Source organism: Castor canadensis, chromosome 2, assembly GCF_047511655.1.
Source record: "Castor canadensis chromosome 2, mCasCan1.hap1v2, whole genome shotgun sequence".
Lineage (NCBI taxonomy): Eukaryota > Metazoa > Chordata > Mammalia > Rodentia > Castoridae > Castor > Castor canadensis.
Window position 1 is genome coordinate 154,440,409 of NC_133387.1, and position 72,089 is coordinate 154,512,497.

Sequence of the window (72,089 nt, forward strand, 5' to 3'; positions counted from 1 at the left end):
GATGGTTTAAGTCGACAGATTCTTGTGTTCCCTCAACATAGCTGAGTAGGCCTTTTTGCAGGGAAATGAGCTATTCTCCACATTGAAAACTATGATTTGCAGGAAGTATTCCTTCCACAACTAACACAATTCTCACAATGAAACAATGCCCAAATATGGTGCTGATAACATAGATTGTTTTCTTTAGAGAGACACATGTATTTCTTAAACTCAGCTGAATATTCATATTTGGAGCAAACATCACCTATCTCCGCCTTGAAAGACCTAAGCTGTAGGAAGTACTCTTTTAAAAAACACCTCAATTCTCACAGGGAAACAAAGTGCTAGATGCTCTTTCATCTAACACAGATGGTTTTCTTCGAGAGATACATGTGTTTCATCAACTTAGTTGCATAGGTCTATTTGCGGCAAAATTAAAGTATCAGCACCTTGAAAACTATGATTTGCAGGAAGCATTCCTTTCAAAAACTGACTCAGTTCTCACATGGAAACAATGTGTTAGATGCTCCTTCCTCTAACACATAGGGTTTTCTTTTAAGAGATATAGGTGTTTCTTCTATTCAGCTGAAGGTGCCTATTTTGATAAACTGCACCTATCTCCACCTTGAAACACCTAAGTTACAGGAAGTATTTCTTTCAAAAACTAACTCAAGATTTGCAGGGAAACAATGTGCTAGATGCTTCTGCTTCTAGCAGAAGTTTTGCAACAAAATGAGCCTTTCTCCACACTGAAAACTATGATTTGCAGGTAGTATTCCTTCCAACACTAACTCAATTCTCACAGGGATACAGTACACTAGTTTCTGTGCTTATAAAATAGATTTTTGTCTTTGGAGAGATACATTTGTCTCTTCAACTCAGCTGAATAGGCCTATTTGGAACAAACAGCACCTATCTCCAATTTGAAATACCTAATCTGTAGCAAGTATTTGTACCAAACACTAACTCAATTCTCACAGAGGAATAATGTGCTAGATGGTCTTGCATCTAACAGAGATGGTTTTCTTTGAGAGATACATGCGTTTTTTCAACATAGCTGAATAGGCCTATTTGAAACAAAATGAGCGTTTCTCCACATTTAAACCTATGATTTGCATGAAGTATTCTTTTTAAAAACTGACTCAATTCTCACAGGGAAACAATGTGCTAGATGCACATTGTTCTAACACAGATGTTTTTCTTTCAAGAGATACATGTGTTTCAACTCAGATGAATAGGACTGTTGAAACAAACAAAGCCTCTCTCCACCTGGAAACATGTAATTTGTAGGGAGTGTTCCATTCAAAAAGTAACTCTATTCTCACAGAGCAACAATGGACTGGATGCTGCAGCTTCTAGAATACCTTGTTTTCTTTGGAGAAGTACATGTGTTTCTTCAACTTAGCTGTATAGACCTATTAGGAACAAAATGAGTTCAATTCAACTCATTTGTGTTCAATTTCACACACATTGTGAGTGTGAAATTTCACACACATTGAACACAATTCAATGTGTTCAATTTCAACACATTGAAAAGTATGATTTGCATTAAGCATTCCTTCCAAAACTTACTTATTCCTCACAGGGAAACAATGCACTAGATGCTGCCGCTTATAACATAGATGGTTTTCTTGGAAGATAGACATGTGTCTCTTCAAATCAGATGAATAGTCCTATATGTAGCGAAAAGTGTCTATGTCAACCTGGAAACACCAAAGTCGGAGGAAGTATTCCTTTCAAAAACTAACTCAGTTCTCACAGGGAAACAATGTGCCAGAGGCTCCTGCTTCTAACACAAAATATTCTCTTCGATAGACACATGTGTTTCTACAACATAGCTGAATAGGCCTTTTTGCAACAAAATGAGGCTTTTTCCACAATGAAAACTATGATTTGCAGGTAGTATTCCTTCCAAAACTAACTCAATTCTCACAGGGATACAGTACACTAGTTTCTGTGCTTATAAAATAGATTGTTGTCTTTGGAGAGATACATTTGTCTCTTCAACTCAGCTGAATAGGCCTATTTGGAACAAACAACACCTATCTCCAACTTGAAATACCTAATCTGTAGCAAGTATTTGTACCAAACACTAACTCAATTCTCACAGAGGAATAATGTGCTAGATGGTCTTGCATCTAACAGAGATGGTTTTCTTTGAGAGATACATGTGTTTTTTCAACATAGCTGAATAGGCCTATTTGCAACAAAATGAGCGTTTCTCCACCTTTAAACCTATGATTTCCATGAAGTATTCTTTTGAAAAACTGACTCAATTCTCACAGGGCAACAAAGTGCTAGATGCTCTTTCATTTAACACAGATGGTTTTCTTCGAGAGATACATGTGTTTCATCAACTTAGTTGTACAGGTCTATTAGCAACAAAATGATCATGTCACCACCTTGAAAACTATGATTTGCAGGAAGTATTCCTTTCAAAACCTCACTCAATTCTCACAGGTAAACAATGTGGTAGATGTTAATACTTCTAACACAAATCATTCTCTTCGATAGACACATGTGTTTCTCCAACATAGCTGAATAGGACTTTTTGCAACAAAATGAGCCTTCTCCACACTGAAAACTACCATTTGCACGTAGTATTCCTTCCAAAACTAACTCAATTCTCACAGAGATACAATATACTACTTTCTGTGCTTGTAAAATAGATTGTTTTTTTGGAGACATACATTTGTCTCTTCAACTCAGCTAAATAGGCCTATTTGGAACAAACAGCACCTATCTCCAATTTGAAATATGTAAGTTGTAGGAAGTATTCTCTCAAAAACGAACTGAATTCTCAGAGTGTAAAAGTGTGCTAGATGTTTCATCTTCTAACAGAGAGGGTTCCTTGAAGAGATACATGTGTTTCTTCAGCTTAGCTGAGTAGGCCTATTTGGAACAATAAGAACATTTTTCCACCTTGAAAACTATGATTTGCAGGAAGTATTCCTTTCAAAACCTAACTCAGTTCTCACAGGTAAACAATGTGCTAGATGCTCCTGCTTCTCACACAAATCTTTCTCTTCGAAAACATATGTGTGTCTACAACATAGCTGAATAGGACATTTTGCAACAAAATGAGCCTTTCTCCACACTGAAAACTATCATTTGCAGGTAGTATTCCTCCAAAAACAAACTCAGTTCTCAAAGGGATACGATACACTTGTTTCTGTGCTTATAAATAGATTGTTTTCTTTGGAGAGATACATTTGTCTCTTCAACTCAGCTGAATCGGCCTGTTTGGAACAAACAGCACCTATGTCCAATTTGAAATACCTAAGCTGTAGGAAGTATTCTTATGAAAATTAACTCAATTATCAAAGAGGAATAATGTGCAAGATGGTCTTGCACCTAACAGAGATGGTTTTCTTTGAGAGATACATGTGTTTTTTCAACATAGCTGAATAGGCCTATTTGCAACAAATTAGTGTTTCTCCACCTTTAAACCTATGATTTGCATGAAGTTTTCTTTTTAAAAACTGAATCAATCTCACAGGGAAACAATGTGCTAGATGCTCCTTCTTCTAACACAGATGGTTTTCTTTCAATAGATACATGTGTTTCAACTTAGATGAATAGGCCTATTTGAAGCAAACAAAGCCTCTCTCCATCTTGAAGCATGTAAGTTCCAGGAAGTGTTCCATTCAAAAAGTAACTCTATTCTCACAGAGAAGCAATGGGCTAGAAGCTGCAGTTTCTAAAATACATGGTTTTCCTTGGAAAGGTACATGAGTTTCTTCAACTGAGCTCTATAGGCCTATTTGCAACAAAATGAGCATTTCACCACATTGAAAACTATGATTTGCAGGAAGCATTCCTTCCAAGACTTACTCATTCCTCACAGGGAAACAATGCACTAGATGTTGCAGCTTATAACACAGATGGTTTTCTTTGGAGAGATACATGTGTCTCTTCAAATCAGATGAACAACCCTATTTGTAACAAAAAGTGTGTATATCCACCTGGAAACACCAAAGTTGGAGGAAGTATTAGTTTCAAAAACTAACTCAGTTCTCACAGGGAAACAATGTGCTAGAGGCTCCTGCTTCTAGCACAGTGTTTTTATTCGAGAGTTACATGTGTTTCTCAGCCTAGCTGAATAGTCCTATTTGGAACAAAATGAGCTGATATCCACCTTGGAAACTATGATTTTCACCAAGTATTTCTGTCAAAAGCTAACGCAATTCTCACAGTTGCACCATGTGCTACAACTTTCTTCTTCTAAGACAGATGGTTTAAGTCGACAGATTCTTGTGTTCCCTCAACATAGCTGAATAGGCCTTTTTGCAGGGAAATGAGCTATTCTCCACATTGAAAACTATGATTTGCAGGAAGTATTCCTTCCACAACTAACACAATTCTCACAATGAAACAATGCCCAAATATGGTGCTGATAACATAGATTGTTTTCTTTAGAGAGACACATGTATTTCTTAAACTCAGCTGAATATTCATATTTGGAGCAAACATCACCTATCTCCGCCTTGAAAGACCTAAGCTGTAGGAAGTACTCTTTTAAAAAACACCTCAATTCTCACAGGGAAACAAAGTGCTAGATGCTCTTTCATCTAACACAGATGGTTTTCTTCGAGAGATACATGTGTTTCATCAACTTAGTTGCATAGGTCTATTTGCGGCAAAATTAAAGTATCAGCACCTTGAAAACTATGACTTGCAGGAAGCATTCCTTTCAAAAACTGACTCAGTTCTCACATGGAAACAATGTGTTAGATGCTCCTTCCTCTAACACATAGGGTTTTCTTTTAAGAGATATAGGTGTTTCTTCTATTCAGCTGAAGGTGCCTATTTTGATAAACTGCACCTATCTCCACCTTGAAACACCTAAGTTACAGGAAGTATTTCTTTCAAAAACTAACTCAAGATTTGCAGGGAAACAATGTGCTAGATGCTTCTGCTTCTAGCAGAAGTTTTGCAACAAAATGAGCCTTTCTCCACACTGAAAACTATGATTTGCAGGTAGTATTCCTTCCAACACTAACTCAATTCTCACAGGGATACAGTACACTAGTTTCTGTGCTTATAAAATAGATTTTTGTCTTTGGAGAGATACATTTGTCTCTTCAACTCAGCTGAATAGGCCTATTTGGAACAAACAGCACCTATCTCCAATTTGAAATACCTAATCTGTAGCAAGTATTTGTACCAAACACTAACTCAATTCTCACAGAGGAATAATGTGCTAGATGGTCTTGCATCTAACAGAGATGGTTTTCTTTGAGAGATACATGTGTTTTTTCAACATAGCTGAATAGGCCTATTTGAAACAAAATGAGCGTTTCTCCACATTTAAACCTATGATTTGCATGAAGTATTCTTTTTAAAAACTGACTCAATTCTCACAGGGAAACAATGTGCTAGATGCACATTGTTCTAACACAGATGTTTTTCTTTCAAGAGATACATGTGTTTCAACTCAGATGAATAGGACTGTTGAAACAAACAAAGCCTCTCTCCACCTTGAAACATGTAATTTGTAGGGAGTGTTCCATTCAAAAAGTAACTCTATTCTCACAGAGCAACAATGGACTGGATGCTGCAGCCTCTAGAATACATTGTTTTCTTTGGAGAAGTACATGTGTTTCTTCAACTTAGCTGTATAGACCTATTAGGAACAAAATGAGTTCAATTCAACTCATTTGTGTTCAATTTCACACACATTGTGAGTGTGAAATTTCACACACATTGAACACAATTCAATGTGTTCAATTTCAACACATTGAAAAGTATGATTTGCATTAAGCATTCCTTCCAAAACTTACTTATTCCTCACAGGGAAACAATGCACTAGATGCTGCCGCTTATAACATAGATGGTTTTCTTGGAAGATAGACATGTGTCTTTTCAAATCAGATGAATAGTCCTATATGTAGCGAAAAGTGTCTATCTCAACCTGGAAACACCAAAGTCGGAGGAAGTATTCCTTTCAAAAACTAACTCAGTTCTCACAGGGAAACAATGTGCCAGAGGCTCCTGCTTCTAACACAAAATATTCTCTTCGATAGACACATGTGTTTCTACAACATAGCTGAATAGGCCTTTTTGCAACAAAATGAGGCTTTTTCCACAATGAAAACTATGATTTGCAGGTAGTATTCCTTCCAAAACTAACTCAATTCTCACAGGGATACAGTACACTAGTTTCTGTGCTTATAAAATAGATTGTTGTCTTTGGAGAGATACATTTGTCTCTTCAACTCAGCTGAATAGGCCTATTTGGAACACACAACAACTATCTCCAACTTGAAATACCTAATCTGTAGCAAGTATTTGTACCAAACACTAACTCAATTCTCACAGAGGAATAATGTGCTAGATGGTCTTGCATCTAACAGAGATGGTTTTCTTTGAGAGATACATGTGTTTTTTCAACATAGCTGAATAGGCCTATTTGCAACAAAATGAGCGTTTCTCCACCTTTAAACCTATGATTTCCATGAAGTATTCTTTTGAAAAACTGACTCAATTCTCACAGGGCAACAAAGTGCTAGATGCTCTTTCATTTAACACAGATGGTTTTCTTCGAGAGATACATGTGTTTCATCAACTTAGTTGTACAGGTCTATTAGCAACAAAATGATCATGTCACCACCTTGAAAACTATGATTTGCAGGAAGTATTCCTTTGAAAACCTAACTCAATTCTCACAGGTAAACAATGTGGTAGATGTTAATACTTCTAACACAAATCATTCTCTTCGATAGACACATGTGTTTCTCCAACATAGCTGAATAGGACTTTTTGCAACAAAATGAGCCTTCTCCACACTGAAAACTACCATTTGCAGGTAGTATTCCTTCCAAAACTAACTCAATTCTCACAGAGATACAATATACTACTTTCTGTGCTTGTAAAATAGATTGTTTTTTTGGAGAGATACATTTGTCTCTTCAACTCAGCTAAATAGGCCTATTTGGAACAAACAGCACCTATCTCCAATTTGAAATATGTAAGTTGTAGGAAGTATTCTCTCAAAAACGAACTGAATTCTCAGAGTGTAAAAGTGTGCTAGATGTTTCATCTTCTAACAGAGAGGGTTCCTTGAAGAGATACATGTGTTTCTTCAACTTAGCTGAGTAGGCCTATTTGGAACAATAAGAACATTTTTCCACCTTGAAAACTATGATTTGCAGGAAGTATTCCTTTCAAAACCTAACTCAGTTCTCACAGGTAAACAATGTGCTAGATGCTCCTGCTTCTCACACAAATCATTCTCTTCGAAAACATATGTGTGTCTACAACATAGCTGAATAGGACATTTTGCAACAAAATGAGCCTTTCTCCACACTGAAAACTATCATTTGCAGGTAGTATTCCTCCAAAAACAAACTCAGTTCTCAAAGGGATACGATACACTAGTTTCTGTGCTTATAAATAGATTGTTTTCTTTGGAGAGATACATTTGTCTCTTCAACTCAGCTGAATCGGCCTGTTTGGAACAAACAGCACCTATGTCCAATTTGAAATACCTAAGCTGTAGGAAGTATTCTTATGAAAATTAACTCAATTCTCAAAGAGGAATAATGTGCAAGATGGTCTTGCACCTAACAGAGATGGTTTTCTTTGAGAGATACATGTGTTTTTTCAACATAGCTGAATAGGCCTATTTGCAACAAAGTAGTGTTTCTCCACCTTTAAACCTATGATTTGCATGAAGTTTTCTTTTTAAAAACTGAATCAATCTCACAGGGAAACAATGTGCTAGATGCTCCTTCTTCTAACACAGATGGTTTTCTTTCAATAGATACATGTGTTTCAACTTAGATGAATAGGCCTATTTGAAGCAAACAAAGCCTCTCTCCATCTTGAAGCATGTAAGTTCCAGGAAGTGTTCCATTCAAAAAGTAACTCTATTCTCACAGAGAAGCAATGGGCTAGATGCTGCAGTTTCTAAAATACATGGTTTTCCTTCGAAAGGTACATGTGTTTCTTCAACTGAGCTGTATAGGCCTAGATGCAACAAAATGAGCATTTCACCACATTGAAAACTATGATTTGCAGGAAGCATTCCTTCCAAGACTTACTCATTCCTCACAGGGAAACAATGCACTAGATGTTGCAGCTTATAACACAGATGGTTTTCTTTGGAGAGATACATGTGTCTCTTCAAATCAGATGAACAACCCTATTTGTAACAAAAAGTGTGTATATCCACCTGGAAACACCAAAGTTGGAGGAAGTATTCCTTTCAAAAACTAACTCAGTTCTCACAGGGAAACAATGTGCTAGAGGCTCCTGCTTCTAGCACAGTGTTTTTATTCGAGAGTTACATGTGTTTCTCAGCCTAGCTGAATAGTCCTATTTGGAACAAAATGAGCTGATATCCACCTTGGAAACTATGATTTTCACCAAGTATTTCTGTCAAAAGCTAACGCAATTCTCACAGTTGCACCATGTGCTACAACTTTCTTCTTCTAAGACAGATGGTTTAAGTCGACAGATTCTTGTGTTCCCTCAACATAGCTGAATAGGCCTTTTTGCAGGGAAATGAGCTATTCTCCACATTGAAAAGTATGATTTGCAGGAAGTATTACTTCCAAAACTAACACAATTCTCACAATGAAACAATGCCCAAATATGGTGCTGATAACATAGATTGTTTTCTTTAGAGAGACACATGTATTTCTTAAACTCAGCTGAATATTCATATTTGGAGCAAACATCACCTATCTCCGCCTTGAAAGACCTAAGCTGTAGGAAGTACTCTTTTAAAAAACACCTCAATTCTCACAGGGAAACAAAGTGCTAGATGCTCTTTCATCTAACACAGATGGTTTTCTTCGAGAGATACATGTGTTTCATCAACTTAGTTGCATAGGTCTATTTGCGGCAAAACTAAAGTATCAGCACCTTGAAAACTATGATTTGCAGGAAGCATTCCTTTCAAAAACTGACTCAGTTCTCACATGGAAACAATGTGTTAGATGCTCCTTCCTCTAACACATAGGGTTTTCTTTTAAGAGATATAGGTGTTTCTTCTATTCAGCTGAAGGTGCCTATTTTGATAAACTGCACCTATCTCCACCTTGAAACACCTAAGTTACAGGAAGTATTTCTTTCAAAAACTAACTCAAGATTTGCAGGGAAACAATGTGCTAGATGCTTCTGCTTCTAGCAGAAGTTTTGCAACAAAATGAGCCTTTCTCCACACTGAAAACTATGATTTGCAGGTAGTATTCCTTCCAACACTAACTCAATTCTCACAGGGATACAGTACACTAGTTTCTGTGCTTATAAAATAGATTTTTGTCTTTGGAGAGATACATTTGTCTCTTCAACTCAGCTGAATAGGCCTATTTGGAACAAACAGCACCTATCTCCAATTTGAAATACCTAATCTGTAGCAAGTATTTGTACCAAACACTAACTCAATTCTCACAGAGGAATAATGTGCTAGATGGTCTTGCATCTAACAGAGATGGTTTTCTTTGAGAGATACATGTGTTTTTTCAACATAGCTGAATAGGCCTATTTGAAACAAAATGAGCGTTTCTCCACATTTAAACCTATGATTTGCATGAAGTATTCTTTTTAAAAACTGACTCAATTCTCACAGGGAAACAATGTGCTAGATGCACATTGTTCTAACACAGATGTTTTTCTTTCAAGAGATACATGTGTTTCAATTCAGATGAATAGGACTGTTGAAACAAACAAAGCCTCTCTCCACCTGGAAACATGTAATTTGTAGGGAGTGTTCCATTCAAAAAGTAACTCTATTCTCACAGAGCAACAATGGACTGGATGCTGCAGCTTCTAGAATACCTTGTTTTCTTTGGAGAAGTACATGTGTTTCTTCAACTTAGCTGTATAGACCTATTAGGAACAAAATGAGTTCAATTCAACTCATTTGTGTTCAATTTCACACACATTGTGAGTGTGAAATTTCACACACATTGAACACAATTCAATGTGTTCAATTTCAACACATTGAAAAGTATGATTTGCATTAAGCATTCCTTCCAAAACTTACTTATTCCTCACAGGGAAACAATGCACTAGATGCTGCCGCTTATAACATAGATGGTTTTCTTGGAAGATAGACATGTGTCTCTTCAAATCAGATGAATAGTCCTATATGTAGCGAAAAGTGTCTATCTCAACCTGGAAACACCAAAGTCGGAGGAAGTATTCCTTTCAAAAACTAACTCAGTTCTCACAGGGAAACAATGTGCCAGAGGCTCCTGCTTCTAACACAAAATATTCTCTTCGATAGACACATGTGTTTCTACAACATAGCTGAATAGGCCTTTTTGCAACAAAATGAGGCTTTTTCCACAATGAAAACTATGATTTGCAGGTAGTATTCCTTCCAAAACTAACTCAATTCTCACAGGGATACAGTACACTAGTTTCTGTGCTTATAAAATAGATTGTTGTCTTTGGAGAGATACATTTGTCTCTTCAACTCAGCTGAATAGGCCTATTTGGAACACACAACAACTATCTCCAACTTGAAATACCTAATCTGTAGCAAGTATTTGTACCAAACACTAACTCAATTCTCACAGAGGAATAATGTGCTAGATGGTCTTGCATCTAACAGAGATGGTTTTCTTTGAGAGATACATGTGTTTTTTCAACATAGCTGAATAGGCCTATTTGCAACAAAATGAGCGTTTCTCCACCTTTAAACCTATGATTTCCATGAAGTATTCTTTTGAAAAACTGACTCAATTCTCACAGGGCAACAAAGTGCTAGATGCTCTTTCATTTAACACAGATGGTTTTCTTCGAGAGATACATGTGTTTCATCAACTTAGTTGTACAGGTCTATTAGCAACAAAATGATCATGTCACCACCTTGAAAACTATGATTTGCAGGAAGTATTCCTTTGAAAACCTAACTCAATTCTCACAGGTAAACAATGTGGTAGATGTTAATACTTCTAACACAAATCATTCTCTTCGATAGACACATGTGTTTCTCCAACATAGCTGAATAGGACTTTTTGCAACAAAATGAGCCTTCTCCACACTGAAAACTACCATTTGCAGGTAGTATTCCTTCCAAAACTAACTCAATTCTCACAGAGATACAATATACTACTTTCTGTGCTTGTAAAATAGATTGTTTTTTTGGAGAGATACATTTGTCTCTTCAACTCAGCTAAATAGGCCTATTTGGAACAAACAGCACCTATCTCCAATTTGAAATATGTAAGTTGTAGGAAGTATTCTCTCAAAAACGAACTGAATTCTCAGAGTGTAAAAGTGTGCTAGATGTTTCATCTTCTAACAGAGAGGGTTCCTTGAAGAGATACATGTGTTTCTTCAACTTAGCTGAGTAGGCCTATTTGGAACAATAAGAACATTTTTCCACCTTGAAAACTATGATTTGCAGGAAGTATTCCTTTCAAAACCTAACTCAGTTCTCACAGGTAAACAATGTGCTAGATGCTCCTGCTTCTCACACAAATCATTCTCTTCGAAAACATATGTGTGTCTACAACATAGCTGAATAGGACATTTTGCAACAAAATGAGCCTTTCTCCACACTGAAAACTATCATTTGCAGGTAGTATTCCTCCAAAAACAAACTCAGTTCTCAAAGGGATACGATACACTAGTTTCTGTGCTTATAAATAGATTGTTTTCTTTGGAGAGATACATTTGTCTCTTCAACTCAGCTGAATCGGCCTGTTTGGAACAAACAGCACCTATGTCCAATTTGAAATACCTAAGCTGTAGGAAGTATTCTTATGAAAATTAACTCAATTCTCAAAGAGGAATAATGTGCAAGATGGTCTTGCACCTAACAGAGATGGTTTTCTTTGAGAGATACATGTGTTTTTTCAACATAGCTGAATAGGCCTATTTGCAACAAAGTAGTGTTTCTCCACCTTTAAACCTATGATTTGCATGAAGTTTTCTTTTTAAAAACTGAATCAATCTCACAGGGAAACAATGTGCTAGATGCTCCTTCTTCTAACACAGATGGTTTTCTTTCAATAGATACATGTGTTTCAACTTAGATGAATAGGCCTATTTGAAGCAAACAAAGCCTCTCTCCATCTTGAAGCATGTAAGTTCCAGGAAGTGTTCCATTCAAAAAGTAACTCTATTCTCACAGAGAAGCAATGGGCTAGATGCTGCAGTTTCTAAAATACATGGTTTTCCTTCGAAAGGTACATGTGTTTCTTCAACTGAGCTGTATAGGCCTAGATGCAACAAAATGAGCATTTCACCACATTGAAAACTATGATTTGCAGGAAGCATTCCTTCCAAGACTTACTCATTCCTCACAGGGAAACAATGCACTAGATGTTGCAGCTTATAACACAGATGGTTTTCTTTGGAGAGATACATGTGTCTCTTCAAATCAGATGAACAACCCTATTTGTAACAAAAAGTGTGTATATCCACCTGGAAACACCAAAGTTGGAGGAAGTATTCCTTTCAAAAACTAACTCAGTTCTCACAGGGAAACAATGTGCTAGAGGCTCCTGCTTCTAGCACAGTGTTTTTATTCGAGAGTTACATGTGTTTCTCAGCCTAGCTGAATAGTCCTATTTGGAACAAAATGAGCTGATATCCACCTTGGAAACTATGATTTTCACCAAGTATTTCTGTCAAAAGCTAACGCAATTCTCACAGTTGCACCATGTGCTACAACTTTCTTCTTCTAAGACAGATGGTTTAAGTCGACAGATTCTTGTGTTCCCTCAACATAGCTGAATAGGCCTTTTTGCAGGGAAATGAGCTATTCTCCACATTGAAAAGTATGATTTGCAGGAAGTATTACTTCCAAAACTAACACAATTCTCACAATGAAACAATGCCCAAATATGGTGCTGATAACATAGATTGTTTTCTTTAGAGAGACACATGTATTTCTTAAACTCAGCTGAATATTCATATTTGGAGCAAACATCACCTATCTCCGCCTTGAAAGACCTAAGCTGTAGGAAGTACTCTTTTAAAAAACACCTCAATTCTCACAGGGAAACAAAGTGCTAGATGCTCTTTCATCTAACACAGATGGTTTTCTTCGAGAGATACATGTGTTTCATCAACTTAGTTGCATAGGTCTATTTGCGGCAAAACTAAAGTATCAGCACCTTGAAAACTATGATTTGCAGGAAGCATTCCTTTCAAAAACTGACTCAGTTCTCACATGGAAACAATGTGTTAGATGCTCCTTCCTCTAACACATAGGGTTTTCTTTTAAGAGATATAGGTGTTTCTTCTATTCAGCTGAAGGTGCCTATTTTGATAAACTGCACCTATCTCCACCTTGAAACACCTAAGTTACAGGAAGTATTTCTTTCAAAAACTAACTCAAGATTTGCAGGGAAACAATGTGCTAGATGCTTCTGCTTCTAGCAGAAGTTTTGCAACAAAATGAGCCTTTCTCCACACTGAAAACTATGATTTGCAGGTAGTATTCCTTCCAACACTAACTCAATTCTCACAGGGATACAGTACACTAGTTTCTGTGCTTATAAAATAGATTTTTGTCTTTGGAGAGATACATTTGTCTCTTCAACTCAGCTGAATAGGCCTATTTGGAACAAACAGCACCTATCTCCAATTTGAAATACCTAATCTGTAGCAAGTATTTGTACCAAACACTAACTCAATTCTCACAGAGGAATAATGTGCTAGATGGTCTTGCATCTAACAGAGATGGTTTTCTTTGAGAGATACATGTGTTTTTTCAACATAGCTGAATAGGCCTATTTGAAACAAAATGAGCGTTTCTCCACATTTAAACCTATGATTTGCATGAAGTATTCTTTTTAAAAACTGACTCAATTCTCACAGGGAAACAATGTGCTAGATGCACATTGTTCTAACACAGATGTTTTTCTTTCAAGAGATACATGTGTTTCAACTCAGATGAATAGGACTGTTGAAACAAACAAAGCCTCTCTCCACCTTGAAACATGTAATTTGTAGGGAGTGTTCCATTCAAAAAGTAACTCTATTCTCACAGAGCAACAATGGACTGGATGCTGCAGCTTCTAGAATACCTTGTTTTCTTTGGAGAAGTACATGTGTTTCTTCAACTTAGCTGTATAGACCTATTAGGAACAAAATGAGTTCAATTCAACTCATTTGTGTTCAATTTCACACACATTGTGAGTGTGAAATTTCACACACATTGAACACAATTCAATGTGTTCAATTTCAACACATTGAAAAGTATGATTTGCATTAAGCATTCCTTCCAAAACTTACTTATTCCTCACAGGGAAACAATGCACTAGATGCTGCCGCTTATAACATAGATGGTTTTCTTGGAAGATAGACATGTGTCTTTTCAAATCAGATGAATAGTCCTATATGTAGCGAAAAGTGTCTATCTCAACCTGGAAACACCAAAGTCGGAGGAAGTATTCCTTTCAAAAACTAACTCAGTTCTCACAGGGAAACAATGTGCCAGAGGCTCCTGCTTCTAACACAAAATATTCTCTTCGATAGACACATGTGTTTCTACAACATAGCTGAATAGGCCTTTTTGCAACAAAATGAGGCTTTTTCCACAATGAAAACTATGATTTGCAGGTAGTATTCCTTCCAAAACTAACTCAATTCTCACAGGGATACAGTACACTAGTTTCTGTGCTTATAAAATAGATTGTTGTCTTTGGAGAGATACATTTGTCTCTTCAACTCAGCTGAATAGGCCTATTTGGAACACACAACAACTATCTCCAACTTGAAATACCTAATCTGTAGCAAGTATTTGTACCAAACACTAACTCAATTCTCACAGAGGAATAATGTGCTAGATGGTCTTGCATCTAACAGAGATGGTTTTCTTTGAGAGATACATGTGTTTTTTCAACATAGCTGAATAGGCCTATTTGCAACAAAATGAGCGTTTCTCCACCTTTAAACCTATGATTTCCATGAAGTATTCTTTTGAAAAACTGACTCAATTCTCACAGGGCAACAAAGTGCTAGATGCTCTTTCATTTAACACAGATGGTTTTCTTCGAGAGATACATGTGTTTCATCAACTTAGTTGTACAGGTCTATTAGCAACAAAATGATCATGTCACCACCTTGAAAACTATGATTTGCAGGAAGTATTCCTTTGAAAACCTAACTCAATTCTCACAGGTAAACAATGTGGTAGATGTTAATACTTCTAACACAAATCATTCTCTTCGATAGACACATGTGTTTCTCCAACATAGCTGAATAGGACTTTTTGCAACAAAATGAGCCTTCTCCACACTGAAAACTACCATTTGCAGGTAGTATTCCTTCCAAAACTAACTCAATTCTCACAGAGATACAATATACTACTTTCTGTGCTTGTAAAATAGATTGTTTTTTTGGAGAGATACATTTGTCTCTTCAACTCAGCTAAATAGGCCTATTTGGAACAAACAGCACCTATCTCCAATTTGAAATATGTAAGTTGTAGGAAGTATTCTCTCAAAAACGAACTGAATTCTCAGAGTGTAAAAGTGTGCTAGATGTTTCATCTTCTAACAGAGAGGGTTCCTTGAAGAGATACATGTGTTTCTTCAACTTAGCTGAGTAGGCCTATTTGGAACAATAAGAACATTTTTCCACCTTGAAAACTATGATTTGCAGGAAGTATTCCTTTCAAAACCTAACTCAGTTCTCACAGGTAAACAATGTGCTAGATGCTCCTGCTTCTCACACAAATCATTCTCTTCGAAAACATATGTGTGTCTACAACATAGCTGAATAGGACATTTTGCAACAAAATGAGCCTTTCTCCACACTGAAAACTATCATTTGCAGGTAGTATTCCTCCAAAAACAAACTCAGTTCTCAAAGGGATACGATACACTAGTTTCTGTGCTTATAAATAGATTGTTTTCTTTGGAGAGATACATTTGTCTCTTCAACTCAGCTGAATCGGCCTGTTTGGAACAAACAGCACCTATGTCCAATTTGAAATACCTAAGCTGTAGGAAGTATTCTTATGAAAATTAACTCAATTCTCAAAGAGGAATAATGTGCAAGATGGTCTTGCACCTAACAGAGATGGTTTTCTTTGAGAGATACATGTGTTTTTTCAACATAGCTGAATAGGCCTATTTGCAACAAAGTAGTGTTTCTCCACCTTTAAACCTATGATTTGCATGAAGTTTTCTTTTTAAAAACTGAATCAATCTCACAGGGAAACAATGTGCTAGATGCTCCTTCTTCTAACACAGATGGTTTTCTTTCAATAGATACATGTGTTTCAACTTAGATGAATAGGCCTATTTGAAGCAAACAAAGCCTCTCTCCATCTTGAAGCATGTAAGTTCCAGGAAGTGTTCCATTCAAAAAGTAACTCTATTCTCACAGAGAAGCAATGGGCTAGATGCTGCAGTTTCTAAAATACATGGTTTTCCTTCGAAAGGTACATGTGTTTCTTCAACTGAGCTGTATAGGCCTAGATGCAACAAAATGAGCATTTCACCACATTGAAAACTATGATTTGCAGGAAGCATTCCTTCCAAGACTTACTCATTCCTCACAGGGAAACAATGCACTAGATGTTGCAGCTTATAACACAGATGGTTTTCTTTGGAGAGATACATGTGTCTCTTCAAATCAGATGAACAACCCTATTTGTAACAAAAAGTGTGTATATCCACCTGGAAACACCAAAGTTGGAGGAAGTATTCCTTTCAAAAACTAACTCAGTTCTCACAGGGAAACAATGTGCTAGAGGCTCCTGCTTCTAGCACAGTGTTTTTATTCGAGAGTTACATGTGTTTCTCAGCCTAGCTGAATAGTCCTATTTGGAACAAAATGAGCTGATATCCACCTTGGAAACTATGATTTTCACCAAGTATTTCTGTCAAAAGCTAACGCAATTCTCACAGTTGCACCATGTGCTACAACTTTCTTCTTCTAAGACAGATGGTTTAAGTCGACAGATTCTTGTGTTCCCTCAACATAGCTGAATAGGCCTTTTTGCAGGGAAATGAGCTATTCTCCACATTGAAAAGTATGATTTGCAGGAAGTATTACTTCCAAAACTAACACAATTCTCACAATGAAACAATGCCCAAATATGGTGCTGATAACATAGATTGTTTTCTTTAGAGAGACACATGTATTTCTTAAACTCAGCTGAATATTCATATTTGGAGCAAACATCACCTATCTCCGCCTTGAAAGACCTAAGCTGTAGGAAGTACTCTTTTAAAAAACACCTCAATTCTCACAGGGAAACAAAGTGCTAGATGCTCTTTCATCTAACACAGATGGTTTTCTTCGAGAGATACATGTGTTTCATCAACTTAGTTGCATAGGTCTATTTGCGGCAAAATTAAAGTATCAGCACCTTGAAAACTATGACTTGCAGGAAGCATTCCTTTCAAAAACTGACTCAGTTCTCACATGGAAACAATGTGTTAGATGCTCCTTCCTCTAACACATAGGGTTTTCTTTTAAGAGATATAGGTGTTTCTTCTATTCAGCTGAAGGTGCCTATTTTGATAAACTGCACCTATCTCCACCTTGAAACACCTAAGTTACAGGAAGTATTTCTTTCAAAAACTAACTCAAGATTTGCAGGGAAACAATGTGCTAGATGCTTCTGCTTCTAGCAGAAGTTTTGCAACAAAATGAGCCTTTCTCCACACTGAAAACTATGATTTGCAGGTAGTATTCCTTCCAACACTAACTCAATTCTCACAGGGATACAGTACACTAGTTTCTGTGCTTATAAAATAGATTTTTGTCTTTGGAGAGATACATTTGTCTCTTCAACTCAGCTGAATAGGCCTATTTGGAACAAACAGCACCTATCTCCAATTTGAAATACCTAATCTGTAGCAAGTATTTGTACCAAACACTAACTCAATTCTCACAGAGGAATAATGTGCTAGATGGTCTTGCATCTAACAGAGATGGTTTTCTTTGAGAGATACATGTGTTTTTTCAACATAGCTGAATAGGCCTATTTGAAACAAAATGAGCGTTTCTCCACATTTAAACCTATGATTTGCATGAAGTATTCTTTTTAAAAACTGACTCAATTCTCACAGGGAAACAATGTGCTAGATGCACATTGTTCTAACACAGATGTTTTTCTTTCAAGAGATACATGTGTTTCAACTCAGATGAATAGGACTGTTGAAACAAACAAAGCCTCTCTCCACCTTGAAACATGTAATTTGTAGGGAGTGTTCCATTCAAAAAGTAACTCTATTCTCACAGAGCAACAATGGACTGGATGCTGCAGCTTCTAGAATACATTGTTTTCTTTGGAGAAGTACATGTGTTTCTTCAACTTAGCTGTATAGACCTATTAGGAACAAAATGAGTTCAATTCAACTCATTTGTGTTCAATTTCACACACATTGTGAGTGTGAAATTTCACACACATTGAACACAATTCAATGTGTTCAATTTCAACACATTGAAAAGTATGATTTGCATTAAGCATTCCTTCCAAAACTTACTTATTCCTCACAGGGAAACAATGCACTAGATGCTGCCGCTTATAACATAGATGGTTTTCTTGGAAGATAGACATGTGTCTTTTCAAATCAGATGAATAGTCCTATATGTAGCGAAAAGTGTCTATCTCAACCTGGAAACACCAAAGTCGGAGGAAGTATTCCTTTCAAAAACTAACTCAGTTCTCACAGGGAAACAATGTGCCAGAGGCTCCTGCTTCTAACACAAAATATTCTCTTCGATAGACACATGTGTTTCTACAACATAGCTGAATAGGCCTTTTTGCAACAAAATGAGGCTTTTTCCACAATGAAAACTATGATTTGCAGGTAGTATTCCTTCCAAAACTAACTCAATTCTCACAGGGATACAGTACACTAGTTTCTGTGCTTATAAAATAGATTGTTGTCTTTGGAGAGATACATTTGTCTCTTCAACTCAGCTGAATAGGCCTATTTGGAACACACAACACCTATCTCCAACTTGAAATACCTAAGCTGTAGGAAGTATTCCTATCAAAAATTAACTCAATTCTCACAGAGGAATAATGTGCTAGATGGTCTTGCATCTAACAGAGATGGTTTTCTTTGAGAGATACATGTGTTTTTTCAACATAGCTGAATAGGCCTATTTGCAACAAAATGAGCGTTTCTCCACCTTTAAACCTATGATTTCCATGAAGTATTCTTTTGAAAAACTGACTCAATTCTCACAGGGCAACAAAGTGCTAGATGCTCTTTCATTTAACACAGATGGTTTTCTTCGAGAGATACATGTGTTTCATCAACTTAGTTGTACAGGTCTATTAGCAACAAAATGATCATGTCACCACCTTGAAAACTATGATTTGCAGGAATTATTCCTTTGAAAACCTAACTCAATTCTCACAGGTAAACAATGTGGTAGATGTTAATACTTCTAACACAAATCATTCTCTTCGATAGACACATGTGTTTCTCCAACATAGCTGAATAGGACTTTTTGCAACAAAATGAGCCTTCTCCACACTGAAAACTACCATTTGCAGGTAGTATTCCTTCCAAAACTAACTCAATTCTCACAGAGATACAATATACTACTTTCTGTGCTTGTAAAATAGATTGTTTTTTTGGAGAGATACATTTGTCTCTTCGACTCAGCTAAATAGGCCTATTTGGAACAAACAGCACCTATCTCCAATTTGAAATATGTAAGTTGTAGGAAGTATTCTCTCAAAAACGAACTGAATTCTCAGAGTGTAAAAGTGTGCTAGATGTTTCATCTTCTAACAGAGAGGGTTCCTTGAAGAGATACATGTGTTTCTTCAACTTAGCTGAGTAGGCCTATTTGGAACAATAAGAACATTTTTCCACCTTGAAAACTATGATTTGCAGGAAGTATTCCTTTCAAAACCTAACTCAGTTCTCACAGGTAAACAATGTGCTAGATGCTCCTGCTTCTCACACAAATCATTCTCTTCGAAAACATATGTGTGTCTACAACATAGCTGAATAGGACATTTTGCAACAAAATGAGCCTTTCTCCACACTGAAAACTATCATTTGCAGGTAGTATTCCTCCAAAAACAAACTCAGTTCTCAAAGGGATACGATACACTAGTTTCTGTGCTTATAAATAGATTGTTTTCTTTGGAGAGATACATTTGTCTCTTCAACTCAGCTGAATCGGCCTGTTTGGAACAAACAGCACCTATGTCCAATTTGAAATACCTAAGCGGTAGGAAGTATTCTTATGAAAATTAACTCAATTCTCAAAGAGGAATAATGTGCAAGATGGTCTTGCACCTAACAGAGATGGTTTTTTTGAGAGATACATGTGTTTTTTCAACATAGCTGAATAGGCCTATTTGCAACAAAGTAGTGTTTCTCCACCTTTAAACTATGATTTGCATGAAGTTTTCTTTTTAAAAACTGAATCAATCTCACAGGGAAACAATGTGCTAGATGCTCCTTCTTCTAACACAGATGGTTTTCTTTCAATAGATACATGTGTTTCAACTTAGATGAATAGGCCTATTTGAAGCAAACAAAGCCTCTCTCCATCTTGAAGCATGTAAGTTCCAGGAAGTGTTCCATTCAAAAAGTAACTCTATTCTCACAGAGAAGCAATGGGCTAGATGCTGCAGTTTCTAAAATACATGGTTTTCCTTGGAAAGGTACATGTGTTTCTTCAACTGAGCTGTATAGGCCTAGATGCAACAAAATGAGCATTTCACCACATTGAAAACTATGATTTGCAGGAAGCATTCCTTCCAAGACTTACTCATTCCTCACAGGGAAACAATGCACTAGATGTTGCAGCTTATAACACAGATGGTTTTCTTTGGAGAGATACATGTGTGTCTTCAAATCAGATGAACAACCCTATTTGTAACAAAAAGTGTGTATATCCACCTGGAAACACCAAAGTTGGAGGAAGTATTCCTTTCAAAAACTAACTCAGTTCTCACAGGGAAACAATGTGCTAGAGGCTCCTGCTTCTAGCACAGTGTTTTTATTCGAGAGTTACATGTGTTTCTCAGCCTAGCTGAATAGTCCTATTTGGAACAAAATGAGCTGATATCCACCTTGGAAACTATGATTTTCACCAAGTATTTCTGTCAAAAGCTAACGCAATTCTCACAGTTGCACCATGTGCTACAACTTTCTTCTTCTAAGACAGATGGTTTAAGTCGACAGATTCTTTTGTTCCCTCAACATAGCTGAATAGGCCTTTTTGCAGGGAAATGAGCTATTCTCCACATTGAAAACTATGATTTGCAGGAAGTATTCCTTCCACAACTAACACAATTCTCACAATGAAACAATGCCCAAATATGGTGCTGATAACATAGATTGTTTTCTTTAGAGAGACACATGTATTTCTTAAACTCAGCTGAATATTCATATTTGGAGCAAACATCACCTATCTCTGCCTTGAAAGACCTAAGCTGTAGGAAGTACTCTTTTAAAAAACACCTCAATTCTCACAGGGAAACAAAGTGCTAGATGCTCTTTCATCTAACACAGATGGTTTTCTTCGAGAGATACATGTGTTTCATCAACTTAGTTGCATAGGTCTATTTGCGGCAAAATTAAAGTATCAGCACCTTGAAAACTATGATTTGCAGGAAGCATTCCTTTCAAAAACTGACTCAGTTCTCACATGGAAACAATGTGTTAGATGCTCCTTCCTCTAACACATAGGGTTTTCTTTTAAGAGATATAGGTGTTTCTTCTATTCAGCTGAAGGTGCCTATTTTGATAAACTGCACCTATCTCCACCTTGAAACACCTAAGTTACAGGAAGTATTTCTTTCAAAAACTAACTCAAGATTTGCAGGGAAACAATGTGCTAGATGCTTCTGCTTCTAGCAGAAGTTTTGCAACAAAATGAGCCTTTCTCCACACTGAAAACTATGATTTGCAGGTAGTATTCCTTCCAACACTAACTCAATTCTCACAGGGATACAGTACACTAGTTTCTGTGCTTATAAAATAGATTTTTGTCTTTGGAGAGATACATTTGTCTCTTCAACTCAGCTGAATAGGCCTATTTGGAACAAACAGCACCTATCTCCAATTTGAAATACCTAATCTGTAGCAAGTATTTGTACCAAACACTAACTCAATTCTCACAGAGGAATAATGTGCTAGATGGTCTTGCATCTAACAGAGATGGTTTTCTTTGAGAGATACATGTGTTTTTTCAACATAGCTGAATAGGCCTATTTGAAACAAAATGAGCGTTTCTCCACATTTAAACCTATGATTTGCATGAAGTATTCTTTTTAAAAACTGACTCAATTCTCACAGGGAAACAATGTGCTAGATGCACATTGTTCTAACACAGATGTTTTTCTTTCAAGAGATACATGTGTTTCAACTCAGATGAATAGGACTGTTGAAACAAACAAAGCCTCTCTCCACCTTGAAACATGTAATTTGTAGGGAGTGTTCCATTCAAAAAGTAACTCTATTCTCACAGAGCAACAATGGACTGGATGCTGCAGCTTCTAGAATACCTTGTTTTCTTTGGAGAAGTACATGTGTTTCTTCAACTTAGCTGTATAGACCTATTAGGAACAAAATGAGTTCAATTCAACTCATTTGTGTTCAATTTCACACACATTGTGAGTGTGAAATTTCACACACATTGAACACAATTCAATGTGTTCAATTTCAACACATTGAAAAGTATGATTTGCATTAAGCATTCCTTCCAAAACTTACTTATTCCTCACAGGGAAACAATGCACTAGATGCTGCCGCTTATAACATAGATGGTTTTCTTGGAAGATAGACATGTGTCTTTTCAAATCAGATGAATAGTCCTATATGTAGCGAAAAGTGTCTATCTCAACCTGGAAACACCAAAGTCGGAGGAAGTATTCCTTTCAAAAACTAACTCAGTTCTCACAGGGAAACAATGTGCCAGAGGCTCCTGCTTCTAACACAAAATATTCTCTTCGATAGACACATGTGTTTCTACAACATAGCTGAATAGGCCTTTTTGCAACAAAATGAGGCTTTTTCCACAATGAAAACTATGATTTGCAGGTAGTATTCCTTCCAAAACTAACTCAATTCTCACAGGGATACAGTACACTAGTTTCTGTGCTTATAAAATAGATTGTTGTCTTTGGAGAGATACATTTGTCTCTTCAACTCAGCTGAATAGGCCTATTTGGAACACACAACAACTATCTCCAACTTGAAATACCTAATCTGTAGCAAGTATTTGTACCAAACACTAACTCAATTCTCACAGAGGAATAATGTGCTAGATGGTCTTGCATCTAACAGAGATGGTTTTCTTTGAGAGATACATGTGTTTTTTCAACATAGCTGAATAGGCCTATTTGCAACAAAATGAGCGTTTCTCCACCTTTAAACCTATGATTTCCATGAAGTATTCTTTTGAAAAACTGACTCAATTCTCACAGGGCAACAAAGTGCTAGATGCTCTTTCATTTAACACAGATGGTTTTCTTCGAGAGATACATGTGTTTCATCAACTTAGTTGTACAGGTCTATTAGCAACAAAATGATCATGTCACCACCTTGAAAACTATGATTTGCAGGAAGTATTCCTTTGAAAACCTAACTCAATTCTCACAGGTAAACAATGTGGTAGATGTTAATACTTCTAACACAAATCATTCTCTTCGATAGACACATGTGTTTCTCCAACATAGCTGAATAGGACTTTTTGCAACAAAATGAGCCTTCTCCACACTGAAAACTACCATTTGCAGGTAGTATTCCTTCCAAAACTAACTCAATTCTCACAGAGATACAATATACTACTTTCTGTGCTTGTAAAATAGATTGTTTTTTTGGAGAGATACATTTGTCTCTTCAACTCAGCTAAATAGGCCTATTTGGAACAAACAGCACCTATCTCCAATTTGAAATATGTAAGTTGTAGGAAGTATTCTCTCAAAAACGAACTGAATTCTCAGAGTGTAAAAGTGTGCTAGATGTTTCATCTTCTAACAGAGAGGGTTCCTTGAAGAGATACATGTGTTTCTTCAACTTAGCTGAGTAGGCCTATTTGGAACAATAAGAACATTTTTCCACCTTGAAAACTATGATTTGCAGGAAGTATTCCTTTCAAAACCTAACTCAGTTCTCACAGGTAAACAATGTGCTAGATGCTCCTGCTTCTCACACAAATCATTCTCTTCGAAAACATATGTGTGTCTACAACATAGCTGAATAGGACATTTTGCAACAAAATGAGCCTTTCTCCACACTGAAAACTATCATTTGCAGGTAGTATTCCTCCAAAAACAAACTCAGTTCTCAAAGGGATACGATACACTAGTTTCTGTGCTTATAAATAGATTGTTTTCTTTGGAGAGATACATTTGTCTCTTCAACTCAGCTGAATCGGCCTGTTTGGAACAAACAGCACCTATGTCCAATTTGAAATACCTAAGCTGTAGGAAGTATTCTTATGAAAATTAACTCAATTCTCAAAGAGGAATAATGTGCAAGATGGTCTTGCACCTAACAGAGATGGTTTTCTTTGAGAGATACATGTGTTTTTTCAACATAGCTGAATAGGCCTATTTGCAACAAAGTAGTGTTTCTCCACCTTTAAACCTATGATTTGCATGAAGTTTTCTTTTTAAAAACTGAATCAATCTCACAGGGAAACAATGTGCTAGATGCTCCTTCTTCTAACACAGATGGTTTTCTTTCAATAGATACATGTGTTTCAACTTAGATGAATAGGCCTATTTGAAGCAAACAAAGCCTCTCTCCATCTTGAAGCATGTAAGTTCCAGGAAGTGTTCCATTCAAAAAGTAACTCTATTCTCACAGAGAAGCAATGGGCTAGATGCTGCAGTTTCTAAAATACATGGTTTTCCTTCGAAAGGTACATGTGTTTCTTCAACTGAGCTGTATAGGCCTAGATGCAACAAAATGAGCATTTCACCACATTGAAAACTATGATTTGCAGGAAGCATTCCTTCCAAGACTTACTCATTCCTCACAGGGAAACAATGCACTAGATGTTGCAGCTTATAACACAGATGGTTTTCTTTGGAGAGATACATGTGTCTCTTCAAATCAGATGAACAACCCTATTTGTAACAAAAAGTGTGTATATCCACCTGGAAACACCAAAGTTGGAGGAAGTATTCCTTTCAAAAACTAACTCAGTTCTCACAGGGAAACAATGTGCTAGAGGCTCCTGCTTCTAGCACAGTGTTTTTATTCGAGAGTTACATGTGTTTCTCAGCCTAGCTGAATAGTCCTATTTGGAACAAAATGAGCTGATATCCACCTTGGAAACTATGATTTTCACCAAGTATTTCTGTCAAAAGCTAACGCAATTCTCACAGTTGCACCATGTGCTACAACTTTCTTCTTCTAAGACAGATGGTTTAAGTCGACAGATTCTTGTGTTCCCTCAACATAGCTGAATAGGCCTTTTTGCAGGGAAATGAGCTATTCTCCACATTGAAAAGTATGATTTGCAGGAAGTATTACTTCCAAAACTAACACAATTCTCACAATGAAACAATGCCCAAATATGGTGCTGATAACATAGATTGTTTTCTTTAGAGAGACACATGTATTTCTTAAACTCAGCTGAATATTCATATTTGGAGCAAACATCACCTATCTCCGCCTTGAAAGACCTAAGCTGTAGGAAGTACTCTTTTAAAAAACACCTCAATTCTCACAGGGAAACAAAGTGCTAGATGCTCTTTCATCTAACACAGATGGTTTTCTTCGAGAGATACATGTGTTTCATCAACTTAGTTGCATAGGTCTATTTGCGGCAAAATTAAAGTATCAGCACCTTGAAAACTATGACTTGCAGGAAGCATTCCTTTCAAAAACTGACTCAGTTCTCACATGGAAACAATGTGTTAGATGCTCCTTCCTCTAACACATAGGGTTTTCTTTTAAGAGATATAGGTGTTTCTTCTATTCAGCTGAAGGTGCCTATTTTGATAAACTGCACCTATCTCCACCTTGAAACACCTAAGTTACAGGAAGTATTTCTTTCAAAAACTAACTCAAGATTTGCAGGGAAACAATGTGCTAGATGCTTCTGCTTCTAGCAGAAGTTTTGCAACAAAATGAGCCTTTCTCCACACTGAAAACTATGATTTGCAGGTAGTATTCCTTCCAACACTAACTCAATTCTCACAGGGATACAGTACACTAGTTTCTGTGCTTATAAAATAGATTTTTGTCTTTGGAGAGATACATTTGTCTCTTCAACTCAGCTGAATAGGCCTATTTGGAACAAACAGCACCTATCTCCAATTTGAAATACCTAATCTGTAGCAAGTATTTGTACCAAACACTAACTCAATTCTCACAGAGGAATAATGTGCTAGATGGTCTTGCATCTAACAGAGATGGTTTTCTTTGAGAGATACATGTGTTTTTTCAACATAGCTGAATAGGCCTATTTGAAACAAAATGAGCGTTTCTCCACATTTAAACCTATGATTTGCATGAAGTATTCTTTTTAAAAACTGACTCAATTCTCACAGGGAAACAATGTGCTAGATGCACATTGTTCTAACACAGATGTTTTTCTTTCAAGAGATACATGTGTTTCAACTCAGATGAATAGGACTGTTGAAACAAACAAAGCCTCTCTCCACCTTGAAACATGTAATTTGTAGGGAGTGTTCCATTCAAAAAGTAACTCTATTCTCACAGAGCAACAATGGACTGGATGCTGCAGCTTCTAGAATACCTTGTTTTCTTTGGAGAAGTACATGTGTTTCTTCAACTTAGCTGTATAGACCTATTAGGAACAAAATGAGTTCAATTCAACTCATTTGTGTTCAATTTCACACACATTGTGAGTGTGAAATTTCACACACATTGAACACAATTCAATGTGTTCAATTTCAACACATTGAAAAGTATGATTTGCATTAAGCATTCCTTCCAAAACTTACTTATTCCTCACAGGGAAACAATGCACTAGATGCTGCCGCTTATAACATAGATGGTTTTCTTGGAAGATAGACATGTGTCTTTTCAAATCAGATGAATAGTCCTATATGTAGCGAAAAGTGTCTATCTCAACCTGGAAACACCAAAGTCGGAGGAAGTATTCCTTTCAAAAACTAACTCAGTTCTCACAGGGAAACAATGTGCCAGAGGCTCCTGCTTCTAACACAAAATATTCTCTTCGATAGACACATGTGTTTCTACAACATAGCTGAATAGGCCTTTTTGCAACAAAATGAGGCTTTTTCCACAATGAAAACTATGATTTGCAGGTAGTATTCCTTCCAAAACTAACTCAATTCTCACAGGGATACAGTACACTAGTTTCTGTGCTTATAAAATAGATTGTTGTCTTTGGAGAGATACATTTGTCTCTTCAACTCAGCTGAATAGGCCTATTTGGAACACACAACACCTATCTCCAACTTGAAATACCTAAGCTGTAGGAAGTATTCCTATCAAAAATTAACTCAATTCTCACAGAGGAATAATGTGCTAGATGGTCTTGCATCTAACAGAGATGGTTTTCTTTGAGAGATACATGTGTTTTTTCAACATAGCTGAATAGGCCTATTTGCAACAAAATGAGCGTTTCTCTACCTTTAAACCTATGATTTCCATGAAGTATTCTTTTGAAAAACTGACTCAATTCTCACAGGGCAACAAAGTGCTAGATGCTCTTTCATTTAACACAGATGGTTTTCTTCGAGAGATACATGTGTTTCATCAACTTAGTTGTACAGGTCTATTAGCAACAAAATGATCATGTCACCACCTTGAAAACTATGATTTGCAGGAATTATTCCTTTGAAAACCTAACTCAATTCTCACAGGTAAACAATGTGGTAGATGTTAATACTTCTAACACAAATCATTCTCTTCGATAGACACATGTGTTTCTCCAACATAGCTGAATAGGACTTTTTGCAACAAAATGAGCCTTCTCCACACTGAAAACTACCATTTGCAGGTAGTATTCCTTCCAAAACTAACTCAATTCTCACAGAGATACAATATACTACTTTCTGTGCTTGTAAAATAGATTGTTTTTTTGGAGAGATACATTTGTCTCTTCGACTCAGCTAAATAGGCCTATTTGGAACAAACAGCACCTATCTCCAATTTGAAATATGTAAGTTGTAGGAAGTATTCTCTCAAAAACGAACTGAATTCTCAGAGTGTAAAAGTGTGCTAGATGTTTCATCTTCTAACAGAGAGGGTTCCTTGAAGAGATACATGTGTTTCTTCAACTTAGCTGAGTAGGCCTATTTGGAACAATAAGAACATTTTTCCACCTTGAAAACTATGATTTGCAGGAAGTATTCCTTTCAAAACCTAACTCAGTTCTCACAGGTAAACAATGTGCTAGATGCTCCTGCTTCTCACACAAATCATTCTCTTCGAAAACATATGTGTGTCTACAACATAGCTGAATAGGACATTTTGCAACAAAATGAGCCTTTCTCCACACTGAAAACTATCATTTGCAGGTAGTATTCCTCCAAAAACAAACTCAGTTCTCAAAGGGATACGATACACTAGTTTCTGTGCTTATAAATAGATTGTTTTCTTTGGAGAGATACATTTGTCTCTTCAACTCAGCTGAATCGGCCTGTTTGGAACAAACAGCACCTATGTCCAATTTGAAATACCTAAGCGGTAGGAAGTATTCTTATGAAAATTAACTCAATTCTCAAAGAGGAATAATGTGCAAGATGGTCTTGCACCTAACAGAGATGGTTTTTTTGAGAGATACATGTGTTTTTTCAACATAGCTGAATAGGCCTATTTGCAACAAAGTAGTGTTTCTCCACCTTTAAACTATGATTTGCATGAAGTTTTCTTTTTAAAAACTGAATCAATCTCACAGGGAAACAATGTGCTAGATGCTCCTTCTTCTAACACAGATGGTTTTCTTTCAATAGATACATGTGTTTCAACTTAGATGAATAGGCCTATTTGAAGCAAACAAAGCCTCTCTCCATCTTGAAGCATGTAAGTTCCAGGAAGTGTTCCATTCAAAAAGTAACTCTATTCTCACAGAGAAGCAATGGGCTAGATGCTGCAGTTTCTAAAATACATGGTTTTCCTTGGAAAGGTACATGTGTTTCTTCAACTGAGCTGTATAGGCCTAGATGCAACAAAATGAGCATTTCACCACATTGAAAACTATGATTTGCAGGAAGCATTCCTTCCAAGACTTACTCATTCCTCACAGGGAAACAATGCACTAGATGTTGCAGCTTATAACACAGATGGTTTTCTTTGGAGAGATACATGTGTCTCTTCAAATCAGATGAACAACCCTATTTGTAACAAAAAGTGTGTATATCCACCTGGAAACACCAAAGTTGGAGGAAGTATTCCTTTCAAAAACTAACTCAGTTCTCACAGGGAAACAATGTGCTAGAGGCTCCTGCTTCTAGCACAGTGTTTTTATTCGAGAGTTACATGTGTTTCTCAGCCTAGCTGAATAGTCCTATTTGGAACAAAATGAGCTGATATCCACCTTGGAAACTATGATTTTCACCAAGTATTTCTGTCAAAAGCTAACGCAATTCTCACAGTTGCACCATGTGCTACAACTTTCTTCTTCTAAGACAGATGGTTTAAGTCGACAGATTCTTTTGTTCCCTCAACATAGCTGAATAGGCCTTTTTGCAGGGAAATGAGCTATTCTCCACATTGAAAACTATGATTTGCAGGAAGTATTCCTTCCAAAACTAACACAATTCTCACAATGAAACAATGCCCAAATATGGTGCTGATAACATAGATTGTTTTCTTTAGAGAGACACATGTATTTCTTAAACTCAGCTGAATATTCATATTTGGAGCAAACATCACCTATCTCTGCCTTGAAAGACCTAAGCTGTAGGAAGTACTCTTTTAAAAAACACCTCAATTCTCACAGGGAAACAAAGTGCTAGATGCTCTTTCATCTAACACAGATGGTTTTCTTCGAGAGATACATGTGTTTCATCAACTTAGTTGCATAGGTCTATTTGCGGCAAAATTAAAGTATCAGCACCTTGAAAACTATGATTTGCAGGAAGCATTCCTTTCAAAAACTGACTCACTTCTCACATGGAAACAATGTGTTAGATGCTCCTTCCTCTAACACATAGGGTTTTCTTTTAAGAGATATAGGTGTTTCTTCTATTCAGCTGAAGGTGCCTATTTTGATAAACTGCACCTATCTCCACCTTGAAACACCTAAGTTACAGGAAGTATTTCTTTCAAAAACTAACTCAAGATTTGCAGGGAAACAATGTGCTAGATGCTTCTGCTTCTAGCAGAAGTTTTGCAACAAAATGAGCCTTTCTCCACACTGAAAACTATGATTTGCAGGTAGTATTCCTTCCAACACTAACTCAATTCTCACAGGGATACAGTACACTAGTTTCTGTGCTTATAAAATAGATTTTTGTCTTTGGAGAGATACATTTGTCTCTTCAACTCAGCTGAATAGGCCTATTTGGAACAAACAGCACCTATCTCCAATTTGAAATACCTAATCTGTAGCAAGTATTTGTACCAAACACTAACTCAATTCTCACAGAGGAATAATGTGCTAGATGGTCTTGCATCTAACAGAGATGGTTTTCTTTGAGAGATACATGTGTTTTTTCAACATAGCTGAATAGGCCTATTTGAAACAAAATGAGCGTTTCTCCACATTTAAACCTATGATTTGCATGAAGTATTCTTTTTAAAAACTGACTCAATTCTCACAGGGAAACAATGTGCTAGATGCACATTGTTCTAACACAGATGTTTTTCTTTCAAGAGATACATGTGTTTCAACTCAGATGAATAGGACTGTTGAAACAAACAAAGCCTCTCTCCACCTTGAAACATGTAATTTGTAGGGAGTGTTCCATTCAAAAAGTAACTCTATTCTCACAGAGCAACAATGGACTGGATGCTGCAGCTTCTAGAATACCTTGTTTTCTTTGGAGAAGTACATGTGTTTCTTCAACTTAGCTGTATAGACCTATTAGGAACAAAATGAGTTCAATTCAACTCATTTGTGTTCAATTTCACACACATTGTGAGTGTGAAATTTCACACACATTGAACACAATTCAATGTGTTCAATTTCAACACATTGAAAAGTATGATTTGCATTAAGCATTCCTTCCAAAACTTACTTATTCCTCACAGGGAAACAATGCACTAGATGCTGCCGCTTATAACATAGATGGTTTTCTTGGAAGATAGACATGTGTCTTTTCAAATCAGATGAATAGTCCTATATGTAGCGAAAAGTGTCTATCTCAACCTGGAAACACCAAAGTCGGAGGAAGTATTCCTTTCAAAAACTAACTCAGTTCTCACAGGGAAACAATGTGCCAGAGGCTCCTGCTTCTAACACAAAATGTTCTCTTCGATAGACACATGTGTTTCTACAACATAGCTGAATAGGCCTTTTTGCAACAAAATGAGGCTTTTTCCACAATGAAAACTATGATTTGCAGGTAGTATTCCTTCCAAAACTAACTCAATTCTCACAGGGATACAGTACACTAGTTTCTGTGCTTATAAAATAGATTGTTGTCTTTGGAGAGATACATTTGTCTCTTCAACTCAGCTGAATAGGCCTATTTGGAACACACAACAACTATCTCCAACTTGAAATACCTAATCTGTAGCAAGTATTTGTACCAAACACTAACTCAATTCTCACAGAGGAATAATGTGCTAGATGGTCTTGCATCTAACAGAGATGGTTTTCTTTGAGAGATACATGTGTTTTTTCAACATAGCTGAATAGGCCTATTTGCAACAAAATGAGCGTTTCTCCACCTTTAAACCTATGATTTCCATGAAGTATTCTTTTGAAAAACTGACTCAATTCTCACAGGGCAACAAAGTGCTAGATGCTCTTTCATTTAACACAGATGGTTTTCTTCGAGAGATACATGTGTTTCATCAACTTAGTTGTACAGGTCTATTAGCAACAAAATGATCATGTCACCACCTTGAAAACTATGATTTGCAGGAAGTATTCCTTTGAAAACCTAACTCAATTCTCACAGGTAAACAATGTGGTAGATGTTAATACTTCTAACACAAATCATTCTCTTCGATAGACACATGTGTTTCTCCAACATAGCTGAATAGGACTTTTTGCAACAAAATGAGCCTTCTCCACACTGAAAACTACCATTTGCAGGTAGTATTCCTTCCAAAACTAACTCAATTCTCACAGAGATACAATATACTACTTTCTGTGCTTGTAAAATAGATTGTTTTTTTGGAGAGATACATTTGTCTCTTCAACTCAGCTAAATAGGCCTATTTGGAACAAACAGCACCTATCTCCAATTTGAAATATGTAAGTTGTAGGAAGTATTCTCTCAAAAACGAACTGAATTCTCAGAGTGTAAAAGTGTGCTAGATGTTTCATCTTCTAACAGAGAGGGTTCCTTGAAGAGATACATGTGTTTCTTCAACTTAGCTGAGTAGGCCTATTTGGAACAATAAGAACATTTTTCCACCTTGAAAACTATGATTTGCAGGAAGTATTCCTTTCAAAACCTAACTCAGTTCTCACAGGTAAACAATGTGCTAGATGCTCCTGCTTCTCACACAAATCATTCTCTTCGAAAACATATGTGTGTCTACAACATAGCTGAATAGGACATTTTGCAACAAAATGAGCCTTTCTCCACACTGAAAACTATCATTTGCAGGTAGTATTCCTCCAAAAACAAACTCAGTTCTCAAAGGGATACGATACACTAGTTTCTGTGCTTATAAATAGATTGTTTTCTTTGGAGAGATACATTTGTCTCTTCAACTCAGCTGAATCGGCCTGTTTGGAACAAACAGCACCTATGTCCAATTTGAAATACCTAAGCTGTAGGAAGTATTCTTATGAAAATTAACTCAATTCTCAAAGAGGAATAATGTGCAAGATGGTCTTGCACCTAACAGAGATGGTTTTCTTTGAGAGATACATGTGTTTTTTCAACATAGCTGAATAGGCCTATTTGCAACAAAGTAGTGTTTCTCCACCTTTAAACCTATGATTTGCATGAAGTTTTCTTTTTAAAAACTGAATCAATCTCACAGGGAAACAATGTGCTAGATGCTCCTTCTTCTAACACAGATGGTTTTCTTTCAATAGATACATGTGTTTCAACTTAGATGAATAGGCCTATTTGAAGCAAACAAAGCCTCTCTCCATCTTGAAGCATGTAAGTTCCAGGAAGTGTTCCATTCAAAAAGTAACTCTATTCTCACAGAGAAGCAATGGGCTAGATGCTGCAGTTTCTAAAATACATGGTTTTCCTTCGAAAGGTACATGTGTTTCTTCAACTGAGCTGTATAGGCCTAGATGCAACAAAATGAGCATTTCACCGCATTGAAAACTATGATTTGCAGGAAGCATTCCTTCCAAGACTTACTCATTCCTCACAGGGAAACAATGCACTAGATGTTGCAGCTTATAACACAGATGGTTTTCTTTGGAGAGATACATGTGTGTCTTCAAATCAGATGAACAACCCTATTTGTAACAAAAAGTGTGTATATCCACCTGGAAACACCAAAGTTGGAGGAAGTATTCCTTTCAAAAACTAACTCAGTTCTCACAGGGAAACAATGTGCTAGAGGCTCCTGCTTCTAGCACAGTGTTTTTATTCGAGAGTTACATGTGTTTCTCAGCCTAGCTGAATAGTCCTATTTGGAACAAAATGAGCTGATATCCACCTTGGAAACTATGATTTTCACCAAGTATTTCTGTCAAAAGCTAACGCAATTCTCACAGTTGCACCATGTGCTACAACTTTCTTCTTCTAAGACAGATGGTTTAAGTCGACAGATTCTTGTGTTCCCTCAACATAGCTGAATAGGCCTTTTTGCAGGGAAATGAGCTATTCTCCACATTGAAAAGTATGATTTGCAGGAAGTATTACTTCCAAAACTAACACAATTCTCACAATGAAACAATGCCCAAATATGGTGCTGATAACATAGATTGTTTTCTTTAGAGAGACACATGTATTTCTTAAACTCAGCTGAATATTCATATTTGGAGCAAACATCACCTATCTCCGCCTTGAAAGACCTAAGCTGTAGGAAGTACTCTTTTAAAAAACACCTCAATTCTCACAGGGAAACAAAGTGCTAGATGCTCTTTCATCTAACACAGATGGTTTTCTTCGAGAGATACATGTGTTTCATCAACTTAGTTGCATAGGTCTATTTGCGGCAAAACTAAAGTATCAGCACCTTGAAAACTATGATTTGCAGGAAGCATTCCTTTCAAAAACTGACTCAGTTCTCACATGGAAACAATGTGTTAGATGCTCCTTCCTCTAACACATAGGGTTTTCTTTTAAGAGATATAGGTGTTTCTTCTATTCAGCTGAAGGTGCCTATTTTGATAAACTGCACCTATCTCCACCTTGAAACACCTAAGTTACAGGAAGTATTTCTTTCAAAAACTAACTCAAGATTTGCAGGGAAACAATGTGCTAGATGCTTCTGCTTCTAGCAGAAGTTTTGCAACAAAATGAGCCTTTCTCCACACTGAAAACTATGATTTGCAGGTAGTATTCCTTCCAACACTAACTCAATTCTCACAGGGATACAGTACACTAGTTTCTGTGCTTATAAAATAGATTTTTGTCTTTGGAGAGATACATTTGTCTCTTCAACTCAGCTGAATAGGCCTATTTGGAACAAACAGCACCTATCTCCAATTTGAAATACCTAATCTGTAGCAAGTATTTGTACCAAACACTAACTCAATTCTCACAGAGGAATAATGTGCTAGATGGTCTTGCATCTAACAGAGATGGTTTTCTTTGAGAGATACATGTGTTTTTTCAACATAGCTGAATAGGCCTATTTGAAACAAAATGAGCGTTTCTCCACATTTAAACCTATGATTTGCATGAAGTATTCTTTTTAAAAACTGACTCAATTCTCACAGGGAAACAATGTGCTAGATGCACATTGTTCTAACACAGATGTTTTTCTTTCAAGAGATACATGTGTTTCAATTCAGATGAATAGGACTGTTGAAACAAACAAAGCCTCTCTCCACCTGGAAACATGTAATTTGTAGGGAGTGTTCCATTCAAAAAGTAACTCTATTCTCACAGAGCAACAATGGACTGGATGCTGCAGCTTCTAGAATACCTTGTTTTCTTTGGAGAAGTACATGTGTTTCTTCAACTTAGCTGTATAGACCTATTAGGAACAAAATGAGTTCAATTCAACTCATTTGTGTTCAATTTCACACACATTGTGAGTGTGAAATTTCACACACATTGAACACAATTCAATGTGTTCAATTTCAACACATTGAAAAGTATGATTTGCATTAAGCATTCCTTCCAAAACTTACTTATTCCTCACAGGGAAACAATGCACTAGATGCTGCCGCTTATAACATAGATGGTTTTCTTGGAAGATAGACATGTGTCTCTTCAAATCAGATGAATAGTACTATATGTAGCGAAAAGTGTCTATCTCAACCTGGAAACACCAAAGTCGGAGGAAGTATTCCTTTCAAAAACTAACTCAGTTCTCACAGGGAAACAATGTGCCAGAGGCTCCTGCTTCTAACACAAAATATTCTCTTCGATAGACACATGTGTTTCTACAACATAGCTGAATAGGCCTTTTTGCAACAAAATGAGGCTTTTTCCACAATGAAAACTATGATTTGCAGGTAGTATTCCTTCCAAAACTAACTCAATTCTCACAGGGATACAGTACACTAGTTTCTGTGCTTATAAAATAGATTGTTGTCTTTGGAGAGATACATTTGTCTCTTCAACTCAGCTGAATAGGCCTATTTGGAACACACAACACCTATCTCCAACTTGAAATACCTAAGCTGTAGGAAGTATTCCTATCAAAAATTAACTCAATTCTCACAGAGGAATAATGTGCTAGATGGTCTTGCATCTAACAGAGATGGTTTTCTTTGAGAGATACATGTGTTTTTTCAACATAGCTGAATAGGCCTATTTGCAACAAAATGAGCGTTTCTCCACCTTTAAACCTATGATTTCCATGAAGTATTCTTTTGAAAAACTGACTCAATTCTCACAGGGCAACAAAGTGCTAGATGCTCTTTCATTTAACACAGATGGTTTTCTTCGAGAGATACATGTGTTTCATCAACTTAGTTGTACAGGTCTATTAGCAACAAAATGATCATGTCACCACCTTGAAAACTATGATTTGCAGGAATTATTCCTTTGAAAACCTAACTCAATTCTCACAGGTAAACAATGTGGTAGATGTTAATACTTCTAACACAAATCATTCTCTTCGATAGACACATGTGTTTCTCCAACATAGCTGAATAGGACTTTTTGCAACAAAATGAGCCTTCTCCACACTGAAAACTACCATTTGCAGGTAGTATTCCTTCCAAAACTAACTCAATTCTCACAGAGATACAATATACTACTTTCTGTGCTTGTAAAATAGATTGTTTTTTTGGAGAGATACATTTGTCTCTTCGACTCAGCTAAATAGGCCTATTTGGAACAAACAGCACCTATCTCCAATTTGAAATATGTAAGTTGTAGGAAGTATTCTCTCAAAAACGAACTGAATTCTCAGAGTGTAAAAGTGTGCTAGATGTTTCATCTTCTAACAGAGAGGGTTCCTTGAAGAGATACATGTGTTTCTTCAACTTAGCTGAGTAGGCCTATTTGGAACAATAAGAACATTTTTCCACCTTGAAAACTATGATTTGCAGGAAGTATTCCTTTCAAAACCTAACTCAGTTCTCACAGGTAAACAATGTGCTAGATGCTCCTGCTTCTCACACAAATCATTCTCTTCGAAAACATATGTGTGTCTACAACATAGCTGAATAGGACATTTTGCAACAAAATGAGCCTTTCTCCACACTGAAAACTATCATTTGCAGGTAGTATTCCTCCAAAAACAAACTCAGTTCTCAAAGGGATACGATACACTAGTTTCTGTGCTTATAAATAGATTGTTTTCTTTGGAGAGATACATTTGTCTCTTCAACTCAGCTGAATCGGCCTGTTTGGAACAAACAGCACCTATGTCCAATTTGAAATACCTAAGCGGTAGGAAGTATTCTTATGAAAATTAACTCAATTCTCAAAGAGGAATAATGTGCAAGATGGTCTTGCACCTAACAGAGATGGTTTTTTTGAGAGATACATGTGTTTTTTCAACATAGCTGAATAGGCCTATTTGCAACAAAGTAGTGTTTCTCCACCTTTAAACTATGATTTGCATGAAGTTTTCTTTTTAAAAACTGAATCAATCTCACAGGGAAACAATGTGCTAGATGCTCCTTCTTCTAACACAGATGGTTTTCTTTCAATAGATACATGTGTTTCAACTTAGATGAATAGGCCTATTTGAAGCAAACAAAGCCTCTCTCCATCTTGAAGCATGTAAGTTCCAGGAAGTGTTCCATTCAAAAAGTAACTCTATTCTCACAGAGAAGCAATGGGCTAGATGCTGCAGTTTCTAAAATACATGGTTTTCCTTCGAAAGGTACATGTGTTTCTTCAACTGAGCTGTATAGGCCTAGATGCAACAAAATGAGCATTTCACCGCATTGAAAACTATGATTTGCAGGAAGCATTCCTTCCAAGACTTACTCATTCCTCACAGGGAAACAATGCACTAGATGTTGCAGCTTATAACACAGATGGTTTTCTTTGGAGAGATACATGTGTGTCTTCAAATCAGATGAACAACCCTATTTGTAACAAAAAGTGTGTATATCCACCTGGAAACACCAAAGTTGGAGGAAGTATTCCTTTCAAAAACTAACTCAGTTCTCACAGGGAAACAATGTGCTAGAGGCTCCTGCTTCTAGCACAGTGTTTTTATTCGAGAGTTACATGTGTTTCTCAGCCTAGCTGAATAGTCCTATTTGGAACAAAATGAGCTGATATCCACCTTGGAAACTATGATTTTCACCAAGTATTTCTGTCAAAAGCTAACGCAATTCTCACAGTTGCACCATGTGCTACAACTTTCTTCTTCTAAGACAGATGGTTTAAGTCGACAGATTCTTGTGTTCCCTCAACATAGCTGAATAGGCCTTTTTGCAGGGAAATGAGCTATTCTCCACATTGAAAAGTATGATTTGCAGGAAGTATTACTTCCAAAACTAACACAATTCTCACAATGAAACAATGCCCAAATATGGTGCTGATAACATAGATTGTTTTCTTTAGAGAGACACATGTATTTCTTAAACTCAGCTGAATATTCATATTTGGAGCAAACATCACCTATCTCCGCCTTGAAAGACCTAAGCTGTAGGAAGTACTCTTTTAAAAAACACCTCAATTCTCACAGGGAAACAAAGTGCTAGATGCTCTTTCATCTAACACAGATGGTTTTCTTCGAGAGATACATGTGTTTCATCAACTTAGTTGCATAGGTCTATTTGCGGCAAAACTAAAGTATCAGCACCTTGAAAACTATGATTTGCAGGAAGCATTCCTTTCAAAAACTGACTCAGTTCTCACATGGAAACAATGTGTTAGATGCTCCTTCCTCTAACACATAGGGTTTTCTTTTAAGAGATATAGGTGTTTCTTCTATTCAGCTGAAGGTGCCTATTTTGATAAACTGCACCTATCTCCACCTTGAAACACCTAAGTTACAGGAAGTATTTCTTTCAAAAACTAACTCAAGATTTGCAGGGAAACAATGTGCTAGATGCTTCTGCTTCTAGCAGAAGTTTTGCAACAAAATGAGCCTTTCTCCACACTGAAAACTATGATTTGCAGGTAGTATTCCTTCCAACACTAACTCAATTCTCACAGGGATACAGTACACTAGTTTCTGTGCTTATAAAATAGATTTTTGTCTTTGGAGAGATACATTTGTCTCTTCAACTCAGCTGAATAGGCCTATTTGGAACAAACAGCACCTATCTCCAATTTGAAATACCTAATCTGTAGCAAGTATTTGTACCAAACACTAACTCAATTCTCACAGAGGAATAATGTGCTAGATGGTCTTGCATCTAACAGAGATGGTTTTCTTTGAGAGATACATGTGTTTTTTCAACATAGCTGAATAGGCCTATTTGAAACAAAATGAGCGTTTCTCCACATTTAAACCTATGATTTGCATGAAGTATTCTTTTTAAAAACTGACTCAATTCTCACAGGGAAACAATGTGCTAGATGCACATTGTTCTAACACAGATGTTTTTCTTTCAAGAGATACATGTGTTTCAATTCAGATGAATAGGACTGTTGAAACAAACAAAGCCTCTCTCCACCTGGAAACATGTAATTTGTAGGGAGTGTTCCATTCAAAAAGTAACTCTATTCTCACAGAGCAACAATGGACTGGATGCTGCAGCTTCTAGAATACCTTGTTTTCTTTGGAGAAGTACATGTGTTTCTTCAACTTAGCTGTATAGACCTATTAGGAACAAAATGAGTTCAATTCAACTCATTTGTGTTCAATTTCACACACATTGTGAGTGTGAAATTTCACACACATTGAACACAATTCAATGTGTTCAATTTCAACACATTGAAAAGTATGATTTGCATTAAGCATTCCTTCCAAAACTTACTTATTCCTCACAGGGAAACAATGCACTAGATGCTGCCGCTTATAACATAGATGGTTTTCTTGGAAGATAGACATGTGTCTCTTCAAATCAGATGAATAGTACTATATGTAGCGAAAAGTGTCTATCTCAACCTGGAAACACCAAAGTCGGAGGAAGTATTCCTTTCAAAAACTAACTCAGTTCTCACAGGGAAACAATGTGCCAGAGGCTCCTGCTTCTAACACAAAATATTCTCTTCGATAGACACATGTGTTTCTACAACATAGCTGAATAGGCCTTTTTGCAACAAAATGAGGCTTTTTCCACAATGAAAACTATGATTTGCAGGTAGTATTCCTTCCAAAACTAACTCAATTCTCACAGGGATACAGTACACTAGTTTCTGTGCTTATAAAATAGATTGTTGTCTTTGGAGAGATACATTTGTCTCTTCAACTCAGCTGAATAGGCCTATTTGGAACACACAACACCTATCTCCAACTTGAAATACCTAAGCTGTAGGAAGTATTCCTATCAAAAATTAACTCAATTCTCACAGAGGAATAATGTGCTAGATGGTCTTGCATCTAACAGAGATGGTTTTCTTTGAGAGATACATGTGTTTTTTCAACATAGCTGAATAGGCCTATTTGCAACAAAATGAGCGTTTCTCCACCTTTAAACCTATGATTTCCATGAAGTATTCTTTTGAAAAACTGACTCAATTCTCACAGGGCAACAAAGTGCTAGATGCTCTTTCATTTAACACAGATGGTTTTCTTCGAGAGATACATGTGTTTCATCAACTTAGTTGTACAGGTCTATTAGCAACAAAATGATCATGTCACCACCTTGAAAACTATGATTTGCAGGAATTATTCCTTTGAAAACCTAACTCAATTCTCACAGGTAAACAATGTGGTAGATGTTAATACTTCTAACACAAATCATTCTCTTCGATAGACACATGTGTTTCTCCAACATAGCTGAATAGGACTTTTTGCAACAAAATGAGCCTTCTCCACACTGAAAACTACCATTTGCAGGTAGTATTCCTTCCAAAACTAACTCAATTCTCACAGAGATACAATATACTACTTTCTGTGCTTGTAAAATAGATTGTTTTTTTGGAGAGATACATTTGTCTCTTCGACTCAGCTAAATAGGCCTATTTGGAACAAACAGCACCTATCTCCAATTTGAAATATGTAAGTTGTAGGAAGTATTCTCTCAAAAACGAACTGAATTCTCAGAGTGTAAAAGTGTGCTAGATGTTTCATCTTCTAACAGAGAGGGTTCCTTGAAGAGATACATGTGTTTCTTCAACTTAGCTGAGTAGGCCTATTTGGAACAATAAGAACATTTTTCCACCTTGAAAACTATGATTTGCAGGAAGTATTCCTTTCAAAACCTAACTCAGTTCTCACAGGTAAACAATGTGCTAGATGCTCCTGCTTCTCACACAAATCATTCTCTTCGAAAACATATGTGTGTCTACAACATAGCTGAATAGGACATTTTGCAACAAAATGAGCCTTTCTCCACACTGAAAACTATCATTTGCAGGTAGTATTCCTCCAAAAACAAACTCAGTTCTCAAAGGGATACGATACACTAGTTTCTGTGCTTATAAATAGATTGTTTTCTTTGGAGAGATACATTTGTCTCTTCAACTCAGCTGAATCGGCCTGTTTGGAACAAACAGCACCTATGTCCAATTTGAAATACCTAAGCGGTAGGAAGTATTCTTATGAAAATTAACTCAATTCTCAAAGAGGAATAATGTGCAAGATGGTCTTGCACCTAACAGAGATGGTTTTTTTGAGAGATACATGTGTTTTTTCAACATAGCTGAATAGGCCTATTTGCAACAAAGTAGTGTTTCTCCACCTTTAAACTATGATTTGCATGAAGTTTTCTTTTTAAAAACTGAATCAATCTCACAGGGAAACAATGTGCTAGATGCTCCTTCTTCTAACACAGATGGTTTTCTTTCAATAGATACATGTGTTTCAACTTAGATGAATAGGCCTATTTGAAGCAAACAAAGCCTCTCTCCATCTTGAAGCATGTAAGTTCCAGGAAGTGTTCCATTCAAAAAGTAACTCTATTCTCACAGAGAAGCAATGGGCTAGATGCTGCAGTTTCTAAAATACATGGTTTTCCTTGGAAAGGTACATGTGTTTCTTCAACTGAGCTGTATAGGCCTAGATGCAACAAAATGAGCATTTCACCACATTGAAAACTATGATTTGCAGGAAGCATTCCTTCCAAGACTTACTCATTCCTCACAGGGAAACAATGCACTAGATGTTGCAGCTTATAACACAGATGGTTTTCTTTGGAGAGATACATGTGTCTCTTCAAATCAGATGAACAACCCTATTTGTAACAAAAAGTGTGTATATCCACCTGGAAACACCAAAGTTGGAGGAAGTATTCCTTTCAAAAACTAACTCAGTTCTCACAGGGAAACAATGTGCTAGAGGCTCCTGCTTCTAGCACAGTGTTTTTATTCGAGAGTTACATGTGTTTCTCAGCCTAGCTGAATAGTCCTATTTGGAACAAAATGAGCTGATATCCACCTTGGAAACTATGATTTTCACCAAGTATTTCTGTCAAAAGCTAACGCAATTCTCACAGTTGCACCATGTGCTACAACTTTCTTCTTCTAAGACAGATGGTTTAAGTCGACAGATTCTTGTGTTCCCTCAACATAGCTGAATAGGCCTTTTTGCAGGGAAATGAGCTATTCTCCACATTGAAAACTATGATTTGCAGGAAGTATTCCTTCCACAACTAACACAATTCTCACAATGAAACAATGCCCAAATATGGTGCTGATAACATAGATTGTTTTCTTTAGAGAGACACATGTATTTCTTAAACTCAGCTGAATATTCATATTTGGAGCAAACATCACCTATCTCTGCCTTGAAAGACCTAAGCTGTAGGAAGTACTCTTTTAAAAAACACCTCAATTCTCACAGGGAAACAAAGTGCTAGATGCTCTTTCATCTAACACAGATGGTTTTCTTCGAGAGATACATGTGTTTCATCAACTTAGTTGCATAGGTCTATTTGCGGCAAAATTAAAGTATCAGCACCTTGAAAACTATGATTTGCAGGAAGCATTCCTTTCAAAAACTGACTCACTTCTCACATGGAAACAATGTGTTAGATGCTCCTTCCTCTAACACATAGGGTTTTCTTTTAAGAGATATAGGTGTTTCTTCTATTCAGCTGAAGGTGCCTATTTTGATAAACTGCACCTATCTCCACCTTGAAACACCTAAGTTACAGGAAGTATTTCTTTCAAAAACTAACTCAAGATTTGCAGGGAAACAATGTGCTAGATGCTTCTGCTTCTAGCAGAAATTTTGCAACAAAATGAGCCTTTCTCCACACTGAAAACTATGATTTGCAGGTAGTATTCCTTCCAACACTAACTCAATTCTCACAGGGATACAGTACACTAGTTTCTGTGCTTATAAAATAGATTTTTGTCTTTGGAGAGATACATTTGTCTCTTCAACTCAGCTGAATAGGCCTATTTGGAACAAACAGCACCTATCTCCAATTTGAAATACCTAATCTGTAGCAAGTATTTGTACCAAACACTAACTCAATTCTCACAGAGGAATAATGTGCTAGATGGTCTTGCATCTAACAGAGATGGTTTTCTTTGAGAGATACATGTGTTTTTTCAACATAGCTGAATAGGCCTATTTGAAACAAAATGAGCGTTTCTCCACATTTAAACCTATGATTTGCATGAAGTATTCTTTTTAAAAACTGACTCAATTCTCACAGGGAAACAATGTGCTAGATGCACATTGTTCTAACACAGATGTTTTTCTTTCAAGAGATACATGTGTTTCAACTCAGATGAATAGGACTGTTGAAACAAACAAAGCCTCTCTCCACCTGGAAACATGTAATTTGTAGGGAGTGTTCCATTCAAAAAGTAACTCTATTCTCACAGAGCAACAATGGACTGGATGCTGCAGCTTCTAGAATACCTTGTTTTCTTTGGAGAAGTACATGTGTTTCTTCAACTTAGCTGTATAGACCTATTAGGAACAAAATGAGTTCAATTCAACTCATTTGTGTTCAATTTCACACACATTGTGAGTGTGAAATTTCACACACATTGAACACAATTCAATGTGTTCAATTTCAACACATTGAAAAGTATGATTTGCATTAAGCATTCCTTCCAAAACTTACTTATTCCTCACCGGGAAACAATGCACTAGATGCTGCCGCTTATAACATAGATGGTTTTCTTGGAAGATAGACATGTGTCTCTTCAAATCAGATGAATAGTACTATATGTAGCGAAAAGTGTCTATCTCAACCTGGAAACACCAAAGTCGGAGGAAGTATTCCTTTCAAAAACTAACTCAGTTCTCACAGGGAAACAATGTGCCAGAGGCTCCTGCTTCTAACACAAAATATTCTCTTCGATAGACACATGTGTTTCTACAACATAGCTGAATAGGCCTTTTTGCAACAAAATGAGGCTTTTTCCACAATGAAAACTATGATTTGCAGGTAGTATTCCTTCCAAAACTAACTCAATTCTCACAGGGATACAGTACACTAGTTTCTGTGCTTATAAAATAGATTGTTGTCTTTGGAGAGATACATTTGTCTCTTCAACTCAGCTGAATAGGCCTATTTGGAGCACACAACACCTATCTCCAACTTGAAGTACCTAAGCTGTAGGAAGTATTCCTATCAAAAATTAACTCAATTCTCACAGAGGAATAATGTGCTAGATGGTCTTGCATCTAACAGAGATGGTTTTCTTTGAGAGATACATGTGTTTTTTCAACATAGCTGAATAGGCCTATTTGCAACAAAATGAGCGTTTCTCCACCTTTAAACCTATGATTTCCATGAAGTATTCTTTTGAAAAACTGACTCAATTCTCACAGGGCAACAAAGTGCTAGATGCTCTTTCATTTAACACAGATGGTTTTCTTCGAGAGATACATGTGTTTCATCAACTTAGTTGTACAGGTCTATTAGCAACAAAATGATCATGTCACCACCTTGAAAACTATGATTTGCAGGAAGTATTCCTTTGAAAACCTAACTCAATTCTCACAGGTAAACAATGTGGTAGATGTTAATACTTCTAACACAAATCATTCTCTTCGATAGACACATGTGTTTCTCCAACATAGCTGAATAGGACTTTTTGCAACAAAATGAGCCTTCTCCACACTGAAAACTACCATTTGCAGGTAGTATTCCTTCCAAAACTAACTCAATTCTCACAGAGATACAATATACTACTTTCTGTGCTTGTAAAATAGATTGTTTTTTTGGAGAGATACATTTGTCTCTTCGACTCAGCTAAATAGGCCTATTTGGAACAAACAGCACCTATCTCCAATTTGAAATATGTAAGTTGTAGGAAGTATTCTCTCAAAAACGAACTGAATTCTCAGAGTGTAAAAGTGTGCTAGATGTTTCATCTTCTAACAGAGAGGGTTCCTTGAAGAGATACATGTGTTTCTTCAACTTAGCTGAGTAGGCCTATTTGGAACAATAAGAACATTTTTCCACCTTGAAAACTATGATTTGCAGGAAGTATTCCTTTCAAAACCTAACTCAGTTCTCACAGGTAAACAATGTGCTAGATGCTCCTGCTTCTCACACAAATCATTCTCTTCGAAAACATATGTGTGTCTACAACATAGCTGAATAGGACATTTTGCAACAAAATGAGCCTTTCTCCACACTGAAAACTATCATTTGCAGGTAGTATTCCTCCAAAAACAAACTCAGTTCTCAAAGGGATACGATACACTAGTTTCTGTGCTTATAAATAGATTGTTTTCTTTGGAGAGATACATTTGTCTCTTCAACTCAGCTGAATCGGCCTGTTTGGAACAAACAGCACCTATGTCCAATTTGAAATACCTAAGCTGTAGGAAGTATTCTTATGAAAATTAACTCAATTCTCAAAGAGGAATAATGTGCAAGATGGTCTTGCACCTAACAGAGATGGTTTTCTTTGAGAGATACATGTGTTTTTTCAACATAGCTGAATAGGCCTATTTGCAACAAATTAGTGTTTCTCCACCTTTAAACCTATGATTTGCATGAAGTTTTCTTTTTAAAAACTGAATCAATCTCACAGGGAAACAATGTGCTAGATGCTCCTTCTTCTAACACAGATGGTTTTCTTTCAATAGATACATGTGTTTCAACTTAGATGAATAGGCCTATTTGAAGCAAACAAAGCCTCTCTCCATCTTGAAGCATGTAAGTTCCAGGAAGTGTTCCATTCAAAAAGTAACTCTATTCTCACAGAGAAGCAATGGGCTAGATGCTGCAGTTTCTAAAATACATGGTTTTCCTTGGAAAGGTACATGTGTTTCTTCAACTGAGCTGTATAGGCCTAGATGCAACAAAATGAGCATTTCACCACATTGAAAAGTATGATTTGCAGGAAGCATTCCTTCCAAGACTTACTCATTCCTCACAGGGAAACAATGCACTAGATGTTGCAGCTTATAACACAGATGGTTTTCTTTGGAGAGATACATGTGTCTCTTCAAATCAGATGAACAACCCTATTTGTAACAAAAAGTGTGTATATCCACCTGGAAACACCAAAGTTGGAGGAAGTATTCCTTTCAAAAACTAACTCAGTTCTCACAGGGAAACAATGTGCTAGAGGCTCCTGCTTCTAGCACAGTGTTTTTATTCGAGAGTTACATGTGTTTCTCAGCCTAGCTGAATAGTCCTATTTGGAACAAAATGAGCTGATATCCACCTTGGAAACTATGATTTTCACCAAGTATTTCTGTCAAAAGCTAACGCAATTCTCACAGTTGCACCATGTGCTACAACTTTCTTCTTCTAAGACAGATGGTTTAAGTCGACAGATTCTTGTGTTCCCTCAACATAGCTGAATAGGCCTTTTTGCAGGGAAATGAGCTATTCTCCACATTGAAAACTATGATTTGCAGGAAGTATTCCTTCCAAAACTAACACAATTCTCACAATGAAACAATGCCCAAATATGGTGCTGATAACATAGATTGTTTTCTTTAGAGAGACACATGTATTTCTTAAACTCAGCTGAATATTCATATTTGGAGCAAACATCACCTATCTCCGCCTTGAAAGACCTAAGCTGTAGGAAGTACTCTTTTAAAAAACACCTCAATTCTCACAGGGAAACAAAGTGCTAGATGCTCTTTCATCTAACACAGATGGTTTTCTTCGAGAGATACATGTGTTTTATCAACTTAGTTGCATAGGTCTATTTGCGGCAAAATTAAAGTATCAGCACCTTGAAAACTATGACTTGCAGGAAGCATTCCTTTCAAAAACTGACTCAGTTCTCACATGGAAACAATGTGTTAGATGCTCCTTCCTCTAACACATAGGGTTTTCTTTTAAGAGATATAGGTGTTTCTTCTATTCAGCTGAAGGTGCCTATTTTGATAAACTGCACCTATCTCCACCTTGAAACACCTAAGTTACAGGAAGTATTTCTTTCAAAAACTAACTCAAGATTTGCAGGGAACCAATGTGCTAGATGCTTCTGCTTCTAGCAGAAGTTTTGCAACAAAATGAGCCTTTCTCCACACTGAAAACTATGATTTGCAGGTAGTATTCCTTCCAACACTAACTCAATTCTCACAGGGATACAGTACACTAGTTTCTGTGCTTATAAAATAGATTTTTGTCTTTGGAGAGATACATTTGTCTCTTCAACTCAGCTGAATAGGCCTATTTGGAACAAACAGCACCTATCTCCAATTTGAAATACCTAATCTGTAGCAAGTATTTGTACCAAACACTAACTCAATTCTCACAGAGGAATAATGTGCTAGATGGTCTTGCATCTAACAGAGATGGTTTTCTTTGAGAGATACATGTGTTTTTTCAACATAGCTGAATAGGCCTATTTGAAACAAAATGAGCGTTTCTCCACATTTAAACCTATGATTTGCATGAAGTATTCTTTTTAAAAACTGACTCAATTCTCACAGGGAAACAATGTGCTAGATGCACCTTGTTCTAACACAGATGTTTTTCTTTCAAGAGATACATGTGTTTCAACTCAGATGAATAGGACTGTTGAAACAAACAAAGCCTCTCTCCACCTGGAAACATGTAATTTGTAGGGAGTGTTCCATTCAAAAAGTAACTCTATTCTCACAGAGCAACAATGGACTGGATGCTGCAGCTTCTAGAATACCTTGTTTTCTTTGGAGAAGTACATGTGTTTCTTCAACTTAGCTGTATAGACCTATTAGGAACAAAATGAGTTCAATTCAACTCATTTGTGTTCAATTTCACACACATTGTGAGTGTGAAATTTCACACACATTGAACACAATTCAATGTGTTCAATTTCAACACATTGAAAAGTATGATTTGCATTAAGCATTCCTTCCAAAACTTACTTATTCCTCACAGGGAAACAATGCACTAGATGCTGCCGCTTATAACATAGATGGTTTTCTTGGAAGATAGACATGTGTCTCTTCAAATCAGATGAATAGTCCTATATGTAGCGAAAAGTGTCTATCTCAACCTGGAAACACCAAAGTCGGAGGAAGTATTCCTTTCAAAAACTAACTCAGTTCTCACAGGGAAACAATGTGCCAGAGGCTCCTGCTTCTAACACAAAATATTCTCTTCGATAGACACATGTGTTTCTACAACATAGCTGAATAGGCCTTTTTGCAACAAAATGAGGCTTTTTCCACAATGAAAACTATGATTTGCAGGTAGTATTCCTTCCAAAACTAACTCAATTCTCACAGGGATACAGTACACTAGTTTCTGTGCTTATAAAATAGATTGTTGTCTTTGGAGAGATACATTTGTCTCTTCAACTCAGCTGAATAGGCCTATTTGGAACAAACAACACGTATCTCCAACTTGAAATACCTAAGCTGTAGGAAGTATTCCTATCAAAAATTAACTCAATTCTCACAGAGGAATAATGTGCTAGATGGTCTTGCATCTAACAGAGATGGTTTTCTTTGAGAGATACATGTGTTTTTTCAACATAGCTGAATAGGCCTATTTGCAACAAAATGAGCGTTTCTCCACCTATAAACCTATGATTTCCATGAAGTATTCTTTTGAAAAACTGACTCAGTTCTCACAGGGCAACAAAGTGCTAGATGCTCTTTCATTTAACACAGATGGTTTTCTTCGAGAGATACATGTGTTTCATCAACTTAGTTGTACAGGTCTATTAGCAACAAAATGATCATGTCACCACCTTGAAAACTATGATTTGCAGGAAGTATTCCTTTCAAAACCTAACTCAATTCTCACAGGTAAACAATGTGGTAGATGTTAATACTTCTAACACAAATCATTCTCTTCGATAGACACATGTGTTTCTCCAACATAGCTGAATAGGACTTTTTGCAACAAAATGAGCCTTCTCCACACTGAAAACTACCATTTGCAGGTAGTATTCCTTCCAAAACTAACTCAATTCTCACAGAGATACAATATACTACTTTCTGTGCTTGTAAAATAGATTGTTTTTTTGGAGAGATACATTTGTCTCTTCGACTCAGCTAAATAGGCCTATTTGGAACAAACAGCACCTATCTCCAATTTGAAATATGTAAGTTGTAGGAAGTATTCTCTCAAAAACGAACTGAATTCTCAGAGTGTAAAAGTGTGCTAGATGTTTCATCTTCTAACAGAGAGGGTTCCTTGAAGAGATACATGTGTTTCTTCAACTTAGCTGAGTAGGCCTATTTGGAACAATAAGAACATTTTTCCACCTTGAAAACTATGATTTGCAGGAAGTATTCCTTTCAAAACCTAACTCAGTTCTCACAGGTAAACAATGTGCTAGATGCTCCTGCTTCTCACACAAATCATTCTCTTCGAAAACATATGTGTGTCTACAACATAGCTGAATAGGACATTTTGCAACAAAATGAGCCTTTCTCCACACTGAAAACTATCATTTGCAGGTAGTATTCCTCCAAAAACAAACTCAGTTCTCAAAGGGATACGATACACTAGTTTCTGTGCTTATAAATAGATTGTTTTCTTTGGAGAGATACATTTGTCTCTTCAACTCAGCTGAATCGGCCTGTTTGGAACAAACAGCACCTATGTCCAATTTGAAATACCTAAGCTGTAGGAAGTATTCTTATGAAAATTAACTCAATTCTCAAGGAGGAATAATGTGCAAGATGGTCTTGCACCTAACAGAGATGGTTTTCTTTGAGAGATACATGTGTTTTTTCAACATAGCTGAATAGGCCTATTTGCAACAAAGTAGTGTTTCTCCACCTTTAAACCTATGATTTGCATGAAGTTTTCTTTTTAAAAACTGAATCAATCTCACAGGGAAACAATGTGCTAGATGCTCCTTCTTCTAACACAGATGGTTTTCTTTCAATAGATACATGTGTTTCAACTTAGATGAATAGGCCTATTTGAAGCAAACAAAGCCTCTCTCCATCTTGAAGCATGTAAGTTCCAGGAAGTGTTCCATTCAAAAAGTAACTCTATTCTCACAGAGAAGCAATGGGCTAGATGCTGCAGTTTCTAAAATACATGGTTTTCCTTGGAAAGGTACATGTGTTTCTTCAACTGAGCTGTATAGGCCTAGATGCAACAAAATGAGCATTTCACCACATTGAAAACTATGATTTGCAGGAAGCATTCCTTCCAAGACCTACTCATTCCTCACAGGGAAACAATGCACTAGATGTTGCAGCTTATAACACAGATGGTTTTCTTTGGAGAGATACATGTGTCTCTTCAAATCAGATGAACAACCCTATTTGTAACAAAAAGTGTGTATATCCACCTGGAAACACCAAAGTTGGAGGAAGTATTCCTTTCAAAAACTAACTCAGTTCTCACAGGGAAACAATGTGCTAGAGGCTCCTGCTTCTAGCACAGTGTTTTTATTCGAGAGTTACATGTGTTTCTCAGCCTAGCTGAATAGTCCTATTTGGAACAAAATGAGCTGATATCCACCTTGGAAACTATGATTTTCACCAAGTATTTCTGTCAAAAGCTAACGCAATTCTCACAGTTGCACCATGTGCTACAACTTTCTTCTTCTAAGACAGATGGTTTAAGTCGACAGATTCTTGTGTTCCCTCAACATAGCTGAATAGGCCTTTTTGCAGGGAAATGAGCTATTCTCCACATTGAAAACTATGATTTGCAGGAAGTATTCCTTCCACAACTAACACAATTCTCACAATGAAACAATGCCCAAATATGGTGCTGATAACATAGATTGTTTTCTTTAGAGAGACACATGTATTTCTTAAACTCAGCTGAATATTCATATTTGGAGCAAACATCACCTATCTCCGCCTTGAAAGACCTAAGCTGTAGGAAGTACTCTTTTAAAAAACACCTCAATTCTCACAGGGAAACAAAGTGCTAGATGCTCTTTCATCTAACACAGATGGTTTTCTTCGAGAGATACATGTGTTTCATCAACTTAGTTGCATAGGTCTATTTGCGGCAAAATTAAAGTATCAGCACCTTGAAAACTATGACTTGCAGGAAGCATTCCTTTCAAAAACTGACTCAGTTCTCACATGGAAACAATGTGTTAGATGCTCCTTCCTCTAACACATAGGGTTTTCTTTTAAGAGATATAGGTGTTTCTTCTATTCAGCTGAAGGTGCCTATTTTGATAAACTGCACCTATCTCCACCTTGAAACACCTAAGTTACAGGAAGTATTTCTTTCAAAAACTAACTCAAGATTTGCAGGGAAACAATGTGCTAGATGCTTCTGCTTCTAGCAGAAGTTTTGCAACAAAATGAGCCTTTCTCCACACTGAAAACTATGATTTGCAGGTAGTATTCCTTCCAACACTAACTCAATTCTCACAGGGATACAGTACACTAGTTTCTGTGCTTATAAAATAGATTTTTGTCTTTGGAGAGATACATTTGTCTCTTCAACTCAGCTGAATAGGCCTATTTGGAACAAACAGCACCTATCTCCAATTTGAAATACCTAATCTGTAGCAAGTATTTGTACCAAACACTAACTCAATTCTCACAGAGGAATAATGTGCTAGATGGTCTTGCATCTAACAGAGATGGTTTTCTTTGAGAGATACATGTGTTTTTTCAACATAGCTGAATAGGCCTATTTGAAACAAAATGAGCGTTTCTCCACATTTAAACCTATGATTTGCATGAAGTATTCTTTTTAAAAACTGACTCAATTCTCACAGGGAAACAATGTGCTAGATGCACCTTGTTCTAACACAGATGTTTTTCTTTCAAGAGATACATGTGTTTCAACTCAGATGAATAGGACTGTTGAAACAAACAAAGCCTCTCTCCACCTGGAAACATGTAATTTGTAGGGAGTGTTCCATTCAAAAAGTAACTCTATTCTCACAGAGCAACAATGGACTGGATGCTGCAGCTTCTAGAATACCTTGTTTTCTTTGGAGAAGTACATGTGTTTCTTCAACTTAGCTGTATAGACCTATTAGGAACAAAATGAGTTCAATTCAACTCATTTGTGTTCAATTTCACACACATTGTGAGTGTGAAATTTCACACACATTGAACACAATTCAATGTGTTCAATTTCAACACATTGAAAAGTATGATTTGCATTAAGCATTCCTTCCAAAACTTACTTATTCCTCACAGGGAAACAATGCACTAGATGCTGCCGCTTATAACATAGATGGTTTTCTTGGAAGATAGACATGTGTCTCTTCAAATCAGATGAATAGTCCTATATGTAGCGAAAAGTGTCTATCTCAACCTGGAAACACCAAAGTCGGAGGAAGTATTCCTTTCAAAAACTAACTCAGTTCTCACAGGGAAACAATGTGCCAGAGGCTCCTGCTTCTAACACAAAATATTCTCTTCGATAGACACATGTGTTTCTACAACATAGCTGAATAGGCCTTTTTGCAACAAAATGAGGCTTTTTCCACAATGAAAACTATGATTTGCAGGTAGTATTCCTTCCAAAACTAACTCAATTCTCACAGGGATACAGTACACTAGTTTCTGTGCTTATAAAATAGATTGTTGTCTTTGGAGAGATACATTTGTCTCTTCAACTCAGCTGAATAGGCCTATTTGGAACAAACAACACGTATCTCCAACTTGAAATACCTAAGCTGTAGGAAGTATTCCTATCAAAAATTAACTCAATTCTCACAGAGGAATAATGTGCTAGATGGTCTTGCATCTAACAGAGATGGTTTTCTTTGAGAGATACATGTGTTTTTTCAACATAGCTGAATAGGCCTATTTGCAACAAAATGAGCGTTTCTCCACCTATAAACCTATGATTTCCATGAAGTATTCTTTTGAAAAACTGACTCAGTTCTCACAGGGCAACAAAGTGCTAGATGCTCTTTCATTTAACACAGATGGTTTTCTTCGAGAGATACATGTGTTTCATCAACTTAGTTGTACAGGTCTATTAGCAACAAAATGATCATGTCACCACCTTGAAAACTATGATTTGCAGGAAGTATTCCTTTCAAAACCTAACTCAATTCTCACAGGTAAACAATGTGGTAGATGTTAATACTTCTAACACAAATCATTCTCTTCGATAGACACATGTGTTTCTCCAACATAGCTGAATAGGACTTTTTGCAACAAAATGAGCCTTCTCCACACTGAAAACTACCATTTGCAGGTAGTATTCCTTCCAAAACTAACTCAATTCTCACAGAGATACAATATACTACTTTCTGTGCTTGTAAAATAGATTGTTTTTTTGGAGAGATACATTTGTCTCTTCGACTCAGCTAAATAGGCCTATTTGGAACAAACAGCACCTATCTCCAATTTGAAATATGTAAGTTGTAGGAAGTATTCTCTCAAAAACGAACTGAATTCTCAGAGTGTAAAAGTGTGCTAGATGTTTCATCTTCTAACAGAGAGGGTTCCTTGAAGAGATACATGTGTTTCTTCAACTTAGCTGAGTAGGCCTATTTGGAACAATAAGAACATTTTTCCACCTTGAAAACTATGATTTGCAGGAAGTATTCCTTTCAAAACCTAACTCAGTTCTCACAGGTAAACAATGTGCTAGATGCTCCTGCTTCTCACACAAATCATTCTCTTCGAAAACATATGTGTGTCTACAACATAGCTGAATAGGACATTTTGCAACAAAATGAGCCTTTCTCCACACTGAAAACTATCATTTGCAGGTAGTATTCCTCCAAAAACAAACTCAGTTCTCAAAGGGATACGATACACTAGTTTCTGTGCTTATAAATAGATTGTTTTCTTTGGAGAGATACATTTGTCTCTTCAACTCAGCTGAATCGGCCTGTTTGGAACAAACAGCACCTATGTCCAATTTGAAATACCTAAGCTGTAGGAAGTATTCTTATGAAAATTAACTCAATTCTCAAGGAGGAATAATGTGCAAGATGGTCTTGCACCTAACAGAGATGGTTTTCTTTGAGAGATACATGTGTTTTTTCAACATAGCTGAATAGGCCTATTTGCAACAAAGTAGTGTTTCTCCACCTTTAAACCTATGATTTGCATGAAGTTTTCTTTTTAAAAACTGAATCAATCTCACAGGGAAACAATGTGCTAGATGCTCCTTCTTCTAACACAGATGGTTTTCTTTCAATAGATACATGTGTTTCAACTTAGATGAATAGGCCTATTTGAAGCAAACAAAGCCTCTCTCCATCTTGAAGCATGTAAGTTCCAGGAAGTGTTCCATTCAAAAAGTAACTCTATTCTCACAGAGAAGCAATGGGCTAGATGCTGCAGTTTCTAAAATACATGGTTTTCCTTGGAAAGGTACATGTGTTTCTTCAACTGAGCTGTATAGGCCTAGATGCAACAAAATGAGCATTTCACCACATTGAAAACTATGATTTGCAGGAAGCATTCCTTCCAAGACCTACTCATTCCTCACAGGGAAACAATGCACTAGATGTTGCAGCTTATAACACAGATGGTTTTCTTTGGAGAGATACATGTGTCTCTTCAAATCAGATGAACAACCCTATTTGTAACAAAAAGTGTGTATATCCACCTGGAAACACCAAAGTTGGAGGAAGTATTCCTTTCAAAAACTAACTCAGTTCTCACAGGGAAACAATGTGCTAGAGGCTCCTGCTTCTAGCACAGTGTTTTTATTCGAGAGTTACATGTGTTTCTCAGCCTAGCTGAATAGTCCTATTTGGAACAAAATGAGCTGATATCCACCTTGGAAACTATGATTTTCACCAAGTATTTCTGTCAAAAGCTAACGCAATTCTCACAGTTGCACCATGTGCTACAACTTTCTTCTTCTAAGACAGATGGTTTAAGTCGACAGATTCTTGTGTTCCCTCAACATAGCTGAATAGGCCTTTTTGCAGGGAAATGAGCTATTCTCCACATTGAAAACTATGATTTGCAGGAAGTATTCCTTCCACAACTAACACAATTCTCACAATGAAACAATGCCCAAATATGGTGCTGATAACATAGATTGTTTTCTTTAGAGAGACACATGTATTTCTTAAACTCAGCTGAATATTCATATTTGGAGCAAACATCACCTATCTCCGCCTTGAAAGACCTAAGCTGTAGGAAGTACTCTTTTAAAAAACACCTCAATTCTCACAGGGAAACAAAGTGCTAGATGCTCTTTCATCTAACACAGATGGTTTTCTTCGAGAGATACATGTGTTTCATCAACTTAGTTGCATAGGTCTATTTGCGGCAAAATTAAAGTATCAGCACCTTGAAAACTATGACTTGCAGGAAGCATTCCTTTCAAAAACTGACTCAGTTCTCACATGGAAACAATGTGTTAGATGCTCCTTCCTCTAACACATAGGGTTTTCTTTTAAGAGATATAGGTGTTTCTTCTATTCAGCTGAAGGTGCCTATTTTGATAAACTGCACCTATCTCCACCTTGAAACACCTAAGTTACAGGAAGTATTTCTTTCAAAAACTAACTCAAGATTTGCAGGGAAACAATGTGCTAGATGCTTCTGCTTCTAGCAGAAGTTTTGCAACAAAATGAGCCTTTCTCCACACTGAAAACTATGATTTGCAGGTAGTATTCCTTCCAACACTAACTCAATTCTCACAGGGATACAGTACACTAGTTTCTGTGCTTATAAAATAGATTTTTGTCTTTGGAGAGATACATTTGTCTCTTCAACTCAGCTGAATAGGCCTATTTGGAACAAACAGCACCTATCTCCAATTTGAAATACCTAATCTGTAGCAAGTATTTGTACCAAACACTAACTCAATTCTCACAGAGGAATAATGTGCTAGATGGTCTTGCATCTAACAGAGATGGTTTTCTTTGAGAGATACATGTGTTTTTTCAACATAGCTGAATAGGCCTATTTGAAACAAAATGAGCGTTTCTCCACATTTAAACCTATGATTTGCATGAAGTATTCTTTTTAAAAACTGACTCAATTCTCACAGGGAAACAATGTGCTAGATGCACATTGTTCTAACACAGATGTTTTTCTTTCAAGAGATACATGTGTTTCAACTCAGATGAATAGGACTGTTGAAACAAACAAAGCCTCTCTCCACCTGGAAACATGTAATTTGTAGGGAGTGTTCCATTCAAAAAGTAACTCTATTCTCACAGAGCAACAATGGACTGGATGCTGCAGCTTCTAGAATACCTTGTTTTCTTTGGAGAAGTACATGTGTTTCTTCAACTTAGCTGTATAGACCTATTAGGAACAAAATGAGTTCAATTCAACTCATTTGTGTTCAATTTCACACACATTGTGAGTGTGAAATTTCACACACATTGAACACAATTCAATGTGTTCAATTTCAACACATTGAAAAGTATGATTTGCATTAAGCATTCCTTCCAAAACTTACTTATTCCTCACAGGGAAACAATGCACTAGATGCTGCCGCTTATAACATAGATGGTTTTCTTGGAAGATAGACATGTGTCTCTTCAAATCAGATGAATAGTCCTATATGTAGCGAAAAGTGTCTATCTCAACCTGGAAACACCAAAGTCGGAGGAAGTATTCCTTTCAAAAACTAACTCAGTTCTCACAGGGAAACAATGTGCCAGAGGCTCCTGCTTCTAACACAAAATATTCTCTTCGATAGACACATGTGTTTCTACAACATAGCTGAATAGGCCTTTTTGCAACAAAATGAGGCTTTTTCCACAATGAAAACTATGATTTGCAGGTAGTATTCCTTCCAAAACTAACTCAATTCTCACAGGGATACAGTACACTAGTTTCTGTGCTTATAAAATAGATTGTTGTCTTTGGAGAGATACATTTGTCTCTTCAACTCAGCTGAATAGGCCTATTTGGAACAAACAACACGTATCTCCAACTTGAAATACCTAAGCTGTAGGAAGTATTCCTATCAAAAATTAACTCAATTCTCACAGAGGAATAATGTGCTAGATGGTCTTGCATCTAACAGAGATGGTTTTCTTTGAGAGATACATGTGTTTTTTCAACATAGCTGAATAGGCCTATTTGCAACAAAATGAGCGTTTCTCCACCTTTAAACCTATGATTTCCATGAAGTATTCTTTTGAAAAACTGACTCAGTTCTCACAGGGCAACAAAGTGCTAGATGCTCTTTCATTTAACACAGATGGTTTTCTTCGAGAGATACATGTGTTTCATCAACTTAGTTGTACAGGTCTATTAGCAACAAAATGATCATGTCACCACCTTGAAAACTATGATTTGCAGGAAGTATTCCTTTCAAAACCTAACTCAATTCTCACAGGTAAACAATGTGGTAGATGTTAATACTTCTAACACAAATCATTCTCTTCGATAGACACATGTGTTTCTCCAACATAGCTGAATAGGACTTTTTGCAACAAAATGAGCCTTCTCCACACTGAAAACTACCATTTGCAGGTAGTATTCCTTCCAAAACTAACTCAATTCTCACAGAGATACAATATACTACTTTCTGTGCTTGTAAAATAGATTGTTTTTTTGGAGAGATACATTTGTCTCTTCGACTCAGCTAAATAGGCCTATTTGGAACAAACAGCACCTATCTCCAATTTGAAATATGTAAGTTGTAGGAAGTATTCTCTCAAAAACGAACTGAATTCTCAGAGTGTAAAAGTGTGCTAGATGTTTCATCTTCTAACAGAGAGGGTTCCTTGAAGAGATACATGTGTTTCTTCAACTTAGCTGAGTAGGCCTATTTGGAACAATAAGAACATTTTTCCACCTTGAAAACTATGATTTGCAGGAAGTATTCCTTTCAAAACCTAACTCAGTTCTCACAGGTAAACAATGTGCTAGATGCTCCTGCTTCTCACACAAATCATTCTCTTCGAAAACATATGTGTGTCTACAACATAGCTGAATAGGACATTTTGCAACAAAATGAGCCTTTCTCCACACTGAAAACTATCATTTGCAGGTAGTATTCCTCCAAAAACAAACTCAGTTCTCAAAGGGATACGATACACTAGTTTCTGTGCTTATAAATAGATTGTTTTCTTTGGAGAGATACATTTGTCTCTTCAACTCAGCTGAATCGGCCTGTTTGGAACAAACAGCACCTATGTCCAATTTGAAATACCTAAGCTGTAGGAAGTATTCTTATGAAAATTAACTCAATTCTCAAAGAGGAATAATGTGCAAGATGGTCTTGCACCTAACAGAGATGGTTTTCTTTGAGAGATACATGTGTTTTTTCAACATAGCTGAATAGGCCTATTTGCAACAAAGTAGTGTTTCTCCACCTTTAAACCTATGATTTGCATGAAGTTTTCTTTTTAAAAACTGAATCAATCTCACAGGGAAACAATGTGCTAGATGCTCCTTCTTCTAACACAGATGGTTTTCTTTCAATAGATACATGTGTTTCAACTTAGATGAATAGGCCTATTTGAAGCAAACAAAGCCTCTCTCCATCTTGAAGCATGTAAGTTCCAGGAAGTGTTCCATTCAAAAAGTAACTCTATTCTCACAGAGAAGCAATGGGCTAGATGCTGCCGTTTCTAAAATACATGGTTTTCCTTGGAAAGGTACATGTGTTTCTTCAACTGAACTGTATAGGCCTAGATGCAACAAAATGAGCATTTCACCACATTGAAAACTATGATTTACAGGAAGCATTCCTTCCAAGACTTACTCATTCCTCACAGGGAAACAATGCACTAGATGTTGCAGCTTATAACACAGATGGTTTTCTTTGGAGAGATACATGTGTGTCTTCAAATCAGATGAACAACCCTATTTGTAACAAAAAGTGTGTATATCCACCTGGAAACACCAAAGTTGGAGGAAGTATTCCTTTCAAAAACTAACTCAGTTCTCACAGGGAAACAATGTGCTAGAGGCTCCTGCTTCTAGCACAGTGTTTTTATTCGAGAGTTACATGTGTTTCTCAGCCTAGCTGAATAGTCCTATTTGGAACAAAATGAGCTGATATCCACCTTGGAAACTATGATTTTCACCAAGTATTTCTGTCAAAAGCTAACGCAATTCTCACAGTTGCACCATGTGCTACAACTTTCTTCTTCTAAGACAGATGGTTTAAGTCGACAGATTCTTGTGTTCCCTCAACATAGCTGAATAGGCCTTTTTGCAGGAAATGAGCTATTCTCCACATTGAAAACTATGATTTGCAGGAAGTATTCCTTCCACAACTAACACAATTCTCACAATGAAACAATGCCCAAATATGGTGCTGATAACATAGATTGTTTTCTTTAGAGAGACACATGTATTTCTTAAACTCAGCTGAATATTCATATTTGGAGCAAACATCACCTATCTCCGCCTTGAAAGACCTAAGCTGTAGGAAGTACTCTTTTAAAAAACACCTCAATTCTCACAGGGAAACCAAGTGCTAGATGCTCTTTCATCTAACACAGATGGTTTTCTTCGAGAGATACATGTGTTTCATCAACTTAGTTGCATAGGTCTATTTGCGGCAAAATTAAAGTATCAGCACCTTGAAAACTATGATTTGCAGGAAGCATTCCTTTCAAAAACTGACTCAGTTCTCACATGGAAACAATGTGTTAGATGCTCCTTCCTCTAACACATAGGGTTTTCTTTTAAGAGATATAGGTGTTTCTTCTATTCAGCTGAAGGTGCCTATTTTGATAAACTGCACCTATCTCCACCTTGAAACACCTAAGTTACAGGAAGTATTTCTTTCAAAAACTAACTCAAGATTTGCAGGGAAACAATGTGCTAGATGCTTCTGCTTCTAGCAGAAGTTTTGCAACAAAATGAGCCTTTCTCCACACTGAAAACTATGATTTGCAGGTAGTATTCCTTCCAACACTAACTCAATTCTCACAGGGATACAGTACACTAGTTTCTGTGCTTATAAAATAGATTTTTGTCTTTGGAGAGATACATTTGTCTCTTCAACTCAGCTGAATAGGCCTATTTGGAACAAACAGCACCTATCTCCAATTTGAAATACCTAATCTGTAGCAAGTATTTGTACCAAACACTAACTCAATTCTCACAGAGGAATAATGTGCTAGATGGTCTTGCATCTAACAGAGATGGTTTTCTTTGAGAGATACATGTGTTTTTTCAACATAGCTGAATAGGCCTATTTGAAACAAAATGAGCGTTTCTCCACATTTAAACCTATGATTTGCATGAAGTATTCTTTTTAAAAACTGACTCAATTCTCACAGGGAAACAATGTGCTAGATGCACCTTGTTCTAACACAGATGTTTTTCTTTCAAGAGATACATGTGTTTCAACTCAGATGAATAGGACTGTTGAAACAAACAAAGCCTCTCTCCACCTGGAAACATGTAATTTGTAGGGAGTGTTCCATTCAAAAAGTAACTCTATTCTCACAGAGCAACATTGGACTGGATGCTGCAGCTTCTAGAATACCTTGTTTTCTTTGGAGAAGTACATGTGTTTCTTCAACTTAGCTGTATAGACCTATTAGGAACAAAATGAGTTCAATTCAACTCATTTGTGTTCAATTTCACACACATTGTGAGTGTGAAATTTCACACACATTGAACACAATTCAATGTGTTCAATTTCAACACATTGAAAAGTATGATTTGCATTAAGCATTCCTTCCAAAACTTACTTATTCCTCACAGGGAAACAATGCACTAGATGCTGCCGCTTATAACATAGATGGTTTTCTTGGAAGATAGACATGTGTCTCTTCAAATCAGATGAATAGTCCTATATGTAGCGAAAAGTGTCTATCTCAACCTGGAAACACCAAAGTCGGAGGAAGTATTCCTTTCAAAAACTAACTCAGTTCTCACAGGGAAACAATGTGCCAGAGGCTCCTGCTTCTAACACAAAATATTCTCTTCGATAGACACATGTGTTTCTACAACATAGCTGAATAGGCCTTTTTGCAACAAAATGAGGCTTTTTCCACAATGAAAACTATGATTTGCAGGTAGTATTCCTTCCAAAACTAACTCAATTCTCACAGGGATACAGTACACTAGTTTCTGTGCTTATAAAATAGATTGTTGTCTTTGGAGAGATACATTTGTCTCTTCAACTCAGCTGAATAGGCCTATTTGGAACAAACAACACGTATCTCCAACTTGAAATACCTAAGCTGTAGGAAGTATTCCTATCAAAAATTAACTCAATTCTCACAGAGGAATAATGTGCTAGATGGTCTTGCATCTAACAGAGATGGTTTTCTTTGAGAGATACATGTGTTTTTTCAACATAGCTGAATAGGCCTATTTGCAACAAAATGAGCGTTTCTCCACCTTTAAACCTATGATTTCCATGAAGTATTCTTTTGAAAAACTGACTCAATTCTCACAGGGCAACAAAGTGCTAGATGCTCTTTCATTTAACACAGATGGTTTTCTTCGAGAGATACATGTGTTTCATCAACTTAGTTGTACAGGTCTATTAGCAACAAAATGATCATGTCACCACCTTGAAAACTATGATTTGCAGGAAGTATTCCTTTCAAAACCTAACTCAATTCTCACAGGTAAACAATGTGGTAGATGTTAATACTTCTAACACAAATCATTCTCTTCGATAGACACATGTGTTTCTCCAACATAGCTGAATAGGACTTTTTGCAACAAAATGAGCCTTCTCCACACTGAAAACTACCATTTGCAGGTAGTATTCCTTCCAAAACTAACTCAATTCTCACAGAGATACAATATACTACTTTCTGTGCTTGTAAAATAGATTGTTTTTTTGGAGAGATACATTTGTCTCTTCAACTCAGCTAAATAGGCCTATTTGGAACAAACAGCACCTATCTCCAATTTGAAATATGTAAGTTGTAGGAAGTATTCTCTCAAAAACGAACTGAATTCTCAGAGTGTAAAAGTGTGCTAGATGTTTCATCTTCTAACAGAGAGGGTTCCTTGAAGAGATACATGTGTTTCTTCAACTTAGCTGAGTAGGCCTATTTGGAACAATAAGAACATTTTTCCACCTTGAAAACTATGATTTGCAGGAAGTATTCCTTTCAAAACCTAACTCAGTTCTCACAGGTAAACAATGTGCTAGATGCTCCTGCTTCTCACACAAATCTTTCTCTTCGAAAACATATGTGTGTCTACAACATAGCTGAATAGGACATTTTGCAACAAAATGAGCCTTTCTCCACACTGAAAACTATCATTTGCAGGTAGTATTCCTCCAAAAACAAACTCAGTTCTCAAAGGGATACGATACACTAGTTTCTGTGCTTATAAATAGATTGTTTTCTTTGGAGAGATACATTTGTCTCTTCAACTCAGCTGAATCGGCCTGTTTGGAACAAACAGCACCTATGTCCAATTTGAAATACCTAAGCTGTAGGAAGTATTCTTATGAAAATTAACTCAATTCTCAAAGAGGAATAATGTGCAAGATGGTCTTGCACCTAACAGAGATGGTTTTCTTTGAGAGATACATGTGTTTTTTCAACATAGCTGAATAGGCCTATTTGCAACAAAGTAGTGTTTCTCCACCTTTAAACCTATGATTTGCATGAAGTTTTCTTTTTAAAAACTGAATCAATCTCACAGGGAAACAATGTGCTAGATGCTCCTTCTTCTAACACAGATGGTTTTCTTTCAATAGATACATGTGTTTCAACTTAGATGAATAGGCCTATTTGAAGCAAACAAAGCCTCTCTCCATCTTGAAGCATGTAAGTTCCAGGAAGTGTTCCATTCAAAAAGTAACTCTATTCTCACAGAGAAGCAATGGGCTAGATGCTGCAGTTTCTAAAATACATGGTTTTCCTTGGAAAGGTACATGTGTTTCTTCAACTGAGCTGTATAGGCCTAGATGCAACAAAATGAGCATTTCACCACATTGAAAAGTATGATTTGCAGGAAGCATTCCTTCCAAGACTTACTCATTCCTCACAGGGAAACAATGCACTAGATGTTGCAGCTTATAACACAGATGGTTTTCTTTGGAGAGATACATGTGTGTCTTCAAATCAGATGAACAACCCTATTTGTAACAAAAAGTGTGTATATCCACCTGGAAACACCAAAGTTGGAGGAAGTATTCCTTTCAAAAACTAACTCAGTTCTCACAGGGAAACAATGTGCTAGAGGCTCCTGCTTCTAGCACAGTGTTTTTATTCGAGAGTTACATGTGTTTCTCAGCCTAGCTGAATAGTCCTATTTGGAACAAAATGAGCTGATATCCACCTTGGAAACTATGATTTTCACCAAGTATTTCTGTCAAAAGCTAACGCAATTCTCACAGTTGCACCATGTGCTACAACTTTCTTCTTCTAAGACAGATGGTTTAAGTCGACAGATTCTTGTGTTCCCTCAACATAGCTGAATAGGCCTTTTTGCAGGAAATGAGCTATTCTCCACATTGAAAACTATGATTTGCAGGAAGTATTCCTTCCACAACTAACACAATTCTCACAATGAAACAATGCCCAAATATGGTGCTGATAACATAGATTGTTTTCTTTAGAGAGACACATGTATTTCTTAAACTCAGCTGAATATTCATATTTGGAGCAAACATCACCTATCTCCGCCTTGAAAGACCTAAGCTGTAGGAAGTACTCTTTTAAAAAACACCTCAATTCTCACAGGGAAACAAAGTGCTAGATGCTCTTTCATCTAACACAGATGGTTTTCTTCGAGAGATACATGTGTTTCATCAACTTAGTTGCATAGGTCTATTTGCGGCAAAATTAAAGTATCAGCACCTTGAAAACTATGATTTGCAGGAAGCATTCCTTTCAAAAACTGACTCAGTTCTCACATGGAAACAATGTGTTAGATGCTCCTTCCTCTAACACATAGGGTGTTCTTTTAAGAGATATAGGTGTTTCTTCTATTCAGCTGAAGGTGCCTATTTTGATAAACTGCACCTATCTCCACCTTGAAACACCTAAGTTACAGGAAGTATTTCTTTCAAAAACTAACTCAAGATTTGCAGGGAAACAATGTGCTAGATGCTTCTGCTTCTAGCAGAAGTTTTGCAACAAAATGAGCCTTTCTCCACACTGAAAACTATGATTTGCAGGTAGTATTCCTTCCAACACTAACTCAATTCTCACAGGGATACAGTACACTAGTTTCTGTGCTTATAAAATAGATTTTTGTCTTTGGAGAGATACATTTGTCTCTTCAACTCAGCTGAATAGGCCTATTTGGAACAAACAGCACCTATCTCCAATTTGAAATACCTAATCTGTAGCAAGTATTTGTACCAAACACTAACTCAATTCTCACAGAGGAATAATGTGCTAGATGGTCTTGCATCTAACAGAGATGGTTTTCTTTGAGAGATACATGTGTTTTTTCAACATAGCTGAATAGGCCTATTTGAAACAAAATGAGCGTTTCTCCACATTTAAACCTATGATTTGCATGAAGTATTCTTTTTAAAAACTGACTCAATTCTCACAGGGAAACAATGTGCTAGATGCACCTTCTTCTAACACAGATGTTTTTCTTTCAAGAGATACATGTGTTTCAACTCAGATGAATAGGACTGTTGAAACAAACAAAGCCTCTCTCCACCTGGAAACATGTAATTTGTAGGGAGTGTTCCATTCAAAAAGTAACTCTATTCTCACAGAGCAACAATGGACTGGATGCTGCAGCTTCTAGAATACCTTGTTTTCTTTGGAGAAGTACATGTGTTTCTTCAACTTAGCTGTATAGACCTATTAGGAACAAAATGAGTTCAATTCAACTCATTTGTGTTCAATTTCACACACATTGTGAGTGTGAAATTTCACACACATTGAACACAATTCAATGTGTTCAATTTCAACACATTGAAAAGTATGATTTGCATTAAGCATTCCTTCCAAAACTTACTTATTCCTCACAGGGAAACAATGCACTAGATGCTGCCGCTTATAACATAGATGGTTTTCTTGGAAGATAGACATGTGTCTCTTCAAATCAGATGAATAGTCCTATATGTAGCGAAAAGTGTCTCTCTCAACCTGGAAACACCAAAGTCGGAGGAAGTATTCCTTTCAAAAACTAACTCAGTTCTCACAGGGAAACAATGTGCCAGAGGCTCCTGCTTCTAACACAAAATATTCTCTTCGATAGACACATGTGTTTCTACAACATACCTGAATAGGCCTTTTTGCAACAAAATGAGGCTTTTTCCACAATGAAAACTATGATTTGCAGGTAGTATTCCTTCCAAAACTAACTCAATTCTCACAGGGATACAGTACACTAGTTTCTGTGCTTATAAAATCGATTGTTGTCTTTCGAGAGATACATTTGTCTCTTCAACTCAGCTGAATAGGCCTATTTGGAACAAACAACACCTATCTCCAACTTGAAATACCTAAGCTGTAGGAAGTATTCCTATCAAAAATTAACTCAATTCTCACAGAGGAATAATGTGCTAGATGGTCTTGCATCTAACAGAGATGGTTTTCTTTGAGAGATACATGTGTTTTTTCAACATAGCTGAATAGGCCTATTTGCAACAAAATGAGCGTTTCTCCACCTTTAAACCTATGATTTCCATGAAGTATTCTTTTGAAAAACTGACTCAATTCTCACAGGGCAACAAAGTGCTAGATGCTCTTTCATTTAACACAGATGGTTTTCTTCGAGAGATACATGTGTTTCATCAACTTAGTTGTACAGGTCTATTAGCAACAAAATGATCATGTCACCACCTTGAAAACTATGATTTGCAGGAAGTATTCCTTTCAAAACCTAACTCAATTCTCACAGGTAAACAATGTGGTAGATGTTAATACTTCTAACACAAATCATTCTCTTCGATAGACACATGTGTTTCTCCAACATAGCTGAATAGGACTTTTTGCAACAAAATGAGCCTTCTCCACACTGAAAACTACCATTTGCAGGTAGTATTCCTTCCAAAACTAACTCAATTCTCACAGAGATACAATATACTACTTTCTGTGCTTGTAAAATAGATTGTTGTCTTTGGAGAGATACATTTGTCTCTTCAACTCAGCTGAATAGGCCTATTTGGAACAAACAACACGTATCTCCAACTTGAAATACCTAAGCTGTAGGAAGTATTCCTATCAAAAATTAACTCAATTCTCACAGAGGAATAATGTGCTAGATGGTCTTGCATCTAACAGAGATGGTTTTCTTTGAGAGATACATGTGTTTTTTCAACATAGCTGAATAGGCCTATTTGAAACAAAATGAGCGTTTCTCCACCTTTAAACCTATGATTTCCATGAAGTATTCTTTTGAAAAACTGACTCAATTCTCACAGGGCAACAAAGTGCTAGATGCTCTTTCATTTAACACAGATGGTTTTCTTCGAGAGATACATGTGTTTCATCAACTTAGTTGTACAAGTCTATTAGCAACAAAATGATCATGTCACCACCTTGAAAACTATGATTTGCAGGAAGTATTCCTTTCAAAACCTAACTCAATTCTCACAGGTAAACAATGTGGTAGATGTTAATACTTCTAACACAAATCATTCTCTTCGATAGACACATGTGTTTCTCCAACATAGCTGAATAGGACTTTTTGCAACAAAATGAGCCTTCACACTGAAAACTACCATTTGCAGGTAGTATTCCTTCCAAAACTAACTCAATTCTCACAGAGATACAATATACTACTTTCTGTGCTTGTAAAATAGATTGTTTTTTTGGAGAGATACATTTGTCTCTTCAACTCAGCTAAATAGGCCTATTTGGAACAAACAGCACCTATCTCCAATTTGAAATATGTAAGTTGTAGGAAGTATTCTCTCAAAAACGAACTGAATTCTCAGAGTGTAAAAGTGTGCTAGATGTTTCATCTTCTAACAGAGAGGGTTCCTTGAAGAGATACATGTGTTTCTTCAACTTAGCTGAGTAGGCCTATTTGGAACAATAAGAACATTTTTCCACCTTGAAAACTATGATTTGCAGGAAGTATTCCTTTCAAAACCTAACTCAGTTCTCACAGGTAAACAATGTGCTAGATGCTCCTGCTTCTCACACAAATCATTCTCTTCGAAAACATATGTGTGTCTACAACATAGCTGAATAGGACATTTTGCAACAAAATGAGCCTTTCTCCACACTGAAAACTATCATTTGCAGGTAGTATTCCTCCAAAAACAAACTCAGTTCTCAAAGGGATACGATACACTAGTTTCTGTGCTTATAAATAGATTGTTTTCTTTGGAGAGATACATTTGTCTCTTCAACTCAGCTGAATCGGCCTGTTTGGAACAAACAGCACCTATGTCCAATTTGAAATACCTAAGCTGTAGGAAGTATTCTTATGAAAATTAACTCAATTCTCAAAGAGGAATAATGTGCAAGATGGTCTTGCACCTAACAGAGATGGTTTTCTTTGAGAGATACATGTGTTTTTTCAACATAGCTGAATAGGCCTATTTGCAACAAATTAGTGTTTCTCCACCTTTAAACCTATGATTTGCATGAAGTTTTCTTTTTAAAAACTGAATCAATCTCACAGGGAAACAATGTGCTAGATGCTCCTTCTTCTAACACAGATGGTTTTCTTTCAATAGATACATGTGTTTCAACTTAGATGAATAGGCCTATTTGAAGCAAACAAAGCCTCTCTCCATCTTGAAGCATGTAAGTTCCAGGAAGTGTTCCATTCAAAAAGTAACTCTATTCTCACAGAGAAGCAATGGGCTAGATGCTGCAGTTTCTAAAATACATGGTTTTCTTTGGAAAGGTACATATGTTTCTTCAACTGAGCTGTATAGGCCTATTTGCAACAAAATGAGCATTTCACCACATTGAAAACTATGATTGGCAGGGAGCATTCCTTCCAAAACTTACTCATTCCTCACAGGGAAACAATGCACTAGATGTTGCAGCTTATAACACAGATGGTTTTCTTTGGAGAGATACATGTGTCTCTTCAAATCAGATGAACAACCCTATTTGTAACAAAAAGTGTGTATATCCACCTGGAAACACCAAAGTTGGAGGAAGTATTCCTTTCAAAAACTAACTCAGTTCTCACAGGGAAACAATGTGCTAGAGGCTCCTGCTTCTAGCACAGTGTTTTTATTCGAGAGTTACATGTGTTTCTCAGCCTAGCTGAATAGTCCTATTTGGAACAAAATGAGCTGATATCCACCTTGGAAACTATGATTTTCACCAAGTATTTCTGTCAAAAGCTAACGCAATTCTCACAGTTGCACCATGTGCTACAACTTTCTTCTTCTAAGACAGAGGTTTAAGTCGACAGATTCTTGTGTTCCCTCAACATAGCTGAATAGGCCTTTTTGCAGGGAAATGAGCTATTCTCCACATTGAAAAGTATGATTTGCAGGAAGTATTCCTTCCAAAACTAACACAATTCTCACAATGAAACAATGCCCAAATATGGTGCTGATAACATAGATTGTTTTTTTTAGAGAGACACATGTATTTCTTAAACTCAGCTGAATATTCATATTTGGAGCAAACATCACCTATCTCCGCCTTGAAAGACCTAAGCTGTAGGAAGTACTCTTTTAAAAAACACCTCAATTCTCACAGGGAAACAAAGTGCTAGATGCTCTTTCATCTAACATAGATGGTTTTCTTCGAGAGATACATGTGTTTCATCAACTTAGTTGCATAGGTCTACTTGCGGCAAAATTAAAGTATCACCACCTTGAAAACTATGATTTGCAGGAAGCATTCCTTTCAAAAACTGACTCAGTTCTCACAGGGAAACAATGTGTTAGATGCTCCTTCCTCTAACACATAGGGTTTTCTTTTAAGAGATATAGGTGTTTCTTCTATTCAGCTGAAGGTGCCTATTTTGATAAACTGCACCTATCTCCACCTTGAAACACCTAAGTTACAGGAAGTATTTCTTTCAAAAACTAACTCAAGATTTGCAGGGAAACAATGTGCTAGATGCTTCTGCTTCTAGCAGAAGTTTTGCAACAAAATGAGCCTTTCTCCACACTGAAAACTATGATTGGCAGGTAGTATTCCTTCCAACACTAACTCAATTCTCACAGGGATACAGTACACTAGTTTCTGTGCTTATAAAATAGATTGTTGTCTTTGGAGAGATACATTTGTCTCTTCAACTCAGCTGAATAGGCCTATTTGGAACAAACAGCACCTATCTCCAATTTGAAATACCTAATCTGTAGCAAGTATTTGTACCAAACACTAACTCAATTCTCACAGAGGAATAATGTGCTAGATGGTCTTGCATCTAACAGAGATGGTTTTCTTTGAGAGATACATGTGTTTTTTCAACATAGCTGAATAGGCCTATTTGAAACAAAATGAGCGTTTCTCCACATTTAAACCTATGATTTGCATGAAGTATTCTTTTTAAAAACTGACTCAATTCTCACAGGGAAACAATGTGCTAGATGCACCTTCTTCTAACACAGATGTTTTTCTTTCAAGAGATACATGTGTTTCAACTCAGATGAATAGGACTGTTGAAACAAACAAAGCCTCTCTCCACCTGGAAACATGTAATTTGTAGGGAGTGTTCCATTCAAAAAGTAACTATTCTCACAGAGCAACAATGGACTGGATGCTGCAGCTTCTAGAATACCTTGTTTTCTTTGGAGAAGTACATGTGTTTCTTCAACTTAGCTGTATAGACCTATTTGCAACAAAATGAGTTCAATTCAACTCATTTGTGTTCAATTTCACACACATTGTGTGTGTGAAATTTCACACACATTGAACACAATTCAATGTGTTCAATTTCAACACATTGAGAACTATGATTTGCATTAAGCATTCCTTCCAAAACTTACTTATTCCTCACCGGGAAACAATGCACTAGATGCTGCCGCTTATAACATAGATGGTTTTCTTGGAAGATAGACATGTGTCTCTTCAAATCAGATGAATAGTCCTATATGTAGCGAAAAGTGTCTATCTCAACCTGGAAACACCAAAGTTGGAGGAAGTATTCCTTTCAAAAACTAACTCAGTTCCCAGAGGGAAACAATTTGCCAGAGGCTCCTGCTTCTAACACAAAATATTCTCTTCGATAGACACATGTGTTTCTACAACATAGCTGAATAGGCCTTTTTGCAACAAAAATGAGGCTTTTTCCACAATGAAAACTATGATTTCAGGTAGTATTCCTTCCAAAACTAACTCAATTCTCACAGGGATACAGTACACTAGTTTCTGTGCTTATAAAATAGATTGTTGTCTTTGGAGAGATACATTTGTCTCTTCAACTCAGCTGAATAGGCCTATTTGGAACAAACAACACGTATCTCCAACTTGAAATACCTAAGCTGTAGGAAGTATTCCTATCAAAAATTAACTCAATTCTCACAGAGGAATAATGTGCTAGATGGTCTTGCATCTAACAGAGATGGTTTTCTTTGAGAGATACATGTGTTTTTTCAACATAGCTGAATAGGCCTATTTGCAACAAAATGAGCGTTTCTCCACCTTTAAACCTATGATTTCCATGAAGTATTCTTTTGAAAAACTGACTCAATTCTCACAGGGCAACAAAGTGCTAGATGCTCTTTCATTAACACAGATGGTTTTCTTCGAGAGATACATGTGTTTCATCAACTTAGTTGTACAGGTCTATTAGCAACAAAATGATCATGTCACCACCTTGAAAACTATGATTTGCAGGAAGTATTCCTTTCAAAACCTAACTCAATTCTCACAGGTAAACAATGTGGTAGATGTTAATACTTCTAACACAAATCATTCTCTTCGATAGACACATGTGTTTCTCCAACATAGCTGAATAGGACTTTTTGCAACAAAATGAGCCTTCTCCACACTGAAAACTACCATTTGCAGGTAGTATTCCTTCCAAAACTAACTCAATTCTCACAGAGATACAATATACTAGTTTCTGTGCTTGTAAAATAGATTGTTTTTTTGGAGAGATACATTTGTCTCTTCAACTCAGCTAAATAGGCCTTTTTGGAACAAACAGCACCTATCTCCAATTTGAAATATGTAAGTTGTAGGAAGTATTCTCTCAAAAACGAACTGAATTCTCAGAGTGTAAAAGTGTGCTAGATGTTTCAACTTCTAACAGGGAGGGTTCCTTGAAGAGATACATGTGTTTCTTCAGCTTAGCTGAGTAGGCCTATTTGGAACAATAAGAACATTTTTCCACCTTGAAAACTATGATTTGCAGGAAGTATTCCTTTCAAAACCTAACTCAGTTCTCACAGGTAAACAATGTGCTAGATGCTCCTGCTTCTCACACAAATCATTCTCTTCGAAAACATATGTGTGTCTACAACATAGCTGAATAGGACATTTTGCAACAAAATGAGCCTTTCTCCACACTGAAAACTATCATTTGCAGGTAGTATTCCTCCAAAAACAAACTCAGTTCTCAAAGGGATACGATACACTAGTTTCTGTGCTTATAAATAGATTGTTTTCTTTGGAGAGATACATTTGTCTCTTCAACTCAGCTGAATCGGCCTGTTTGGAACAAACAGCACCTATGTCCAATTTGAAATACCTAAGCTGTAGGAAGTATTCTTATGAAAATTAACTCAATTCTCAAAGAGGAATAATGTGCAAGATGGTCTTGCACCTAACAGAGATGGTTTTCTTTGAGAGATACATGTGTTTTTTCAACATAGCTGAATAGGCCTATTTGCAACAAATTAGTGTTTCTCCACCTTTAAACCTATGATTTGCATGAAGTTTTCTTTTTAAAAACTGAATCAATCTCACAGGGAAACAATGTGCTAGATGCTCCTTCTTCTAACACAGATGGTTTTCTTTCAATAGATACATGTGTTTCAACTTAGATGAATAGGCCTATTTGAAGCAAACAAAGCCTCTCTCCATCTTGAAGCATGTAAGTTCCAGGAAGTGTTCCATTCAAAAAGTAACTCTATTCTCACAGAGAAGCAATGGGCTAGATGCTGCAGTTTCTAAAATACATGGTTTTCTTTGGAAAGGTACATATGTTTCTTCAACTGAGCTGTATAGGCCTATTTGCAACAAAATGAGCATTTCACCACATTGAAAACTATGATTGGCAGGGAGCATTCCTTCCAAAACTTACTCATTCCTCACAGGGAAACAATGCACTAGATGTTGCAGCTTATAACACAGATGGTTTTCTTTGGAGAGATACATGTGTCTCTTCAAATCAGATGAACAACCCTATTTGTAACTAAAAGTGTGTATATCCACCTGGAAACACCAAAGTTGGAGGAAGTATTCCTTTCAAAAACTAACTCAGTTCTCACAGGGAAACAATGTGCTAGAGGCTCCTGCTTCT